This window comes from Scyliorhinus canicula, chromosome 10 (genome assembly GCF_902713615.1).
Source record: "Scyliorhinus canicula chromosome 10, sScyCan1.1, whole genome shotgun sequence".
NCBI lineage: Eukaryota > Metazoa > Chordata > Chondrichthyes > Carcharhiniformes > Scyliorhinidae > Scyliorhinus > Scyliorhinus canicula.
The window spans coordinates 152,321,986-152,394,074 of NC_052155.1; the positions used below are offsets into that span (position 1 = coordinate 152,321,986).

General features: G+C 47.4%; 1 protein-coding gene and 1 long non-coding RNA gene across 3 annotated transcripts; one reads left to right on the forward strand and one right to left on the reverse strand.

Moving 5' to 3' along the window:
* Positions 1-521: 521 nt before the first annotated feature.
* LOC119972719 lies at positions 522-29,399 on the reverse strand. Of its 2 annotated transcripts, none has more exons than XR_005462139.1 (3): positions 29,326-29,399; positions 18,697-18,787; positions 522-902 (listed from the first exon to the last, which is right to left on the reverse strand). It is a non-coding gene; the product is annotated as an uncharacterized LOC119972719 (long non-coding RNA). The 2 variants fall into 2 exon arrangements; XR_005462138.1 differs by lacking the exon at positions 29,326-29,399 and adding an exon at positions 25,168-25,455.
* On the forward strand, positions 29,293-31,454 carry LOC119972718 (inhibin beta A chain-like). The gene is made up of 2 exons (XM_038809931.1): positions 29,293-29,698; positions 30,406-31,454. Exons 1-2 carry the CDS (start codon positions 29,314-29,316, stop codon positions 31,170-31,172), a joined length of 1,152 nt encoding a protein of 383 aa, XP_038665859.1. The 5' UTR covers positions 29,293-29,313; the 3' UTR covers positions 31,173-31,454.
* Positions 31,455-72,089: the final 40,635 nt, after the last annotated feature.

Sequence of the window (72,089 nt, forward strand, 5' to 3'; positions counted from 1 at the left end):
GGACTTACTTGCTTCTGGTGCAGCTGGTGGACGGGTCTCTCCGCTTGGAGAACCGAGTCCAAGAGAGCGATTCTCTCTCGGGGGCTTCTTATACCCAAAGGGGGCTTTACGCGCTTTTGGGCAGGCCTTGAACTTGGCCCCAATTAATTGGGCCATATCTTGGTCACTGGTATTGATCCCGACCAATAAAGGGGTGGGTGCCCTGATGGCTGGGCGTGTCTTTGGTGGCCGTTGGCCTTGCTTTGTTTGTGTCTTTCTGGCACCGGGGTGTCTGCAATAGTATCGGTTACTTTAATGTTATTCCTTTGTTCCCGGAGATGGGCCATCAATATGTTAATTGACCTACAGTTTCAGTCTCGTCTGGGATTTGCCTTCTCAATACGCATACAGCCTCTGTGCCTGCCTGCTTTCTTAGCATGGTCCATGTTTCCCTATAGTCTTTGAAAACATCCATTTTGTATTCTGGAAGTGGCCATCCCAGATGGCTACACTATACCTAGTTGATATTACGATTTAATGTACTTTTTTTTTCAGTTTTCCCATTTTATTTCACAACAACTGTACATGAAGGCACAGTACTAGAACAGATCAATGTACAGATCTTCTCATGACCAGCACCCACGGTGTCTCTATATCGTTGGGTCTTAGAAAAAGATGTATAAACAGAAGCGTCAGTGTCCATTTGCCAAGTAAGATTCATCAAAGCCTGGTCAGTACTGCATCTTCAACAGTTGTTCACCTCGACCTCTGCCTCACCTTTCGTCTTTTACTCTTCAGCCTGTGCATACGCTTCTTCCGCCACTTAGCTCTCATGTCGACAAGGATCTCAAGACCCCAGAACCGAAAGCGATTTAATGTACTTCTGCCCATTTCTCATTCAGTTGAACATGAGGAGGTCTCTGCTGTAATAAAACAATGGGTTGGTTCAGGTACAGCTTAGGTACATTCCTATGAGGAGAAACGTCAGGGAAACCAAAGCCAGAGCTCCCTGGGCGATGAATGAAATAGAAAGTAAGAGGAAGCAGAAAAGTAGATGACAGATGTCAGGCTAATAATACAAGTGAGAACAAGGCTGAATATAGAAAGCTGAAAAGGGAAGTGAAAACGAAATAAGAGAGTGCATTTATATATATATATATATATAAAAACTGTTACAACACCCGGGGCTACCCAGAGTCGCAACACAATTGAATTAACAAATAATTCTTAGAAAAATACCTGAGGTCTTTGGCCCTTGGCTGCCCATTAATTACAGTCACCAGGTTTATACATTTAAACATAATTACTTTTGTATTAATAACAAAGCTATAATTAAATATGCAGGAAATAAAACTGGTTAACTATGATCTAATTCCTACTCTCCACGGTTAGCCACCCTGGGCAAGTGTGCGGTCAATTCCAGCCCCACATGCCCCGGAGGCACAACACAAGTTGACGTTGCCTATTTGAACAAGGTAAGAGTTGGGATTTTCTTTTGCAATGATGGTACTTTGTAGTTTGGCAACCGGTAGCATTGTGGTTAGCACAATTGCTTTACAGCTCCAGGGTCCCAGGTTCGATTCCTGGCTTGGGTCACTGCCTGTGCGGAGTCTGCTCGTTCTCCCCATGTGTTCGTGGGTTTCCTCCGGGTGCTCCGGTTTCCTCCCACAGTCCAAAGATATGCGGGTTAGGTGGATTGGCCATGCTAAATTGCCCTTAGTTTCCAAATCTGCCCTTAGTGTTGGGTGGGGTTACTGGGTAATGGAGATAGGGTGGAGATATGTGCTTGGGTAGGGTGCTCTTTCCAAGAGCCGGTGCAGAATCGATGGGCCAAATGGCCTCCTTCTGCACTATAAATTCTATTTTAAAAAGTGAATTAACCAATAATTCTGATTAAAAGATTTGGCCGTTAGTTACCCGATAATTACAGTCACCAAGTTTGTAAGTTGAAACACAATTACTGTTTATTTATAATCAGAAGAAAATGAAATATACAGTAAACACAAACACAACTGCTTAATGTTGAGCTAATACCTAACTCCCTTTTAACTGCTGCACTCTCTACCCACGCACGTAAGAAAGACAGACACAGAAGAGGGAAAAGATGGAAAAATAATAAGGATTAAGGTGAAAGGATAAGAGTCCTTGCTTCAGATGATAAATCCTTTAGTCCATTTCCTTCATAGTATTTGATTGTGGATTGTAGTCTCTGGAATACAGCAAATAATTAACCTCTTTGCAGCCCAGCAGTATATCTTACTCACAGCTTTTCCAGCAGAAGCCTCTGGCTTCACATCAGCCTGTTCTTAGAGAGAGTTACCAGATTCTGGTCTCTGCTTCACATTAGCTTTTTTGGAAAGAGAGCTCTTACACTGAATTTCTCGAAAAAATTAATCAGATCTTTGAGAGAGAGTTAGAATTCCTTCATCTAGGTTTCAGAACCAAAGTAAAACTAACACTGAGAAATATGTCAGTGGGACCAAAACCAATCACCACTGGCCACAGGACAGAGAGCAGAGTTTGAGACAATTCATTGGCTACCAGTCTAGTCCATCAAAGTGAGTCATCACTAATGCCTTCTGGATTATTCCTTCTTGATTTAAAGATGCAGGCCATTGTTTCTACTTGAGTTAAAGATACAGGCTGCATTAAAGTCACAGGTCCATTACTCGTCCATGGATCAAATTGTTAATAGCAAATATAAAAGAAAGGGGAAATAAGGGAATAAAAATGAACAAAGGGGAAGGACTCTTACACCACTTTAACTCATTCCACCTTCTCTCTCTCTCTCTCTCTCGCTCTCTCTCTCTCTCTCTATATATATATAAATATGCGCACACACACACGACAGACAAACACAAAGGGAATGAGAGGGGTGTAAAACAGATGGTTGTTTCTAGATGGATTGGTCTTGGACTGAGGGTAGGGGGTGTGTAGGAGTGTATGTAGCTCTATTTTTCACTGCATGTTGATATACGTGCTAAATGAGTTGACGTTGCCTATTTGGACAAGGTAAGAGTTGGGATTTTCTTTTGCAATGATGGTTCTTTGGGGTTTGTGTGTTTACACTGGAGTTGTGTTTTGAAGGGGGTTTATTTGTTTTCCTGGGACTGGGTAAGGGGTAGGGGGGAGGGAAGCCTGGGCAGGGGACTCCACACTGGCTAGCTCAAGCTGGCCAGTGAACGGGAGTGTGGTGGTGGTAGGGGCTGCAGCCATCAGAGCCTGGTAGAACAGATTTCGATGGGCCCAGGAGGGTTGGGGGAGGGGTCCGATACTGGGTGAGGTATTTTCAAGAGGATGTGGATGGGAGGATTCTGGGAGGGGGAGAGGAGCTCAATGGTAACAATGGAATGGGGCAGGCCAAGCCCAGTGGGCAGGGCCTGGAGTTATGAAGATGGTGGATAGGAGGGGAGCGGGGTGTGAGAGACCCCGGGTTAGGATAGTTACGTGGAATGTGAGGGGTTTGTTGGAGGGAGGTGTTTCACGGTCACTTCAGGGGTAGTGTTCGTCGACTGGGAACCAGGACCCCTAGAAGCCTTTTTCTGGGGTTGGACCGGCTCGGGTGGGCAGATGTTAGCCTTTGCCTCATTGATTGGGGCCTATTGGTTTGGAGGTCAGCTTCTCCATCCTGTGACACGGCTTGGCGTGGGGGGGGGGGGGGGGGGGGGGGGTACCTACTTGAATTTCTTTGACTCTCGGGAAGGTGAAGTCCCAGCTGAAGTGGATGAAGGAGGGTCTCACAATTCATGTTTATTATACACTTCCAAGAATTGGTTGCCATTGAATATTAGGGAGGGGGGAAGGGGGGGTGGGGGTTGAGGGTATTGTTGTCTTTGGTTGGACTGTTTACAGATTGTTAATTAGTGGGTTTTCTAACCTGCAATGTACGGGTGGATCTTTTGGTCTGTATACTGAGCGGGGGGCTCAGTATACAATCACCCTAAGTTGGTGCCCTCAAGTTTTTAAAAAAGTCTTTTTATTCTTCTCATTTTCAACATTTTCATTTGCGGATGCGGCATTGTTACTGTATTTGTTTTTGTTTGTTTTTTCTTTGGTGGTTTATTGATGAAAATGTTGAAAATGAGAAGAATAAAAAGATTTTTTAAAAAACTTGAGGGCACCAACTTAGGGTGATTGTCAAAATGAACCAACAAGGACACGAGGGGAAGGTTTTTTCCGGCAGCGAGTGGTTAGGATTTGAAACCCATTCCCTGATGGCGTGGTGGAGGCAAATTCAATTGTTGCTAAAGAGAAATAAATTGTTGGGCTGTGGGGAAAAAAGCAACCAGCTCAGTTGCTCTTGCAGAGAAGTAGCAGGAATGGATGGACAATTTGGACTTCTCTGATGTCATCTTCTATGGTCAGGAAATGTGTCTAGCCTTTAGCTAAACCATATCTTCTTGGAAAACCTTTTTTGTTCAATTACTGTTTTGCCCACCAATTTTTGGCTTCCAACCCACCTGAGCTACATCGCTTTTAAACTCACTGAGGTTAGTCCTCCGCCGAGTAACTATTTTTACATTTAAGGTGCGATCTACAGTCTGACTGCATTGCACCCGAAAGGGGCGCAGCGCGTCCGGTAAATGCCGGGAGATCCCTCTTTCAGGATCTACCCGGCTCGCCACGCCTCGTGAGATCTAACGGGTTCTCGTAAGATGTTGTGATATGAACCCTGCCCATTGTGGGCAGGATCAGTGTTGTCAAAATCTGCATTTTAGAGTGAGACAACTCGTCTCACTCGTCATTGCGCGCAATGCGTATGCGACTAGAGTCCATGAGGAGGAGTCGTCGCGTTGGAGGAGCACTGCTCCAAAGCCAGACTGGCTCGCATCAGTCGAGATAGAGATAGAGAAATACAGCACAGAACAGGCCCTTCGGCCCACGATGTTGTGCCAAACTTTTGTCCTAGGTTAATCATAGATCATAGAATTTTGGACACTAAGGGCAATTTATCATGGCCAATCTACCCAACCTGCACATCTTTGGACTGTGGGAGGAAACCGGAGTACCCGGAGGAAACCCACGCACACACGGGGAGGATGTGCAGACTCCACACAGACAGTGACCCAAGTCGGAATCGAACCTGGGACCCTGGAGCTGTGAAGCAATTGTGCTATCCACAATGCTGCCATGCTGCCCTTAAGAACAAATTAATCTACACTCCATTATTCTACCCTAATCCATGCACCTATCCAATATCCGCTTGAAGGTCCCTAAAGTTTCCGACTCAACTACTTCCACAGGCAGTGCGTTCCATGCCCCCACTACTCTCTGGGTAAAGAACCTACCTCTGACATCCCCCCTATATCTTAAATTTATGTCCCCTTGTAATGGTTTGTTCCACCCGGGAACTCTGACTGTCTACTCGATCTATTCCCCGATCATCTTATGAACCTCTATCAAGTCACCCCTCATCCTTCTCCGTTCCAATGAGAAAAGGCCTAGCACCCTCAACCTTTCCTCGTAAGACCTACTCTCCATTCCAGGTAACATCATGGTAAATGTCCTTTGCACCTTTTCCAAAGCTTCCACATCCTTCCTAAAATGAGGTGACCAGAACTGCACACAGTACTCCAAATGTGGCCTGACCAAGGTTTTGTACAGCTGCATCATCACCTCACAGCTCTTAAATTCAATCCCTCCTTTATCTCCCTGGCAGGGTCGAAGAATGCCAATACCGGGGCCTTGGTGAGTTTCGCCCTGAGTTCACGCCACTCTTGCTCGTGAGCGGGGAGCCACTGAAAATCGGTGGTTTTCTTCACAAGATTGTGGAGAGCTGTGGTGTGAGATGCGAGGTTGGGGATAAACTTCCAGAGGAAGTTGACCGTCCCCAGGAAGCGGAGGACCGCCTTCTTGTCCTCCGGTGTCTTCATGGCATTGATCGCCGACACCTTGTCTGCATCCGGCTGCACACCAAACTGTGATATGTGGTCGCCGAGGAACTTTATTTCTGTTTGACCAAAGGAGCATTTGGCTCTGTTGAGGCGGAGGCCATGCTCATAGATTCTTTGGAACACGCGTTGGAGTCGATCAATGTGTTCCTGCGGAGTGGTGGACCAGACAATGATGTTGTCTACATATACCCGCACCCCCTCGATGCCCTCCATCATTTTCTCCATTATTCGGTGGAACACCTCCGAGGCGGAGATGATGCCAAACGGCATCCGGTTGTAACAATACCGGCCAAATGGGATGTTAAAGGTGCAGAGCTACCGACTGGATGCATCAAGTTGTATCTGCCAGAACCCTTTGGAGGCGTCCAACTTTGTGAAAAATTTGGCGTCAGCCATCTTGCAGATGAGCTCTTCGCGCTTTGGGATAGGGTAGTGTTCCCTCATGATGTTACGGTTCAAATCTTTGGGCTCGAGTTCCCTTGATGGTTTCTTAACACACACCATGGAGCTGACCCAGTCGGTGGGTTCCGTTACCTTAGAAATGACGCCCTAGTCATGGAGGTCCTGCACCTGCAGCTTGAGGCGGTCCTTAAGGGGCGCCGGCACCCGGCGGGGTGCATGAACCACAGGCGTGGCATTTGGTTTTAAAAGAATTTTGTACGTGTATGGTATTGAGCAGTGATGTCCTTCAGTTGTGTCTGAATGTCTGCGTCTGGCGGGACTGATGCCTCAGCGGGTGACATGGAGTGAAGCCTTTGGACGAGATTCAGGATCTTGCACGCCTGAACACCGAGCAGAGAAACTTTGGTCGACCCTACAATTTCGAAGCGTAGGGCCTTTAAGCAACGGTGTAACACCACAAGCTGGCATGAGCCACTGGCAGCAATGGCATTGCCATTGTAGTTGAGAAGCTGGCAGGCGGATGGAAGGATGGTCGGCTTGACGTGGAGGCTGTCCAGGTCAGACTGCGAGATGAGGTTGGATGAAGCGCCGCTGTCCAGACTGAATCGGATGCGAGATTTGTTGACCGTAAGGGTGGAACACTACTCGTTGTCCGGATCAATGCTTATCACTGGTAAGGGCTTGGCCTTTTTTTTGGGAAGCATCGTATGCTTGGTGATGATGCCCACCCGGAATGGGGATTTGAGATCCTCGGTATCAGGGTCCGGAACCATGTAGGATTCGGAATCTGTAACTGGTTGTTGAATGAACCGGACATTCCTGCGCTGCTGGTGGGAGCGACGGGAGGCAGGTGTTTGAGCAGACCTGCACAGGGCTGCGTAGTGTCCAAACTTGCCACACTGGAGACAGCGTCGAGATTCCGCGGGACATTGCCGATTTAAGTGGGAGGAACCACAGTTGTTGCACGTTGTGACGTCAGAACGCTCCGTGCGCCACCGTGCATGCGTGATGTGGTCGTACGATGTGCGCACCTGCGCAGTTCGGTCTTCGGCCTCGCCGTCCCCTCGGTCGTTGCGCGCATACGCAGGAGCCCGGGAAAAGCACGCAAAATGGCTGCCCTCATCCAGACTGTTTTACGGCCTGCACCCGCTCTGCATATGGGGACCTTGCCGCGCCGTCTCTGCCGCTTGAATGTGCGAGTACCGATTAGTAGCGTGCTCATGCAGTACGCAGGTTTCGATGGCTATAGCGAGGGTGAGCTGTTTCACTTTTCCTCCGCAGCTTCAGGGGCTAGGCCGGCTCTGGAGTGGTTTCCGCCCTGCCGGTCAGCATGAAAGACCTTTGGCGCTGCGCCAGCCGGGGTCGAAGGGACTCTGCTGGCTGGCGCGGGTCCGCGCTTGCGCGGGAGCGTCAGTGGCTGCTGACGTCATCCCCGCATATGCGCAGGGGGGATCACCTTCACGCTGGCCATTGCGTAGGCTTACAGGGCCGGCGCGTGGGAAAAGAGTGCCCCCACGGCACAGGCCCGCCCGCAGATCTGTGGGCCCCGATTGGGGCCCAGGCCACCGTGGGGCACCCCCCGGGGCCAGATCGCCCTGCGCCACCCCCCCCCCCCCCCCAGGACCCCGGTGCCTGTCCGCACCGCCAGCTCCCGCCGATAAGGGGCCAATTCTAATTTACGCCAGCGGGACCTGAATAGAACGAGCGGGACTTTGGCCCATTGCGGGTCAGAGAATCGGCGGGGGGTCCGCTGCGAGCAGCCGCTGACCGGCGCGGCGCGATTCCCGCCCCCACCAATTCTCGGGCGCGGAGAATTCGGCGGCCGGTGGGGGCGGGATTCATGCCGCCCCCCCCCCCCCACCGATTCTCCAATCCGGCGGGGGGTCGGAGAATCCCACCCATGATCTTTATTCCTTAAATGCCCTCCCACTGAATCATTCTCCACTTGCCCCATTTCATTCTCCAGAATAGATTCAGCTCTGCTTCCTTTCTTGTTAAAAGGGAAATACACTGATCAAGACAATTTTCTTGTACATTTCATGAATTCTTCCTGCACTTTACCCTTCACGCTGTTATTATCCCAGTCTATTTTAGGATAATTATTCTCACTACTCTATAGTTTTAGTATGCTTCTGTAATTTACTTGCAAATATGCTCCTCTATCTCCTTCTCACTATTTGATGGCTTAAAATATATGCCCAGCAGCACAATAACTCCTCAAATGTTCCTTACTTCTAATTAAATAAGCTCTATCTTTGACCCCTCAACTATATCACTGTGCTCTAAGAGTTTATTCAATAAATACTGCCATTAAACCCTCATTTTCTTCCTGCTTTTCTTGACTATCTTGTAACTTTGCATATGAAGTTCCAAATTCTCCCCTTCTTGTGGTCATGTCTGTGTTCTTGTCACCATATAATAGTCCCATGTCTGCGCTCACTAACCTTATTCACTATGCTACATATGTTTATGTAAAACTCCAGGCTCATTGTGAACTGTCTCACAGTTGACCCCTGTCTGATCCTACCTATTTCTGATTTATTCTTTACTCTAATGCTGTGTGACTCTCCTAATCCCCTGTGTACTTGCTTCAACTCTCGAACACTTCATCTTGGTGCCAACACCCTGCCCGTTACAAATTAGACCACTCCCATAAGAACATTGGTGCCATCTCTGTTGAGGAGCAACCTGTGCACCTTGAACAGGTCCCTCCTGCCCCAGAACTGGTTCCCATGCAGAGGAATTTCAAATTCTCCTGCTGGTGTCATTTTTTTCAACCATGTCTTTCTATCCTCACTGGTTTGTAGCACTGGCAGTAATTCAGGGATTGCTATCTCTGAGTTCCTGTTTATATTTTCCTCTCTACTTCCTGAAACTCGGACAGTAGGACCAAACTCTTTTCCTTCCTATGTCACTGGTTCCCACATGGACTGCTGGCTATTCCCCTCCCCACCTTTAAAATATTCTGCACTCTGTCAATGATATTCTTCACCATGTAGAACTCATGTCGGCTGTGCAAAATTGTCTGTCTGTTCCTTGACTATTGAATTCCCTTTGGCCTTCTACACATTACTGTGCGTCACTGTGCAGTTATTTGCCCCACAGTATTTTGGATGTATTCTAGAATGTAAGCCCACATGTAACCATTACCCTCGCTGGTATTGAATGCTGAAAACCGGTTTTGAAACTCCTGGAGGATTCTACAATCCAGATTCCTCCTACCCAGCAGTGGATATTCACTTCCCTACTATTGTCAGTAACTGTGGGTTGTCCTCCTGTGCTCCAAGAAATGCTCAACTGCTTGTATGTGCTACAGTGAATCCAGCTGCTCCTGAAGTTCCAAAATCCTGAGCTTGTGTTTGAGCAAGTGGAGGTGCTTCCTGCACATGTGATTATCCAGGTGTTACGGAGCAAGCTGGAGATTCCATGTTGCACAGAGATTGTGGGTCTCTTCTCTCCCATCTGTTTGCTTAAAAGCTGATTGACATGTGATATAAATAAAGATCTCTCTATGACCATTGGTTGTAAACACTTGGCGTTTCCTTGCCACACACTACATTCCCGTAGCCACTATGCTCAGCAAGACACTCCATTTAGCAGATAATCTCCACTCTGTGTGCACACTGATCTGTTTGCTATAATGGTGCCATTGGACATTTTTCTATAATTAATGAGTTGAATGTTCTGCATCCAACAAGGGATTGGACATGTTTCTGTAATCAATGGACTGAATGTGCTCCTATAATCAAGTGATTAGCTGGTCTCCTGTAATGAAGACATTTGATGTGTTCCTATAATCAACAGACTGGATGTGCGATTCTAATGTAGGCATTGGACTGACTCCATTTTTGGAAAAGTTGGATATGTTCCTGAAATCAAGGAATCTTTAATCTATAAGGAAGGACATGTTGCTCAATTGGAGAGATTGAATGTATGTTCTTATAATCAAGGGATTGCAGGTGCTACTCTAATCAAAAGATTGGATGTACTCCAAAAATGGAAAGGTTGGTTTGGTTTCTATAATAAAGGAATTGGAAGTACTCTTATGAACAAGACATTGGATATGCCACTAAAATGGTGCAATTGGATGTGCTTCTATAATCGAGGGGTTGGTTGCACCTGTTACATCAAGGGATTGAATGTGGTTCTGTATTGGAAGGATTGGTTCTGCTCCTATAAATAATGGATACTTTGTGTCTCATTAATCAAGGAATTGGATGTGTTGTTCCCAGGGCCGGTTTTAAGCCTATTTGACCAATTTCATCAAATTGGGCCCCGCACCTTAAGGGGGCCCCGCGCCAGCGGCGACAGAGTTACCGTTTGAAGCCTTTTCTGTATTCTAAGAGGAACTATAGGGTAGTTTTTACTTTTGGGGAATGCACCGCATTACCGTCGACAAATCCTTCAGCCCAGCGCCGCCAAATCCTTCCGCCCGGGTAAGTAAGTTTCAAAATTTTAGTATATCAAGCATTTAATGTTTTTTTTTGGTTAAAGACGAGCATACTACACGAAATATAAACATACATAAATTTTTACTTTTGTAGAGTAGGGGCCCCGCCATCACTTTTCTAATTGGGCCCGCAATTCCTAGCACCGGCCCTGGTTGTTCTAATGCATGGGTTGGAGATACCCCTATAAGGCAGGAATTGGGTGCCGCCCAATCATCAACATGGTGGATGTGCTACCATAAGGAAAAAAGTGAAGGTGTTCCTGTAATTGTGCAATTGATGTGTTCCTATAACACGGGGTTCAGATATGACTCTAGAATTGCGTGATTGGATGTGCTTATGTAATCAAGGAACTGGACATGCTGCTATAATGAAGTTACTGGACAGATTCCTATAATGATGTGCTCGATGATCAAGTGGTTGGATGTGGTGCTGTAATGGAGGATTGGTTATGCTCCTATAATCAATGGCATCACGGTGCTACAGTGGTAACACTGTTGCCTCACAGGGCCAGGAGCCCGGGTTTGATTCCGACCTCGGGTGACTGTCTGTGTGGAAGTTACACATTCTCCCTGTGTCTGTGTGGGTTTCTTCAGAGTGCTCTGATTTCCTCCCACAGTCCAAAGATGTGCAGGTTAGGTGGATTGTCCCTTAGGGTGGGGTTACAGGAATAGGGCGTGGGATTGGGCGTAGGTAGTGTGGTCTTTCGAAGGATCGGTGCAGACCCAATGGGCCGAATGGTCTCCTTCTGGACTGTAAGGATTGTGAATCAAGAGATCTGATGTACTCTCATAATAGTGTGTTTGGTTGTGTTCCTCCAATCAAGAGGTTGGATGTGCTCCGATATTGGATGTGCTTATGTAAAGTTGTGCTTGGATGTGGTCCTATAGTAAAAGGATTGGATGTTCTCCTTTCATCAAGAGTTGGAATATGGAGATACTGGAGATATTGGAAGTAATCCAGTAATTGGGCAGGGGAATGCACCCCTATGATTTCAGGATTTGGATTTAAAGATATGCTCCTATAAATGAGAGATTGAAAGTGCTCCTAGAATGGTGTAATTGAAACCCTTTTCCAACCAAGTGGATAGGTGTGCTGTACCTTGTATTCAACACAGTGGTGGCCGTTAATATTGTTATTAAATAGAACAGCAATAGACTCGAGGTTCTATTGCACATTCTGAGGAAGTGGGTGTAGAGCACAATTCTTTGCACTTGCGTATAGGTGAGATGGCTATACCAAGGCAGAATGCTTAATTTCAAAGAAGAAATAGGGACTTAGCTGCTGAGAAATCTGAATTACTAAAGAAATGGATAAGGCCCAAAAACCAGTGTGGGAATATTCTCAGTCACCGGCAAAGTGATGGAAAGTGCCATTAACAGTGCTATTAAACGGCATTAACTCATCGATAACCTGCTCACCAGTGCTCAGTTTGAGCTTCAGACCTCATTACAGCCTTTGTCGAATGCTTGACAATAAAGCCTGATTCCAGAGGTGAGGTGAGGGTGACTGCCCTTGATATCCGAGTGTGGCATCAAGGAGACCTAATAAAGTTGAATTTGATGGGAATCCGTCGAAAAACGCTCCACTAATTGGAGTCCTACCTAGTGCAAATGCAAATGATTGTGGTTATTTGAGGCCAATGATTTCAGCACTAGAACATTATTGCAGGAATTCCTCAGGGCAGTATCCTAGGCCAACCATCTCATCTTCAATTGCTGCATCATTGACCTTTTCTTCATCATAGGTCAGAAGTGGGGATACTCTCTGATGGTTGCACTATGTTCAGTTTCATTTGCGACTCTTCAGATAACACAATTATTTGTGCTTGCAAACAACAAGACCTGGATAACATTCAGGCTTGGTTTGATCAGTCGTAACATTCACACAGTTGATACCAGGCAATGACACAAGAGGGAGCCTAACCACCTCCCCTTGATGTTCAACAACATTATAATCATTGAATCTCTCACCATCGTGGGGAGTAACATTGGCCAGCAACTTGATAAATTAATTAACAAATTAATAAATATATGACTATAAAATCAAGCCAAAGGATGTGTACTCTGCAGCAAGTAACTCACCTCATGATTGTTCAAAGCCGAGCCACCACTCACAAGGCACAATACACTCCACCTGCCTGGATGTGTACATCTCCAACAACACTTGAGAAGATCAACCCATTTAGGGTTGTTTGGCACCCATCTACCACCTCAAACATTAGTCCTCATTCTTTCATGGGATGTGGGTGTCCAGGCATGTCCCTAATTGCCCTCAAATGGAGTGACATTTTCTTTTTAACGAGTCAACCACATTTCTGTGGATCTGGAGTCACATGTAGGCCAGACCAGGTAGGGATGGCAGATTTCCTTCCTTAAAGGGCATTAGTAAACAATCGACATTACAACAATTGACGATGGTTTCATGGTCACCATTACACTTCTAATGCAAGATTTTTACTGAATTCAAATTTCACCGTCTGCCACGGTGGGATTCAAATTCAGTCCCTAGAGCAATTACCCTGCGTCTCTGGATTGGTAGTCCAGTGACAATATCACTATACCACCGCCTCCCCTTGTTAATTGTGTGGAGTTTGCACCTTCTCTCCGTGCCTGTGTATGTTTCCTCCAAGTGCTCCAGTTTCATATTACAGTCCAGAGATGTGCAGGTCAGGTGGATTGGACATGCTAAACTTTCCTTTAGTATCCAAAAAGGTTAGGTTGGGTTGTGGGGAGTGGACCTAGGTAGGGTGCTATTTCAGAGAGTCAGTGCAGACTTGATGGGCCTAACAGTCTCATTCTGCACTGTAGGGATTATATGATTCTATTATTCACTTTCTCTACCATTAGCATACTGTCGCTGCAGTGTGTACCGTCTAGAATATGCACTGCAGCAATTTGCCAAGGCTTATTTTGTAGCACCCATTCCATGTGCATGGCTTATGTCACCTAGACGCACAAGGGCATCACCAAATTCCACTCCAACTCAAGCATGGCAGTGACTCAGAATTATATTATTGTTCCTTTATTGTCACTGGGTCAAGATCCATGGAACTCCTTCCCTTACAGTACTGTAGATATGCCTACATGATGTGGACTGCAGCAATTCACAAAGGCATCTCCCTACCGCCTTCTTGACGGAAATTAGAGATGCGCAATAAATGCTGGCCTTACCAGAGCCACACCCATAAACTAATACAAAAAATGAAGCAATAGCCACAGGCACTGTTCAATTTACTGACCTCCTTTCACTCACCCATCAACAATCCCTGTAAAACAGAACTCATACCTCATAGCCATAGCTTTGCTTCATCCTCTGAGGCTGAGCACTGCTCCAGGCCATACAATCACCTCCCACAGCTTACACACATTGCCAGCTATTGAACATTGATAGGCACATCACCCAAATATATTTTGCCATGCTCACTGTCACACCTCTCTGTCTCTTGCTAGAGGAGGTGGCACACAAGCAAATACAGAAATAACTAACTGTCAGAAGGGTAGTCATGGCTGCATGTCATCATCTCAGTGGAGGAGATGGTGTGGCCACCATTGAAGCAGCCACTTTACAGCCATAACCTATAGAGGGGCTGAAAGCATTGAACCTTCACTTTGTATTTGCATGCAGTTCTTGTTTTCACCACCTATCCTTGTAACAGCCCTACCCATGTGTCTTTCACCTTTCATTTATCCCAACAACTTCCACCTGGTCAGGTCATGGTTCAGGAATTTCGAGTACCAGAGGAGCTTTTACATGCAAGTTGTAGTGATGGTAGAGGTTCCAATTTCCAAATGTCTTTTGAATAACTTGTCAACCATCAGCAAAGACTTGGGTAAGTCCTCAGTTTGTCTGTTTCTAGCCCCTTTTAAAATGATTCAATTTAATTTAAATTGCTTCTTATTATTCCTCCCAAAATGTATTACTTCACTGCTCCATTTAAAATTTGATTTGCCATATGTCTGCCTGTTTCATCAGTCTGTCCGTATCCTCTTGAAGTCTGCTGCTAACTTCCTCTTTTCTATATTTCCAAGTTCTGAATATTACTAATTTACCCCCTTGTATATCAGCAATATAATGCTGATAATAGAAAATAGTGGTCCCAACATTGAACTCTGGAGGGCATTGCTGCACAACTTCCTCCAGTCTGAATAACAGCTGTTCACCACTACTCTTTCTGCTTCATGTTCCTTTGTCAGTTTTGTCTCCATGCAGCCACTAGCATTATAGTAGAGTCAGTTAGCTCAATTGGCTGGATGGCTGGTTTGTGATTTGGAGCTGATGCCAACAGTGCAGGTTCAATTCCTGTACTGGCTGATGTTTATGAATGAAGGCTCTGCCTTCTCAACTTTACCCCTTCCCTGAGATGTGGTGACCCTCAGGTTAAATCACCATTAGTTAGCTCTTTCTCCCCTTCAAAGGGGACAGCAGCGTCTGGGACACCGGCGACTTTCATCCTTTTCGTCCCAACGGGCTATCATTTTGGTTTCAAACATTACTTTCTCAAACACCTTTGTATGTCCTGGTAATGCACTACCCTAATTAACCCTGTCCATTAACCTTATGATTGCTGTTCTAATGGAAGGATTGCATGTACATGTGTACATTGCATGTTCATAGGATTTGCATGTTCTCGTGTGAATGAGGGATTAGATATGCTGCTCTAATTTATGGATTGGAGGTGTGCAACTGCTGGAGACACTGGATGTGTTCCCAAAATGGAAAGGTTGTTTGTAGTTCTTCAATGGACAGGTTTGGATATTCTTCAATAATGAATTTCATGGGCTGTTAATGAATTTGAAGTGTTTTTATAATAGAGGTATTGGACGTACTCCAATAATATAGTTTGGATGTATTCATAATGGACAGAGTTGGACATGCTCATGTAATTGGTGATATCACGTGCTGCTGGAATCAAAACATTGGATGTGCTTGTATAATAAGTCAATTGAAAGTTTTCCTTTAAATACAGGACTGGATTTGCTCCCACAATCAAGCAATTTAATGCGTTCCTTTAATCGAAGGTTAGATAGGCTCCTATAATAGACACTGGGTATGATCCTATAAATATAGAATTTCAATTTTTTTTTGCACTAAAGATATTATTTGGTGCCATCTCTTTTAATTCACTTATACCAGAAATCACAAATCAGATTTTAGAACTATAAAGATACTGTTAGCTTTCCAAACATTAAAAATACGATTTTTAAATGTGAATTAAAGATTACTCGAGATGCAAATGGGAGGTGAGTATTCTGAAAGATAGGACTGAAAGCTGAATCGGCAAAGCAAAAACTAATTCATACAAATATGTCAAAATCTTTGATTTCATTCAAATTTGTGGGAACATTCTTCCTGTTAGCTCAATTTAACTTAACTAACTGTAAAGTGGTTTGAAAGAGGCAGAGATTTGGGTAAAGCATTCATGGATTCTGTAAACTATCCCAGGTAAATGTGGCAGAAGTTATGTGAAAGTATTCTACACTGGATCTCTGAACTGAACCTATTTACCTGAGTAAGGAAAAAATCTCCAACCAAAAAGATTAAAACTTGTGAAAGTTTGTCCCGGAATAGGCTTGGTGTGTTCTGGTTTCAGCAGCATATGAATGACGAGGGATTTGCATCCCTCGTCAGAGCAGCATCGAGACAGCGATGGAATTGCCCACGTTTCAGAAGCGGAGTCTTTATTGATTGCAGAAGCTAACCTTTGGGTCACATCAAAGTGGTGAACAGTCTGGTTCAGACTCAGGCAGCTGCCAAGAACAGGGGTGCACCAATGGCTGGGGAGAAGAGTTTGTCACGAGGGCCAAATTCAATGGCTTCCCAATATTTCATTGAAGGAAATTTCTGCTGATCCAATATTAGATGTTGGACTACCCTGAGGATATGAAAACTATTACATAAATCTAAAATTGTATATTTTCTCTTTTACTGCAATGGTTCTTTTGGCTACTGAATATAATTAAAACATTAACAGCAGATGAGCATAAGGTTAATCATGTGAAACCTGCTGAGCCATTTTTTTGAGGCCGGCCCAAAGGATGAATAATATACAGCTGATCTTTTACCAAGTTCCTTCAGTTTCATGAAAGAGCTGGCAGCCCCACCAGTGATTGTTGCATTTCTGAGTTACAGGCTTTCACATCCTGAAAGATTAATAGTAACCTTTTTGCATACTGTTATATCTTATATGTAAGGAAACCACATGTTCTGTGTGTGAAATGTGGAAAATATTCCATCAGTGACCTCGCCTTACAACCCATAAGCAATAAAGTTTTGAGTAGGTTCTGTTAGTCAGGTCACAAGTGGGATATTTTCCACATCAAATGGATTAACATATGGCATTCTATTTATGGGAGGGAAGTCTGGCGAATACGCACACTTTGGAACATTTATTTCAAATATCTCAAAAACGATTTCTGTGAGTATTTGATTCTGTGGAGTTGGATGAGTGCTGAAAAATGCTGGTGCCACTGCCCAGGGATACATTGTTGTAATTCTGTCTCACTATAAAACCCAGAGAGCCCCCTCGTTTGGCCAACATAGTCAATGGTTTAGGATGCTACTCGTGCATCACAAATGCTGTCAAAATGCAGAGACAACTGTACCAATCAGAAATGCACTTGGACTTTACACATGCTTAGAATCGCCTGAAATGGGGATGGAGGCCAAAATAACTAAATAAAAGAAAAAGCTTTTCACGATTTCATCACGAAAAGCAGTTTAGATGCACTATTTCCATCATTTAATGGGATGAGGGCTTCGCTGGCTCGGCCAGCATTGGTTGCCCACCCCTCATTTCCCTTGAGAAGGCGATTGTGAGCCACCATTTTGAATCACTAGAGTCCATCTAATACACACACATACTGCTGCTGGGAAAGGGAGTTCCACGATTTTAGCCCAGTGACATTGAAGGAACGGTGATATAGTTCAAAGGTCAGGTTGGTGAATGGTTTGAGGGGAACTTGCAAGTGGTGGTGTTCCCATGCATCTGCTGCCCTTGTCCTTCCAGCTGGTAGAGGTTGCAGGTTTGGAAGGTGATGCCAAAAGAGCCTTGGTGGGTTGCTGCAGTGCATCTTTTAGGTATAACACTGCTGCTACCGTGCGTAAGTGGTGGAGGGAGTGGGTGTTCAAATTGGTGGATGGAATGCTGATCAAGTGGACTTCTTTATCCTAAGCTTCTTGAGTGTTGTTGGAGTTGCACTCATTCAGGAAAATGGAGAGTATTTCATCATACTCCTGACTTGAATCTTGTGGATGGTGGACAGGCTTTGAGGAGCTAAGAGGTGAGTTACTTGCCTCAGAATTCCCAGCCTCTGCGCTGATCTTGTAGCCACAGTATTCATATGGTTGGTTCAGTTTCTGGTCAATGGTAAGCACCAGGATTTTGAAAGTGGGGGAATTCAATGATGGTAATATTATTGAATGTCAAGGGGAGACAGTTAGATTCTCTCTTGTTGGAGGTGGTCATTGCCTGGCAAGTGTGGGGTGAATATTACTTGCCACTTATCTGCCCAAGTCTGAATGTCGTCCATTTTTTTCTGCATATTGACACAGACTGCTTTGTTATGTAAAGAGTTGTAAATGGTACCATGCAATCAACAGCAAACATCTCTATTTCTGATCTTATGATGGAAGGAAGGTCTTTGATGAAGCAGTTGAAGATGGTTGGGCATAGGATACTACCTTGTGGAACTGGGTAGCACAGTGTCGCTTTGCAGCTCCAGGGTCCCAGGTTCGATTCCCGGCTTGGGTCACTGTCTGTGCAGTTTGCAAGTTCTCCCCGTGTCTGCATGGGTTTCCTCCAGCTTCCTCTCACATGTCCCAAAAGGCGTATTGTTAGGTAATTTGGACATTCTGAATTCTCCCTCTGTGTACCCGAACAGGTGGTGGAATGTGGCGACTAGGGGCGTTTCACAGTAACTTTATTGCAACGTTAATGTAAGCCTACTTATGACAATAAAAGATGACTTTACTTTACTTTTCCTGGAACTGAGATGATTGGCCTCCAACAATCATAGCCATCTTCCGTTGTGGTAGGTATGACTCCAACCATTGTAGTTGTTTCTGTAACATAAAGTAAGATGGCAACCAATTTGCATTACAGCAAGATGACACAAACAGCAATCAGATAAATAATTGGTTAATTTGTTTTAGGGCTGTTGGTTGAGGGATAATTATTGGCTTGAACATCAGTGGTAACTCCTCTGCTCTTCAAAATAGTAAAATAGAATATTTGATGCCCATTTGAGAACACTTGGTTCAGTGTCTCATCCAAAAGTCAACACCTCTGCCAGTGCAGTGCGGTGTTCTTTCAGTACTGTAGTGTGAACCTAAATTATGGAGTGAGACTTAAATATGCCACATTCGGACTCAAGAGGTGGGGGAGCCAAGGCAGACACAAATCCACAGGGTAGTATTAGAACAAGAAGACTTTAACACTAATATACTTTACGGACAGGAAACCATATGCCAATGAATATGCAAAGCTCAGATTATTATCATACATATTCAATTGGAAAATGCACACTCTTCTGTACACAGATTAGTATACTTTGGACTGCAGATACATGCATACAAATCTGGAATAATATTATGCAGCTTTTGCCTTTCCACATTTCTGATTGGTTGGCATATGCGGAGGCACAGGGGACATGCAGAAGACTGGAGCACATAGTGCATGTGTGGCTGTCAATACTTGGTGCTGGTGGCACGGTGACAGCAATAGCGGCAGAGCCAGGGCAGCTGGCAAAGAAGAGAGAGAGCAGAAGAAGACGGGAGCCCAAAAAGAAAGTGACCCTAGCTGGAGGGATTGGAGGTGAAAGAAATGTCATGGAAGTGGAGGCAGAATGAGAAGGAGGGAATGGGGATAGGGATAGAAAGCAATGGGAGAGTTGGAAGGATAGATGAGGATGCTACAGGGAAAAGGGGTGACAGGAATAGAAGAGGTCTAGCATGAGAGGGATGGTGTGGGAAGGATGGAATGGCATGAGAGAAGGCGACATGGGAGGAGTAGGGTAGAAGGAAAAATATTGGAGGGATGGCATGGGAAAGGTGGATTGGCATGGGATAGGCATCCCATGGAAGTTGGGGATGGCATAGGAAGGATGTAATAGTGTAGGATGGACAGGGCTAGGAAGGCATGTGAGACATGGGATAGGATGACAAGGGAAGGGTAGAAAAGATGCTGAAATTGTACATTAATATGACTGGCAATATTTGACAGGATAGGTCGATAAACATGAGGGTGAATTCAACTTCACAGAGTCATATACAATACATATGCATTGTCACAATACACAAAGGGATGTGCACATAGCAGGTTAATCAAATACCCCAGTAACAATGTCTTATAGAAAAATGTGCACACATATTTAAACCACTCAAAACAAAGATTCAAATAGTTAAAACATATGCAGCTACATTTTAATAGACATCATTTTGGGCAGACAGTGGTACTGTCATTGGACCGTATAGCTAATGCTCTGGGGGTATAGGTTCAAATCCCACCACGGCAGCTGGTGGAATTTAAATTCAATTAACAAAGTAAATCTGGAATTGAAAGCTGTGTCTCTGTAATGGTGACCATGAAACTATCATTGATTGTTTTAAAAACACACCTGGTCCTTTAGGGAAGTAAATCTGTCATCTTTACCAGGGCTGTTGGTTGAGGGATAATTATTGGCTTGAACATCAGTGGTAACTCCCCTGCTCTTCAAAGTAGTAAAATAGAATATTTGATGCCCATTTGAGAACACAAAGGGAGCCTTGGTTCAGTGTCTCATCCAAAAGTCAACACCTCTGCCAGTGCAGTGCGGTGTTCTTTCAGTATTGTAGTGTGAACCTAAATTATGGAGTGAGAGCAATGTGGTTGACTCCAGACTGCTCTTAAGGACAGTTAGGGATAGGCAACAGATGCTTACCTTGCCAGCAATGCCCACCTCCCATGAACAAATAATAATAAACAGTGAAAACTCTTTCCAAACACTTCAACCCACATTCAAAATAATCAAAGACCTACATAAATAAGTAAATAGAATCAGCTTATAACACACTCAAACCAGAGAGACATAGTCACATATAAATCATTTGGACCACAGTGAAAAATATGAGATGAAAACACATTCAAACCCTCGAAGCATGACGAAAAATCTGAACACAGTCAAACCCCTAGGCTGAGGTAGCCACATCTAAATGCACTCAAGCCTTCACAGAGTCATCCAAACATCCAAACATGCTAAAACTCTGTAGCAACAAATGAAGAGATCAAAGTACAGTCAAATCTCTAGAGAAACATATACCCACATCTAACTACATGGAAATTCCAGAGGGAGTTCTATAAACATCCAACAAATTTGAGCCTTCCAAAGAGATATAAACACATTAAACATACCCAAATATCATAAAGGAACATGACCACACCCAAACCTCAAGGCAGTACGGTGACATGGTGTATGGAAATACATTTTGTCACGAAATGCACTGGGTGTGAGTTTGCAGCCGCAATCCACAGAGAAAAAATAAATATTGATGCCTGATCTGTGGCTTATTCACTCTGCACACAGAGAGGGGTAAGCTGGGGCCTAGTCACTCTGCAGAGAGAGAGAGGGGAGGGGTGAGCTGGAGCCTAGTCACTCTGCAGAGAGAGAGAGGGGTGAGCTGGGGCCTAGTCACTCTGCACAGAGAGAGAGGGGAGGGGTGAGCTGGAGCCTAGTCACTCTGCAGAGAGAGTGAGGGGTGAGCTGGGGCCTAGTCACTCTGCAGAGAGAGAGAAGGGTGAGCTGAGGCCTAGTCACTCTGCAGAGAGAGAGAGTTGTGAGCTGAGGCCAAGTCACTCTGCAGAGACAGAGGGGTGAAGTGAGGCCCAGTTGCTCTGCAGAGAGAGGGTTGAGCTGGGGCCTAGTCGCTCTGCAGAGAGAGAGAGAGGGGGGAGGGGAGGATTGAGCTGAGGCCTAGTCACTCTGCAGAGAGAGAGAGAGAGAGAGGGGAGGGGTGGGCTGAGGCCCAGTCGCTCTGCAGAGAGAGGGTTGAGCTGGGGCCTAGTCGCTCTGCAGAGAGAGAGAGAGAGAGAGAGGGGGGGGGGGGGGGGGAGGGGAGGGTTGAGCTGAGGCCTAGTCACTCTGCAGAGACAGAGAGGGGTGAGCTGAGGCCTAGTCACTCTGCAGAGAGAGAGAGGGGGGAGGGGTGAGCTGAGGCCTAGTCACTCTGCAGAGACAGAGAGGGGTGAGCTGAGGCCTAGTCACTCTGCCGAGAGAGAGAGAGAGAGAGGGGAGGGGTGAGCTGAAGCCTAGGCACCCTGCAGAGACAGAGGGGTGGGCTGAGGCCCAGTCGCTCTGCAGAGACTGAGGGGTGGGCTGAGGTCACTCTGCAGAGAGAGAGGGGTGAGCTGAGGTCAAATCACTCTGCAGAGAGAGGGGTGAGCTGGGGCCTAGTCGCTCTGCAGAGAGAGGGATGAGCTGGGGCCTAGTCACTCTGCAGAGAGAGAGAGGGGTGAGCTGAGGCCTAGTCACTCTGCAGAGACAGAGGGGTGAAGTGAGGCCCAGTTGCTCTGCAGAGAGAGGGTTGAGCTGAGGCCTAGTCACTCTGCAGAGACAGAGAGGGGTGAGCTGAGGCCCAGTCACTCTGCAGAGAGAGGGGAGGGGTGAGATGAGGCCTAGTCACTCTGCAGAGACAGAGGGGTGGGCTGAGGCCCAGTCGCTCTGCAGAGACTGAGGGGTGGGCTGAGGTCACTCTGCAGAGACTGAGGGGTGGGCTGAGGTCACTCTGCAGAGATAGAGGGGTGAGCTGAGGCCTAGTCACTCTGCAGAGACTGAGGGGTGGGCTGAGGCCCAGTTGCTCTGCAGAGACTGAGGGGTGAGCTGAGGCCTAGTCACACTGCAGAGACAGAGGGGGGAGCTGAGGCCTAGTCACACTGCAGAGACAGAGGGGGGAGCTGAGGCCCAGTCGCTCTGCAGAGACAGAGGGGTGGGTTGAGGCCTAGCCACTCTGCAGAGACTGAGGGGTGAGCTGAGGCCTAGTCACTCTGCAGAGACTGAGGGGTGAGCTGAGGCCTAGTCACTCTGCAGAGACTGAGGGGTGAGCTGAGGCCTAGTCACTCTGCAGAGATTGAGGGGTGAGCTGAGGCATAGTCACTCTGCAGAGAGAGGGTTGAACTGAGGCCTAGTCACTCTGCAGAGAGGGAGAGAAGGGGTGGGGGTTGGGGGTGGGGTGAGCTGAGGTCTAGTTGCTCTGCAAAGACAGAGGGGTAATATCATAGAATCCCTACAGTACAGAAGGAGGCCATTGAGCCTATCAAGTCTGCACCAACCCTCCAAAAGAGCACCCTACCTCGGCCCACACCTCTGTTCTATCCTCATAAACCCACCTAACATTTTGGACACTAAGGGACAATTTATCATGGCCAGTCCACCTCACCTGCACATCTTTTGACTGTGGGAGGAAACAGGAGAACCCAAAGGAAACCCATGCAGACACGGGGAGATCGTGCAAACTCCACACAGACAGCCACCCAAGGTCAGAATGGAACCCAGGTCCCTGGGTGTGTCAGGCAGCAGTGCTAGCCACCGTGCCACAGTGCCACTTAGGGCTAGTCACTCCACAGGGCAGCCTTGGAATTGTAGGGATGAGCTAAAGTCTGGTGCTTCTTCAACATCTATGGGACGGCGTCTTCACAAACAAATCCACTTGTTGAGAAACATACAATTTTATATACATAAATACAACACTTGTACAAAAAGGCACACATAGATGTGTGGATGGACATTCTATACAGACACATAAAACTGAATTTTCACCATTGGTAACAGGCTGAGAGTTGGGGGCTGGAAAAATGCTGTGTGAAGGTGACAGGAGGAGGAAGGGCGAACATCTTCCCACCACCACTGTACAGTGCTCGTGGTGAGAAGGTTTGTGGATCTAGTCTTCACCAGATGATTAATTGACCACTTAAGTCCCTGATTCAGTGCCACTTCCCCCACTTCACCCCAACCTGGCAACACTCAAACTCTACAGTAAGATACATCTACACTGAAATTTCTTGATAAATACATATTCCACTGAAAAGATGTAGATCCTATATTTAAAAACTTTGCAGCAATGAAAATATCAAAATACTCAAACCATATAGAGGCACCCATGAGTATATCCATTACAAATTCACATACATGTAAATTCACACATACAATTTCTCTAATACACAGACATATGGGTCGATTACACCAAGAGATTACACTGTCACTGCTTAGTAATAACAACCATCCTTGAGCACTGACACTATTAGTCACAACGTAGCCACTAGAGTACAAGGGGCATCGAAACATCCAGCATGGTGAAACACTCTCACAGTCCAGCACCCATGGGGGGTTTGCTGAATGGAAACTAGCACCACAGTGGCCTTCATTATTATTCATGGGAGGAAACCAGAGCGCCCAGAGGAAACCCATGCAGACACGGGGAGAATGTGCAATCTCCACACAACCACCCGAGGTTGGAATTGAACCAGGGTCCCTGATGCTGTGAGGCAGCAGTGCTAACCACTGTGCCACCTCTATTTTTCTGCGGGGAGGGGGGTGGTTTCTAGTTAAACTGTGTCTGGGATAGTGGCTGACATATTGCGCAGGGTTTTCAGTAATATTCAGCATAGCAAAGAACAGTTGACCCAGAACTCACTCGGTTAAAAGCTTCACTTTCCTCCACAAGAAATAGCTAGGGGGCTGAATAAAGCCCAAGGAAGGGTGGACAGGAGCTTAGACTGCACTCGCTGTGCCTTTTCACTGCAGCCAGTGAGGCGGAACAGACCTGGGCTCTTTCTCACAATGGCACCAGTAAAATATGATGCTGCCTGATGCTGCCTGTTTAAAGCAGAGAAGGGGGGGAGATGGAGAGTTCCGCTGGGAGAGGGAGACTGGGACACGGAGAGGAGACGGGCGAGAGAGGCAGCGAGAGCGAGACACAGGAATGAGCGCATTCCCAACGCGCGGCTCTTAATTTTTAAAAAATCATTCCAACTCCCATCCTCGCATGGGTCTGACTGCCTCCCAATCCTTTTCAGCGCGGAGACTTCATAACAAGCTGAGTGTTTAGATGCACAGGTATGTCATGCACCACGGAAGCCTGTCCAAACCTGCTGCACAGACCCTGGATTGTGTGTGGAGCCGGCTCGATGTGCAGTTGGGGCAGTTGCAGTTCATGTTATAGATTTCAAAATCTGAAGGTGCTTAAGATGAAATAAAGGTTCTCTCTCCGAGGAGCAGCATCTGGTTATAAACCATTTATTGACACATTCTGTACACAGGTATCTTACAGAAAACACATCCCCGGGGGGGGGGGGGGGGGGAGGGGGGGGAGGGGGGGGGGGGGGGGGAGGTAGAACCCTGAATCATTTCGGACAGTAACTTGCATGGAAATGTATGAATAAAATGCAGTTTTCTGCAAACTCCTGACCTGACCTTTTTTTATTGAGTGCTGTTTAAGATCTCATTGCTGGCGTTATTGCTGAATAAGAATGGCCAGTGTTTACAGCGCTGTCATTCACACGGTTACTCCAACCCTTCACAAGCCACTCTTTCCCCCTTTGACACAGCTATTTCCAAGAGAGCACCAACTCTCCCGGTCTGAGGGGCTTTTACAGCGAACCCTCCAACTGGTCTTTGAATCCAGGGGTTTCTGCACGGAGAGATTTTGGGGGCGGGGTGGTGTGAGGTTTAGTGAACTGCGCTTTTCTTCGCTGTTTCTGATTAGAAGCCTTGCACGGAGAGTCAGCACGTCTATAAATAACTACTTTAATTATTCCACATTTTAACTGTTGAGGAGATTCTGGCCGCCCCGAGTCTCTCTGCACTTCATCCAGTCTGACAATAGAGCTTACCGGTGTGAGAGAGAGAGAGAGAGGGGGAGGGAGGGAGAGGGGCAAAGAGGGGGAGATAGATAGAGATAGAGGGACACAGAGAGGGAGGGAAATAGGGAGAGGGACAGGGAGAGGGACAGAGAGAGGGGGAAGAGGGACAGAGAGAGGGAGATAGAACATACAGTGCAGAAGGCCATTCGGCCCATGGAGTCTGCACCAACCCACTTAATCCCTCACGTCCACCCTATCCCCATAACCCAATAACCCCTCCTAGCCTTTTTGGACTCTAAGGGCAATTTATCATGGCCAATCCACCTAACCTGCACATCTTTGGACTGTGGCAGGAAACCAGAGCAGCCGGAGGAAACCCATGCAGACACGGGGAGAACGTGCAGATTCCGCACAGTGACGCAGTGGAGAATCAAATCTGGGACCCTGGCCTGTGAAGCCACAGTGTTATCCACCTGTACAACCGTGCTGCCCTGAATGTAGATAGAGGGTGAGGACAGAGAGCGGGGGAGAGGGACAGAGAGAGGGAGAAGAGGAAGAGAGAGGGTGATAGGCTGAGTGGCAGAGAGAGGGAGATAGAGAGGGAGAGATAAAGGGACAGAGAGAGGGAATGAAATAGGATGAGGGACAGAGAGAGGAAGAGAGACAGAGAGAGAGGGGAAGAGTGACAGAGAGAGGGAGGTAGAGGGTGAGGGACAGAGAAAGGGACAGAGAGATGGGGAGAGGGACGGAGAGAGGGACAGAGAGGGAGAGAGGAGATGGAAGGTGAGGGACAGAGGGTGAGGTACAGTGAGAGGGACTGGGAGATAGAGGGAGAGGGACAGAGAGAGAGACAGTGAGAGGGTGTGGGAGATAGAGGGAGAGGGACAGAGGGAGTGGGAGATAGAGTAAGAGGGACAGGGGGTGTGGGAGATAGAGGGAGAGGGACAGAGGGAGTGGGAGATAGAGGGAGAGGGACAGAGAGAGGGTGTGGGAGATAGAGGGAGAGGGACAAAGGGTGTGGGGCATAGAGGGAGAGGGACAGAGGGTGTGGGAGATAAAGGGACAGGGACAGAGGGTGTGGGAGATAGAGGGAGAGGGACAGAGGGTGTGGGAGATATAGGGAGAGGGACAGAGGGTGTGGGAGATAGAGGGAGAGGGACAGAGAGTGTGGGAGATAGAGGGAGAGGGACAGAGGGTGTGGGAGATAGAGGGAGAGGGACAGAGAGAGGGTGTGGGAGATAGAGGGAGAGAGACAGAGGGTGTGGGAGATAGAGGGAGAGGGACAGAGGGTGTGGGAGGTAGAGGGAGAGGGACAGAGGGTGTGGGAGATAGAGGGAGAGGGACAGAGGGTGTGGGAGATAGAGGGAGTGGCAGATAGAGGCAGAGGGACAGAGGGCGTGGCAGATAGAGGGAGAGGGACAGAGGGTGTGGGAGATAAAGGGAGTAGGAGATAGAGGGAGAGGGACAGAGAGAGGGACAGAGGGTGTGGGAGATAGAGGGAGAGGCACAGTAGGTGAGGGAGATAGAGGGAAAGGGACAGAGAGAGGGACAGAGGATGTGGGAGATAGAGGGAGAGGGACAGAGGGTGTGGGAGATAGAAGGAGAGGGACAGATGGTGTGGGAAATAGAGGGAGAGGGACAGAGGGTGTGGGAGATAGAGGGAGAGGGACAGAGGGTGGGAGATAGAGGGAGAGGGACAGAGGGTGTGGGAGATAGAGGGAGAGGGACAGAGAGGGTGGGAGATAGAGGGAGAGGGACAGAGGGTATGGGAGATAGAGGGAGAGGGACAGAGAGGGAGAGGGAGATAGAGGGAGAGGGACAGAGGGTGTGGGAGATAGAGGGAGAGAGACAGAGGGTGTGGGAGATAGAGGGAGGGGGACAGAGGGTGTGGGAGATAGAGGGAGAAAGACAGAGGGTGTGGGAGATAGAGGGAGAGGGACAGAGGGTGTGAGAGATAGAGGGAGAGAGACAGGAGGTGTGGGAGATAGAGGGAGAGAGACAGAGGGTGTAGGAGATAGAGGGAGAGGGACAAAGGGTGTGAGAGATAGAGAGAGAGGGACAGAGGGTGTGGGAGATAGAGGGAGAGGGACAGAGGGTGTGGGAGATGGAGAGGGACAGAGGGTGTGGGAGATAGAGGGAGAGGGACAGAGGGAGGGTGTGGGAGATAGAGGGAGAGGGACAGAGGGGTGTGGGAGATAGAGGGAGAGGGACAGAGGGTGTGGGAGATAGAGGGACAGGGACAGAGGGTGTGGGAGACAGAGGGAGAGGGACAGATGGTGTGGGAGATAGATGGAGAGAGACAGAGGGTGTGGGAGATAGAGGGAGAGGGACAGAGAGTGTGGGAGATAGAGGGAGAGGGACAGAGGGTGTGGGAGATAAAGGGAGAGAGACAGAGGGTTTGGGAGATAGAGGGAGAGGGACAGAGGGTTTGGGAGATAGAGGGAGAGGGACAGAGGGGTGTGGGAGAGAGAGGGAGAGGGACAGAGGGTTTGGGAGATAGAGGGAGAGGGACAGAGGGTGTGGGAGATAGAGGGAGAGGGACAGAGGGCGTGGGAGATAGAGGGAGATGGACAGAGGGTGTGGGAGATAGAGGGAGAGGGAGAGATGGTGTGGGAGATAGAGGGAGAGGGACAGAGAGAGGGTGTGGGAGATAGAGGGAGAGGGACAGAGGGTGTGGGAGATAGAGGGAGAGGGACAGAGGGCGTGGGAAATAGAGGGAGAGGGACAGAGGGTGTGGGAGGTTGAGGGAGAAGGACAGAGTGTGTGCGAGATTGAGGGAGAAGGACAGAGAGGAAGAGGGACAGAGAGAGGGACAGAGAGAGGATGTGGAATATAGAGGGAGAGGGGGAGAGGGACAGAGAGGGAGGGGACAGAGAGAGGGACAGAGGGAGTGGGAGATAGAGGGAAAGGGACAAGAGAGGGAGAGAGGGGGGAGAGCGACGCTGGTCCCCAGCTAAAAGCTTCGTGCCAAATGTTCGTTTTTTGTTTGAGATTTTCCTTTATAAATATGTCAGGAATTCCCTCCCCAATGGGTTAACTCGCTCCAAAGACGCATAAGGACGCACACGTCGGTCTCTGGCCTCACCCCACCTCCCTTCACACGTTTAATTTCTGAATTGTAAATGACCAAAATTCCCCCTCCCCTCCTCATCACGCAGTCCTGACGATGGGACAATCCGCCTCCCCCCCCCCCCCCCCCACCCCTACACACACACTTCTGCACTGTCATGTGTTCCGGTCTGCTGCCCGTCAGCCCTAACCGATCACCCAGCTCCCTGACTCAAAAGTGCGAAACCTCCCTGAGTGGAACAGTTCAAACAGAGAGAGGATCCGAGGCAGCTCCAGACAGCCGGGTTTCTCCAAGACGTCAGCACTAGGGGAAGCGAGAGAGAGAGAGAGAGAGTAACTTCAGCCTCTCCACTGTAAAGTTTGCAAAGCAGAGACAGTCAGACAGACAAAGGCTGTCCCGGAGAGGGAGCACTTTGAACAGTTCAGCCCGACCACCTCTCACTGGGTAACAAGCTCCTCGCCTCGGACATCACTGACAGCATCTCAGCCACCTCCAGCGCCCATTTGGTTCAATTTCCTACACACCATCCAAAACTTCAGCCAAACTTTTTTCTTCTTCTTCTTCTTCTTTGCAAACTATATTTTATTTTATTTTGAGGACTTTCTCTCCCATCGGCTTCCTCCTCTCATTTCCCTCCCCCCCCCCCCCCCCCCCCCCGCCCCCCTCACCAGTAAGCTTTGGAAGAAGATGTCAGTTCACCTGCTCGGTTGGATATTCCTGCTTCTCGGTGGGGTTTGGACACGGGCTTCACCCACTTTACCCAGCCCCGAGGAGGGCCCAGCCTCCGACTGCCCCAGCTGCTCTCTGCCCAAGCTCCAGGCGGAGGTAGCCGGCTTTGACAATCAGCTGGTGGAAGCTGTGAAAAGGCACATCCTCAACATGCTGCACTTGAAGAGCAGGCCGAACATCACCCACCCGGTGCCCAAAGCCGCGCTTTTAAACGCCTTGAAGAAACTGCACGTCGGGCGGGTGCGAGAGGACGGCAGAGTGGAGATTGAGGATCATTCATCCAGCAAGTCGGCACTGAACGAACCCGAACAGGCTTCAGAGATCATCAGTTTCGCCGAGGCAGGTCAGTAACATCAATAAAACATACGTCTTCCTGCACCGATTTAAGCAATAATTGCATTTCAAATAGAAATATCGTTGCATGCGATTTTTTTTTTAGTATCTGCGAAGTTCTCCTTATCCCTGAGCTATCATCTATCTATACAATACTTCAGGTCAGAGCAGATAGGAGTATGCAGCGGGAGCAGGTTTGGGGACCCCGGGGGATAACAGCAGCCTGGATGGAGACAATAAGGACCTAACTGCTTGGGGATATCCCTGCTGTTCAAAATGATGATGAGATTGGTGGATGAATTAATTCCCAGCGGGAGGGTCCATAATGTAGAAGGCACAGGTTTCAGACGATTAGTCAAAGGGGACAGGAGGGAGGGATGGGGAGGTTGTGTGTGTTTTGTGATTTGGAATTCTCTGGGCAGAGAAAGCAGATTGAAAATGGGGAAAAGGATCTGAATGCTCAGAGCAATACACTCATTGGACAGCTCGTATTAAAAACCAGCACAGGTTAGAAGGGCCGAGTGGCACACCATTCAGGCAGGGTACCATTGGTCCAGTGAAGCATTGGATCCCCGACTATAAGCAGTCGCTCTTTATTTGTGTTCCAGTGGTTCTATGAAGGGCAACATTGACTTTTTTATTATCTCTGTGACTGTCTGAGTCCAACAAATTCACATTGTGCATCCCCCACCCCTCCTGTTCCTTTCTGCCTCTCAGGTCCTGCCCGGGACATCGTGCACTTCCAGATCGCCAAGGAGGAGGATGGCGACCTTTCCCTGGTGGATCAGGCCAATATCTGGCTCTACCTGAAGGTCTCCAACAAGTCGAACCGAAGCAGGAGTGAAGTGACCATCAGGTTATACCAGGAAGGAGATGGCAGCCAGGCCATCAGTCAGAAGCGGGTGGACATCAAGAGGAGTGGCTGGCACACCCTGCCGGTGTCGAGGACTGTGCAGGCCACCCTGGCAACCCAGGAGAGGTCCCTGCTGCTGAAGGTTTCCTGTGAGCGGTGCCAGGAGACGGGCGTCTCCCCGGTGCTGGTGGAGCCGGCGGAGAAGGACGCCTCTCACCAGCCCTTCCTGATGCTGCTGGTCCGGCAATCAGACGCTCACACTCACCGGATCCGCAAGCGGGGGCTGGAGTGCGACGGCAAGGTCAGCATCTGCTGCAGGAAGCAGTTTTATGTCAATTTCCGAGACATCGGCTGGAGCGACTGGATCATCGCGCCTCCCGGTTACTATGGCAACTACTGTGAGGGCGAGTGTCCGAGTCACATCGCCGGGACCTCGGGCTCGTCCCTCTCCTTCCACTCGGCTGTGATCAACCATTACAGGATCAGGGGTTACAGCCCCTTCAACAATATCAAATCGTGCTGTGTCCCCACCAAACTCAGAGCCATGTCTATGCTGTATTACGATGACGAGCACAACATTGTGAAAAAGGACATCCAGAACATGATCGTGGAGGAGTGTGGCTGTTCATAGACCCTGTGGCACACACACACAGCACACACACAACACACAGGCAGACTCGGACAGGGAGCTTCATACAAACGGAAATTCATCAAACAGACACAGTGCACACATCAGATTTAGGGCAATACCCCGCTTTGGCTCTCTCCGGAGCTAGAAAAGGAACTCAACAGACTTTAGACGATTACACTCCAGGATCAGACAGGGTCCAAACCCATGTGGCTTTTCCCTGTTTGTTCTTCATTGCTGACTCTCAGCACCTTCATCCACATTCACCTGCCCCCCCCCCCCCCCCCCCCCCCCCCTCTCTCTCTCTCTCACACACACACACAGCTAGCTGGCTTCTTCTCCAGTGCATTGATTCACACCGTCACATCGCAAGGCACTTACTTCTTGGGACTCAATGCACCACCACATCTAACTTTTCTGTTGTTTCCGATCTGAGCTTTACCGAGCAAGCTGCACTGTTTTCCTGTTTGCAACAACGACTTCCACGTGTGTAAGATGCCTAAGACCAGAACTATGCAATCTTTAAACAAAAAAATGCTTTCTTTGGTTTACCTAACAGGAGACGTTTGCTTCTATTTGGGAGGAAATATTCAGTTGTTGAGAGATACTTGAAAGGAACACGTTCGCCCCAGTGTCGGGCCAAACATTTTACTTTGTGACCTTTACGATTTGCACTATAAAAAAGACATTTGCCTGTCTAACCGTATCTAAACAGAAGTGTTTGAAAGGACAGGGGACTGCACTCACGAAGAGAGAAAACAAAACGAGTTTCTATGAACTTTTGTATCAACAGACGAACTGATACCAAAGAGATTTGTGTAAATGTTATTCTGTGATTTCTACAAGGATACTTATTTTTTAAAAAAAACTTTAAAATATTTAAAAAAAACAGCCTGTAGATGAATATGGCTCCAGTATCAGGGTTTGGATTAAAACGTTTGATACATCAACACAGATACGTCTGGATGTCTGGAAGCATCAAGCATCTGATATGAGTTAAATCCGAGACCCCAGGTGTAGTTTGCACACTGTCTGAAAGCGATTTAGCAAAAAAAAAAGCACTTCTAGTGGTCTGCGTATTTCTTATTTAAAAACAAAACAAAAGTGATCAGCACAACAAAACAAAAACCCGAACTTTTGCTTACAAGATAAATAGGCCTATTTTTGTAACGATGTCGCTGAGGGCGATTAAAAGTGTTATTAAAGAAACAAGACATTGTGTTAGTGATTTCATGTGAGATATTGTAAAAGGCTTCATTCATCATAATAGGTTAGCTGCCGATTTAATGAGGCTCCTGTCATATTTCCTGGCACCAAATTGACTTCTACGATTGTCTTTTGTTTTTGATGATGTGGTGTTTGAAAGGTGTCGGCACAGCCCCTGGCCACTGACTGGCTACAGGGTGATGTCGTGGAACTGGTAGAAGCGAGGGGATTGATCCGCTACTTTCTCCTGTTCATTTAATGTGGCGTGCCGTTTTATTTTGTTGATCCCGGCAGTCTTCTGATCCGAATCTCGAATAGTAGAGATTCAATGCTCAACCTGGGCTTGTCTAACCCACCCCTCTCCTCCATCTCAGGAGGCAGGCGGTGGGAGTCCCCTGCTGTCAGATTGGAGGGAGTGGGGTGGGCGCAATTGTAGGTGAACAACTTGGGACCAAACAGAACTACAACTTCCAGACTGCACTGCGACCTAAACGCTTTCGGGAATAACCATTCGCCCGGTGGGAGTTTAAACACAAACCACACATTGGGCTGTGAAAACAGAGACATTTCTAAGAAATTCCGTGTAATTTATCTGACACGCTGCTGGTTGTCCTATAGTCAGTTTAATATTAAAAAAACAAGCCTGCGGCGCTAAGCGCCAAAAAGAAGTCGTTTTATGTGCTTCTTTGGGCTAGATGTATTATTACACATCAGGATGATGAGATAATGTACATATATTTCTTCAATCTGCAAACTTTTATCGCCTTAAAGACAGTTTGTTTTGTTGGTCTAGCGCGGTTATTTTCTTTTGTAAACAAACTGTTTAAGCAATTATTTCGGCATATTATGAGGCAAATCTGACAAGTCCAACTCCTTTACCAAGGTTGCTATTAAATCTGTTGCTGCCACCCTCTGCAAGGGTTCCAGACCACAGCAACTAACAAAGATTACCGCTTCTTGATATGACAGCAGCATGCTGAGGTGGAGAGTAGTCACATTTCCATTTCAGCACTTATTCCCTTCCAATACTCGACAAGATTGTGCACACTTTCCCTCTTAAGAATGCCATACGTTTTCTTGTCCTTGACCAGCTTATTCAGTTGATTTGCATGCACACCATCAATTCAAATGTCAATCATGGCCCATCGGCGGCATGCTTGCTTCCCAGTCATCAGGTTGTAGGTTGAAGCCCCACTCCAGAGACGTGAGCATATTAGCTGAGGCAGCATGATGGAATGTTACACTGAAATGCTCTTTAATAGGCATTAAAGTTCCCATGACAAAGAAGGACAGGGCAGTTCTCCCTAGTATGTCAATACTTAACAAATAAAATCTGAAAAAAAATTGGCCATTATCTCATTGTTTTTGTGCGATCTTGTGCACAACTTAGCTGCTGCGTTTTCCCACTTTATCTAAGTTTTGGCGATGAATCATTTCAAGACTCTTGAAAGGTACTATATAAACGCAAGTATTTCTTACTTTAACTCATGAGTTTGTCAGAAACTTAACATAGTATCCCTTCATCTGCTAATATATAAATATATAACAGTCCGCATAAAAAGCTTGCAATAGACATTTTAAAAGTGTAATTACAAAATAATAACCACGTAAACTGGAATTGGCAGATAACAAAACAATGTATTTCTTCTCATATACAGCAACAACAATATATAGCACCTTTAGTCCCAAAGTGCATCACAGGAGTGACTAACAAACAACATTTGACAGAGAGACACAGGAGATATAAGGGCAGATCACCAAAAGCTTGTTGAAGGAATTAGGCTTTAGGGAGCATCTTAATTTAGGAAAGAAACACAGAGAGACAGAATGGTTTAGAAAGAGAAGAGAATCCCAGAACTTTGGGCTTTGGTAGCTGAAGGCATGGTCAACGACTGTGGAGCAATTAAAATTGAGGTAGCTAGAGATCATGGAGATTGTAGGGCTGGAGGAGGTTATAGAGATATGGAAAGGTAAGGCCACAGAGGGATTTGAAAAAAAAAAGAGAATTGTAAAGTGAAGGCCATTGTCCAGTTCATGTGGAGATCATGTTAGTATTCCTAAATTTAATTCCAATGTTTTATTAATCTATTTGAGGATAATCCTGCTGCTAAATACACCCATCTGTATCTCCACATATTTCTGACAAGTGATTGGGAGGTGAAGCAGTGCAATTTATGGAAAACTAAATGAATTGTGTTAAACCTGATCCAGTTTTACAGTTTATGCTGTAGTGGATAGGAAGCTAATTGAAGGGACTACTATTTTGATGCTCCCAAGTGAGATATCATGCAGTCTCCACAGGATGTTTTTAATTATACCTTACCCAGAACATTTTAAATGTTAATCCTTCATAAAATAAAATAGCGGAAATACTACAAATATTTTTTTTATACAATCTCGTGAATGAAACGGCAATTTCTTAGCATCCTGCTGCTGCTTTCTGTCAAAACAGATTAGCATGCCCTTAATTTGGTAGGCAGATAAAATTCCTACACTAATTGTATTTGTTTTATTTTGATTTAACGTGCACCTTGTCTAGACCAACAATCCAAAATTGTCTTTCATTTCTTTTCTGTGCATTTGAAATATAATGCTTCAAAGCAATGTTTGCCAGGCTAATATGATTTCAAATGTAAAATTAATTTATGCACCCAAATGTGTAAACAGTATAATTTGATCATTTAATATTTATTGTATAAACAGTAAATAAATGTTTATTTTTCAGTTGCATAAAGGGATATTAACGTATGTTGCAAATAATAGATGCAGTTTGTGGAATTAAGCTGTTACCAGCACAAGAAATTGACTTAAGCACAGCCTCAGTGACGTCGGTGCATTTCCCATACCCAGCGAAAAGCAATGAAAACAGCCTGAGCGACACCATTTGCCACAATTCAGTTAGACCTCTGCTATCTGCTTATGGCAGGAAATGAAACCACTTCAATTGCACTGTACTTATGGTGTCAGACATGGCTCAGTGGCAGCACTTATCCCTCTCAGTCAGAAGGTCATAGGCTCAAGCCTCATTCCAGAGACCTGGGCATCATATGCAGGCTGACAGTTCAGTGCAGTACTGGAAGCTACTGTTTATCTGATGAGATGTTGCCCCGTCTAACATCTCAGGTGGATGTACAAGATTCTATATCACCTTTCAAAGAAGAACTCCGGATGCCCTGACCAATGTTTATCTGCCGGCCAACATCAATAAACAGATCATCTGGTCATTTATTGCTATTTGTGGGATCTCGCTGTCTAAACAAATTGGCTGTCCCAGTTCCTACATTACAGTAGTGACTACAGCTGTACTTCAAAACACACTTAATTGGCTGTAGAGTTCTTTGGATATCCTAGGGTTGGGAAATACATTTTATAAATATATTTCTTTCGATTCCTGTGTAAGACTGAAAAAAATAAATAAATACAACCCCCCCCCCCCCCCCCCCCACACACGCTTCCATGTTGTCCATTGTGACATAAACAGGAGTATCAAGATTACTTCTGTCCAATTCACTTCAAGTGTCTAAATTATTTTGAAAGGAGAGAGTGTATAAGATGCAACTTGAATTTGGTGTCTTCAGAAAGAATTTGGTTCTTGAGTCTTGAATTTCCACATATTTCTATCTTTATGTAAACATCAGTGTCATCCACAATAAATTTTTTAAAAACAACACCGTTTTTAAAACTTACGTTTGTTTCATTTCATGTGCCTGGACCCAACAGTTAATTAAAATGAAAACAGGAACTGTTTTCGTTTCAGGCTTTCATCATCTGTGGTATTTTGCTTTTGATCTAGTTAAAATACTCAACCAACCCTGCGTGTAAAATCACACACTTTCAGTCTATTACAGCAAAGGCTTTCCTCTTAACAATGAACACAAAAGCAAGCTATTAACTGACCAGAGTTATCAGTGGTTTGATTGTTGCTGCAGGGATTTTAGACACAGTTTTCCAGCCAATTCTGAGTGAAGAATTTGTTGTATTTTCCTCCTTTCCCATGCTGTTATAAATATTTGTTGAATCATGCAAATACTGCTATCCCCATCCACAATACTGATCTTCATTGGCACTGGTGTGAAGCAGGAGACTCATCACATGGGTAGCTGCCATTGTTGAACCATTTGTCCTAGATATGATTGTTGGGTCAAGTGTCACATTTAGATATAGGCCAATGCTGACCTATCCCTTGCCACGTGCTAAAATGCGCAAATTTATGCAGACCCGGGAGGCGGTGAGATCAAGTTCAACGCCTTACTCAGCTTCATCGTGAGTGAACTGCCCAATCAGGGATCATGCTTCTTTGAGTGAAGGTAAGTGAGGTATCTTTGGGGTAAAGGTCGGATCAACATGATACATGCTGGAAATGGACATTCAGAACTAAGATAAAGATGGGAAATTTTGCAAACTGCTAGCTGCTCCAAGCATGATTGATTCCTGCCTGGTTCACGAATGAAACTAGCTGAAAAGTTTGAGATTCTTCCCATTTATTTCCTGATAGTTCTGCAAAGTCAGAGTCCTAAAGGGCAGGGTGTTCCTAAAGAGGCAAGGAAAAGATTATCAGTGGCTCATATTGCAAATCTGGGCATTTTTAGCGAGTTAAACTTCGGCATGTTTTAGTTTCATAAGCTCCACCAATTTCAACCTGCCCTTTATAATCATAATTTTCATTATTGTCACAAGTAGGCTTACATTAACATTGCAATTGGGTTACTGTGAAAATTCCCTAGTCGCCACACTCCGGGGCCTGTTTGGGTGCACAGAGGCAGAATTCAAATGTCCAAATCACCTATAAAGCACGTCTTTCGGGACTTGTGGGAGGAAACTGGAGCACCCGGAGGAAACCCATACAGACACAGGGAGAACATGCAGACTCCGCACAGACAGTGACCCAAGTCGGGAGTCGAACCTGAGACCCTGGTGCTGTAAAGCAACAGGGCTGACCACTGTGCTACCATGCCGCCCATTGTGGACTTAAGTAAGGAAACTGTTCCTATAGGTAGAGAGGGAATTATTTGTATTCATCAAAAAATAATGCCATATTTCTTAACGGCATAAATTAAATATAAGAATCCATCCCCTCCTATTTCTCACTGACATGCTGCCCCTCAGTAACTTCATCCAAAAAGAAAGCATCCATTTCTGTGTGGAGTCTGCACATCCTCCCCGTGTGTGCGTGGGTTTCCTCCGGGTGCTCCGGTTTCCTCCCACAGTCCAAAGATGTGCGGGTTAGGTGGATTGGCCATGCTAAATTGCCCGTAGTGTAAGGTTAATGGGGGGATTGTTGGGTTACGGGTATACGGGTTACGTGGGTTTAAGTAGGGTGATCATTGCTCGGCACAACATCGAGGGCCGAAGGGCCTGTTCTGTGCTGTACTGTTCTATGTTCTATGTTCTATGTTCTATTTCCATATGTACGCTCAAGGCCTAGCTCATCTCCAGCTCTCCGTTGGCTCTAATTTGCCAGGCTGCTTGCTCAACATCCAGCACAGATTTGCAGAAATTTCCTCCAATGAAATACTGGGAAGATCTAAGCTAATGCGGGGAACAGGCAGATTTAAGGGATTGGAAGGACGAAATACCAGAAAGTGACATAGGATTGCGATCTTGACACAAAACTGACAAGCTGTGCAGGCTTGATCAGTTACGTTGAAGAACTCCAGCCATGCTGTTGCTCACAACACTCCTTCTCACACTGTGCTTTCACTGAACGAGATGTGATTGCCAACTTTTTGGAAGGTATTTCACCTGTCAAGTGTTTCACTCGCCTTAAGCTACATTTATCTGTTGCCAGCCTTCATAACATGGGAGCAGATTGTGCAACTCCACTTCCATGGCTGATGAGGGACAAAAGCAGAGGCCAAGCCACCGCCAAAGCAGATTTGGCAGGGTGATTCCTGCCTACTCCATCCAAGCCTGCTGGGTAGGGAGAGCCCTCCTCAGTGCCCCCAGGTCTCCACTCCTTCCCCGTGTTTGCTAGAGCCTCAAATATCCAATTGGTGGTGAACATCGGCCTCCCCGAACAGGCGCCGGAATGTGGCGACTAGGGTCTTTTCACAGTAACTTCATTGAAGCCTACGTGTGACAATAAGCGATTATTGTTATTAACTTTTCTGAAACAGATCAAGAACCCTTTAATTAGAAACTTTTCCCTTGACATCCTTCCTTCCTATTCCTTCCTTCCTTTCTTGATGTATAATAATAATTATTTTTAAAAGTGTCATAAGTATGCTTACATTAACACTGCAATGACGTTACTGTGAAATGAAGGCACCTGTTTGGGTACACAGAGGGAGAATTCAGAATGTCCAATTCATCTAACATGTGCCATCCTACTTGCTCTCCCGAATTGTTCAGAGAGTGCCGAGGTAGCTTGTTAATTGGTTTGCTCTGGAAAGATGAACCACAATGTTTGCATATCATAGAATCCCTACAGCGCAGAAGGAGGCAATTCAACCCATTAAGTCTGCACCAGCTCTCTGAAAGAGCACCCTTCCTAGGCCCACTCTCCATCCAATCCTCATAACTACATTTAACCATTGGACACTAAGTGGCAATTTAGCATGGAGGCCAATCCACCTAAACTGCACATCTTTGGACTGTGGGAGGAAACTGGAGCACCCGGAGGAGACCCACACCGACATGTGGAGAACATGCAAACTCCACAACAGGATGTTGCCTGGTATAGAGGGTATTAGCTATGAGGAGTGATTCAATAAATAGGGCCTGTTCCTGTGCTGTATTTTTCTTTGTTCTTTGTTTTGTTCCACACAGTCACCCAAGGCCGGAATTGAACCCGGGTCCCTGCCGTTGTGAGGCAGCAGTGCTAACCACTGTTACTGTGCCACTCCATATTGAGGAAACAGGTTCAAAATCCCAAAATGGTTCTATTGTTGCTCCAGGGACCAAGACAACCAGTTTCTGCCCAATGACTTCTGTCCCCACCAAAAATCCATTCCCGAGCTATCAACCCATCCCTCCCACTGGCAACTCTCTGAGGTTGAACCAGACTGTCTGTAAACCATATTTGATTCCAAGATGAGCTCCCAATTATATATCCACACCATTACCAAAGCCACTTCTCCCCATCTCCATAACATTGCGCAACTTTGTCCCTGCTCAGCTCATCTACCTCCAAGACCCTCACCCACTAGCCTACTACATTCTACTCTCTGGAAACTTGGGATCATCCAAACTCCTGCTGCTTTTGCCCTAATTTGCACCAAGGTCCATTCAGCCATCACCCTGGTGTTCACCAGCTGATAATGGCTGCTGAGAATGCCTTGGTTTTGAAATTCTCACCCTTGTTTTCAAATCCCTCCGTGCTCTCACTCCTCCTGATCTCTGTCATCTTGTTCTGTCCAACAACTCCATGAAATATCTGCACTTCTCTAATTCCAACCTCTTAAACATCTTTAATCACTTTGCCATTGGTGGCTATGCCTTCTGCTGCCAAGACTGTGAACTCTGGAATTCCCTCCCGAAACCTCTCCCCCTCCCTACCTCACTTTCGCCCTACAAAGAAAAAACTCCTTAAAACTCACCTCTTTGACCAAGATTTCAGTCTTCTGCCTTGGTATTACCTTACTGGTCTTTCGGGGACAGCACAGTAGCACAAGTGGATAGCACTGTGGCTTCACAGCGCCAGGGTCCCAGGTTCGGTTCCCCTCTGGGTCACTATCTGTGAGGAATCTGCACTCTCTCCGTGTCTGCGTAGGTTTCCTCCGGGTGCTCCGGTTTCCTCTCACATTCCAAAGACATTCAGGTTAGGTGGATTGGCCATGCTAAATTGCCCTGAGTGCCCAAAAAGGTTAGGTGGAGTTATTGGGTTATGGGGATAGGGTGGAGGTGAGGGCTTAGGTGGGTCGGTGCAGACTCGATGGGCCGAACGGCCTTCTTCTGACTGTATGTTCTATGTCTATGTCTACTGGCTTTGGTATCATATCCCGATGTACCAAGGCCCTGTGAAGCGCCTTTGCAATGCTTATTACAGTAAAGATGAATTTAAATACAAGTTGTTGTTGGTGGTGAGCTTCCGTACCTGTCAAATGCAACGCCTGAAAATAAGTATATTAAAAGTATCCTTGTGGGCCAACTGTCAAAAACTCACCACACTCTTAAACCTGTAATGACATTTTATCAATTAGAAACTCATCATGTTACAATAATTCTTCTGCTGATGATGTAGTGAAACCCAGCAGGGAAGCTATATATTTTGTGTGCAGGGAAACCCATATCTTGGCATTCGAGGGATCTGGAGCAGTATTTTTTTTTTAGTCTGAGAAATTAGATTTATTCTATTTCCAGTCTTTAAACAGCTGAACGTTCACATTCATCTTCATTAACGTATCGAGTGTCAATTCCATAGGTGTGGTTCCTTTAAGGGGATTGTGTTGCAGCAACTGTCTTCATTATAGATCACTGGCCACTTACTGTTTCCACACAGACTGGTAAAACCATCACTGGGCAGCAGGACAATAGATTTCGAATCAGGCTAATAGAGAAGAATAATGACTGCCAAATAATCCATGAGGGGTTTGCGGGTGAATTTCTATGGCAAGCTACTGCCACTTAATGTTAAAATAGCAAGTATTTCCCTGGAGTCTGGACATATCTAGCTTTTGAAGCTCAAATCTGTGAGACACCAGGGGAGAAGCAGTCTCATGCAATTCACATCCGTGATCTGATCGAGGTAGGTAAAATGTTCAGCAGAAATAGTGCTAACAGAGAAACAATTTAATCTGATGGGGGAAATCACGAACAAGAGGACGTAATAGAATTAGTGCGCGTTCATTTAAGTGGGAAATCAGGAAGCACATATTCACAGAGAAGGTAATGGGAGTCTGGAATTTTCTGCCTCAAAAATTTGTAGATGGCTGGTCAATTCAATAATAATAATCTTTATTGTCACAAGTATACCTACATTAACACTTCAATGAAGTTACTGTGAAAAGCCCCCAGTCGCCACATTCCGGCGCCTGTTCGGGCACACAGAGGGAGAATTCAGAATGTTCAAATCACCTAACGGCACGTCTTTCTGGACTTGGAGGAAACCGGAGCATTCGGAGGAAACTCACGCAGACACGTGGAGAGCATGCAGACTCCGCACAGACTCCGCACAGGCAATGACCCAAGCCGGAAGTCGAACCTGGGGCCCTGGTGCTGTGAAGCAACAGTGCTAACCACTGAGCTACCACCAAGCTGATTTACAAACCTTCCTTTGTCTTCCTTATGCCCCGGCTATTGACTCTCTAAGTATTTAAAATATAATCACTTTAGGAGAGACAGTGGCATAGTGGTAATGTAATTGGACCAAGTAATTCAGAGGCCCAGGCTAATACTCTGGGGACTGCGGGATAAATTTTTCACACAAAGAGTGGTGGGTGCCCAGAACACACTGCCAGAGGATGTGGTAGAAGCAGGCACATTAGCAACATTTAAGAGGCATCTGAATGGGTACATGAATAGGGAGGAAATAGAGGGATATAGATTGAGTAAGGGCAGAAGGCTTCTTTTTAGTTAGGGGATCATGATCGGCACAGGTTTAGAGAGCCGAAGGGCCTGTTCCTGTGCTGTACTTTTCTTTGTTCATTGAATCTCATTTTGGTAACTGGTGGAATTAAAATTCAATTAATAAATGTGGAATTGACTTATTGTGGCGGGGATGTGCTGAGCAGTCACAGGAAAGGTGGCTCCCCTCCAGAAACTTGGATTTTGGCACATTTAGCCCGGAAACAGGCCACCAAGCCAGCAAACTCCCCCTTCTCCACAAAACATCACAGGCACAAATAAAATGCCCCCAAATCAACCAAGGAAGGGGTCCCGAATCCCCAATTCTACCAGTGTCTGGCTACCGAAGAAAGGATACGAGAATGGGCCAAGGAATCAGGAGCAGAATAGATCAGATTGGAGGAGAGTTCCTGAAAGGGTCATCCCTCCCAGCACTGGTCACTACAACACTCCCATCCACCTCCCCTATCACTCACCGCCCCCCACCCCCAACCTGGCCAGATACTCAAAAAGCCCACCAGGTAGTAGCCACACTTGGAACATGGAACCAAATGTGGCTGACCGAGATGTCCACCATGGCCCCCATCTGCAAAAAAATCACATGCTCACCCCCGCGACAATGGATGCCTCCTTAGGTGGAGACAGGACAAGGGTCTCTGGCGGTGGGAGATACGTACGTAGAGGGCTGGGTAGCGACCCTAGGGGAGTTAATGGACAAGTTCTAACTCCCGAGAGGGAATAAACTAAGATAAAGCCAAGACAGAGAGATAGAGGGGGGATTCTGAATCGAAGCACTGCACATGGCAAACTTCACCTTCACGTGCGCAGGACTCAGTCTAACGCAACTAAAGGTGGTGCACAGGGCACACCTAACCAGAATGAGCTGGTTCAACCCAGAGGTGGAGAAATGTGAATGATGCCTGGGAAGCCTAGCCAACCACATCCACATGCCCTGGTCTTGCCACAGACTTTTCGGATACTGGAAATCCTTCTTCATGGCCATGTCCAGGGTTTGGGGTGAGGGTCGAGCCTTGCTCGTTGGTGGCGGTCTTTGGGGTATCAGAACAGACAGAGCTTTTCATGGCTTATGCCTTGGCCTTTGCTTCCCTCATCTCCCGCCAGAGAATCCTGCTCGGCAGGCGATTGGCAGCACCACCTTTGCTACAAATTCTTGTAAATACATGGTTCAGTTTTGTCTTGTTGAGTAACATATGATATGAAATGTCCTTTAGGGAAGAAAATCTGCCGTCCTTACCTGGTCTGGCCCACATTTGGCTCCAGACCCACAGCAATATGGTTGACTCTTAATTACCCTCTGAAATTGCCTAGCAAGCTACAGAGCTCAAGGGCAATTAGGAATGGATGAGAAATGGTGGCCTTGCCAGTGATGCTCACATCCCAAGAAAGAAAATAAAACTCATGGAGAATCTGTGGACTTGAGTGAAGGTCTCATGGAGGTTACAACAGGTGAGCACACAGTATCCTCGTGGGAAGGGGACTGTAGAACAGTAATATATTTAATAATAATCTTTATTGTCACAAATAAGCTTACATTAACAGTGAAATTGAGTTACTATGAAAAGACCCTAGTCGCCACATTCTGGCACCTTTTCGGGTACACAGAGGGAGAATTCAGAATGTCCGACTTACCTAACGGCACGTCTTTCGGGACTTGTAGGAGGAAACCGGAGCACCTGGAGGAAACCCACGCAGATACGGGGAGAACGTGCGGACTCCACACAGTGACCCAAGCCGGGAATTAAACCTGGGACCCTGGAGCTGTGAAGCAACAGTGCTAGCATGCTGCCCAGATAATAATAATAACCTTTTATTGTCACAAGTATGAAGTTACTGTGAAAAGCCCCGAGTCACCACCAGTGCCTGTTCGGGTAAGCTGGCACGGGAATTGAACCCTCGCCACTAGCCTTGTTCTGCATCAGAAACCAGCTCTCTAGCCGACTGACCTAAACCAGGCTTTATAGAGGATAACACAAAACTATAAGCACATTACAAAAATAGAATAGTTGGTGACTTATTTAAGACAAAATATAACACTATCCAAATCTCGTAGGTATAGGCATGGACAAAAGTGTGAGTTGCCTGCTTGGGGGGGGGGGGGGGGGGGGGGGGGGTTGCAAATTTAACAACCCCTCCACAACCACTTTGCACTGAAGCAAGTGACAAGAGACCAGATGCTACTTGTGCAGGACATGCAGCATCATCTGCTATTGGTCAATCATCTTTATCTTCTTTTAGGTTTTAATCTATTTTTTCTATGAAAGTGCAAGTTGGTAATGAGGGGACCAGGCATCTGGGACCGAAGTGAAAAGGAAAATAAAATGCATTTCTTCTTAATCTATAAGATTGAAGGTTTAAGAAATAAACAAAGTAAGGATGCAGCACAGGGCACAAAATTGTGTGTCCTCTCCCATGGTGGGTATGATGGTTAAGGGGTCATTTAAATAGGTTAGAGGGTGTTGGGAGGGGGGATCTGCCACCTTCCTCACCTCAATCCTGATTGAGTTTGGAGGAGGAAGGCTCGTGGACGTATTAACGCAGCAGGGGATTCCCAGGGGCATCCCTCATTCAAATGCACTCCGCACTTGATCAAAGGACCCAGCATTGGAAAGGGGGGAGTGGGGTTGCCATTGAAAGCTACTCTTGCTGCCCTTGCCCATCTTCTCCCTTCTGAACCACATCCTCCACCCAACACACCCTTCCCGCCATTTGTGACATGGTTGACCCCTGAATCCAAGGCCTCAGATGGGCCCGTAGAGGCAGCAACCACCATCTCCCTAGTGGCACTGCTGAGTACACAACAGCTGCTGCCATCTGATTGGCTGGTGGCTCTTGGCAGGCAAGACTTCAGCCACAGGCATCCTTGATCCTGGGGAAGGCCCATTGCTGGCCTGCTAAGCGCCTGAGTGGCATAGGACGTCTTGAACTTTCTCAAAAAGAGGCATATTACCAGCTCTCTATCTGGCAGCCTCGGACCCAATGACTCCACAAGATTCTGCCCAAAGTGGCAAGAGGGTAACTTTAATGTCAAATCAGATAAAGAAAGATAAATGAAGAGAAGGGGAAAATAGTTTGGATTGAAAGAGAGGGAGAGAGAAAACGAGCGAAAGTAAAACTTTATTATGTTTTAAATTTGACATAATGAAAATCCCTAATAATTAACAACGGAAGGAATGAAACTCCACACTCCTAATACATAATTTCTACTGTTCATTAGGTTGAGTGACAGTAGTTATAAATTATCACATCCTTAAAATGGTACCTACGTTTGTGGCGACAAGACTAAACATTCTGTGGTGAGTTTAGTTTTGTTTGACCACACAGATACAAGTTTTATGATATTCAATGCATATGAATGAAAAATCCGGCACCAAGGTGCTGTAAGGGTCCTGCCTGATTATTCCCCATTTATTCCCTTATCTCCCCTTTCTTTTATTTTTGCCGTTACGCTTTTGATCCATGGATGATTTATGGACATGTGTCTTGGAGGCAGCCTGTATCTTTAATTCAAGCAGAAGGAAGAAGTGACCTGTGCCTTTAATTCTAGCAGAATGTTTCAGCAGCAGGAGAGATCACAGTGTTAGTCTGTACTGGATCAAACCGGAGCTGTGCAATCTCCGGCACCAATGACAGTGATTGGCTGGCACTTGGTTTGATTGATTTGGCTGGTGGCCAATGAATTCCCCCAAGGGCTGTACTCTGCCTGGTAACAGGTGGTGATTGGATCTGATCCCACTGGAATGTTTTCAGAGTCAAGAGGGTCACAGTCTCATTTTAGTTTGATTCTGGCAACCTGATGGAGAGATCTGATTGACTCGCTCCCAAATAAATCCAGCTTAACTCTCTTCAGAAGGCCACTGTGATAGCTGACTCTCTCTCCAGCGAGTCTGGGTGCTGTTCTCTGGAGTTCGCAGAGACCTGAATCAAACCACGAGCTGGAAGCAAGGTTTGATGTGAAATAAAGTGTCTCTCCAGAAAGTTGAAGGCCTGTATGTGGATCTCAAGCTGAAGACCCAGTTTGATAAGAACTAAAGTGTCTCTCCAGCAAAGCTGCTGCCTGTGAGTACTGCATTCTCTTTCTAAACTATAAGTACCCCGAGTGACTGACTCTACAGGGAAGATCATCACCCACTGCAAACCAGAGACTTTAATCAGCAAGCGTTTTAAAGAACCATCATCTGAAGCAAAGACTTATCTTTTGACTTTCATCCTTATTATTTTTCACCCCCCCTCCCTTTATCAAAGAGGTAGGTTTTAACTTTTTAACTTAAAGGAAGAAAAAGAGGCAGAAAGGCAGAGGGATTTAGGGAGGGATCTCCAGAGCTCTGGAAAAGGGAAGTGAATTCAGTAGAGAGAGAGCATGATGAGTTACGATGAAGGTGGAAATCACCAAGGACGAGAGGTTGCTGAGTGAGCAGATGCTACAAGAGGAAAGTTGTGAAAACATCATGGTGAGAAGTTTGATTGTACTTGAGTGGATTTTAGAGAGCAAGGATCTTAAATGGGAGGTGAGAGGGGTTGAAAAAGATGAGTTGTTCAAAGGAGGAGGAAGTGGCAGAGGATGAGAGGACAGGCCAAGGTGTGATTTGGTGGTAAGTGCACCCCCATCCAGCACAATAGTTTTGATCGGCAATTGGTGGAAGATAGAGCCAGGCAGAGAGGTTTCATTTGAGGGAGTGATGCATTTATCTCTCAGCCAGGCCTCCATTAATGCTGCAGACATTATCCACAACAATCCCATGGTTGGCAAGAGTATTGCTCACACATGAATGGACATTCTGGATGGAGATGGATAGCGTGATGGTGAGAACTAATCTAGCGGCAGAGGCCGCAGCACCAGCAGTAGGAGGGGTGAGTTGAATGGGCAGGAGATTGTCAAGACTAGTCCTTAGATCTGTACTGTGTGGGAAGGTTAATGAGAGAGTAGGATGGGGCAGTTGGGTTAAAGTTCAGAATGACGCAACAGCGAGTGCCTTGGTGGACTTTTTGGAGGATGCCAAAAGAGGCACAGAGGGAAGCGGAACTTGGCAGGAGAGTGGGCAGGTTGTGGAGGACTGAGGTTGTTCCAGTAGGGCAGAATATCTGAGAGGGAAGGAAGACCATAAGACATAGGAGCAGAATTAGGCCACTCGGCCCATCGAGTCTGCTCCGCCATTCAATCATGGCGCATGATGGGAAGGAGGCATGATGGCAGGGGATAATGGTGTGAGAAGAGATAAAGAGAAAACAAGTAAAAGAAAGGGTGACAAAAATTGGAAATAGAAGTGGGCAGCCAAAATGTACACATGTATGGACACAGGAAAACACAGGTCACATGAGCCTGGTTATATAGCAATTTAATATACATTGAAGCCTGGTAAAGGAGTTAAATTGGTGGCATTAATTTATGAGTACATGTTGGTGACAGGGATCCTCATCTACAGATAGTGTAATTTTATGATTTGCCTTGCTACCACTGCTTGGTAGGAACATGAGTGCCTATGAGTACCTCCTGAATTTTAATGTTGCACACCTACATAAGTCATGAAACTCAAAAGCTTGGACGCTCTTGTTCAATATCCTTTATTTGTCCATAATTGCTAATGTATAATTGCCTCTTCTCCAAAATTCTATACATTGATTAGATAATTCCATTGACAATGTTTCTGCGGTACAGAAATAAGGCTGCTGATGGTACATGATCTATGGGGGTATCTAGAATCATAAAATTGTGTATTAATTTCATTGTTGTATCAAATCAGTGTGTGCTATATGTTGAAATATTGTCATGGACGGAGAGGGATATTAGGAAAGAATTCACCTATTCTACTTTAGATTCATGGATTGTATCTTCACAGCGTCATTGAGTGAATTATTTTCTCCCTCCACCCCTTCTGATCAGTTTTTCTATAGTTAGTTTATAACTCTTGCCTTATGTGTTGACTGAAAAGTACCTTCTTATGAAGGTACTTATGAAGAAAATATATATTTTTAAGATTCCCAAGTTATATTTCATTCCTCAGATAAGAGATGAGACAATCAATTTTTTCATGGAATGAAACCTTTCTTGAGCTGTATCGTTTAAAAAAAAAAAAATTTGGAGTACCCAATTATTTTTTTTTCCAATTTTAGGGGCAGTTTAGCATGGCCAATCCACCTAACCTGCACATCTTTGGGTTGTGGGGGTGAAACCCACACAGACATGGAGAGAATGTGTAAACACCTCACAGACAGTGACCCAGAGCCGGGATTCGAACCTGGGTCCTCAGCGCCGAAGTGCTAACCACTGTGCCACATGCCGCCCCCTCTTGAGCTGTATCTTAAGTAGTGTGTGGAGGCAGCTTTAGGATGAATTGAAGATAACTCCATCTCTCTCTCTCTTTCTACCTTTCTCTTTCTTGTTACAATTATAAGATGTATATGTTTAGTTGCGCGGTAGTACAGAACTTGAGAATGGGTAAAAGAAAAAGGCATACCGTTGGATATTTTCTTCTTGCACTCCTCAGGACTAATGCAAGAATGCCAAATTTCAAAGAGAACAACAATTTATACAGCATGAGGAAAGGGTAGGGCCTGATCAGCTCAGTTGGCTCGATGGCTGGTTCAAAATAATCCCAACAGCACAGGATCCATTTGCCATTCTGGCTGAGATAAACATGGGGCCTGCATCTTCGCCCTGCCTCAGAGCAAAACAATAGCACACCACTACTGATAAACGTCACCAAAGATAACGCACCAGCAGAAAATGATCTACCTTTAGACAACGTATTCATGGAATGGAATGGAGAAACGGGTACTGATTGGTTAGCAAGTTGACTATGATGGGTTGAGGCATTGCCATGGAGAATGCAACATGGAGCTATTATACTCACGTGTTTGTTTAATTTTAAAAAATGGAATGCCTGGACATGTTCCTTTTTCTCGCAGAGGACCATCCCTGTGTATGAATATATGGGCCATAAATTGCATGAAGTGGCAGTTGGTTCCATTCCACTCCTAGTTAGCTACCTTGAAGTTAAATATTTTTATTCTTCTCCTTTTTCACATTTTGTCCCAAATTTACACCCACCTATAATAAACAATAATCAGTAACAAATATGTCAATCCTCATATCAATAACAACAATCCCATCCTCCCACCAAACCCCAAACATTAGCCCGCATGTTCACAGAAACAAATGACAAAAAGGAATTAGGGATCACCCACAGTCGCCATTAACACACACAGCCCCCCTCCCCCCAACCCTCCCACCCACACGCCCCAACTAATGTTCAATGTTATCCACTTCTTGAAAGTGCAGAATAAATAATGCCCATGAATTGGAGAACCCCTCCCATCCTTCCCTCAGTTGAAACTTAACCTTCTGAAGAGTCAAGAATTCCAACAGGTCCCCCCATCGCGCCAGGGCACAGGGTGGAGAGGCTGCTCTCCAACCTATCAGGATCCGCCTTCGGGCGATCAATGAGGCGAAGGCTACAACACCTGCCACCGCACCCGTTTCCAACCCTGGCTGGTCCGACACCCCAAATATGGCCTCCCGGGGGCCTGGGTCCAGTTTCACGTGTACCACTTTAGAAATTACCCTAAAAACCTCCTTCCAGTAATCCTCTAGCTTGGGACAGGACCAAACATATGAACGTGATTACCGGGCCCCCCGCAACATTCACACACATCTTCTACTCCTTCAAAGAATCGGCTCATCCTCGCACTTGTGAGGTGCGCTCTGTAGACCACTTTCAGCTGTATCAGCCCCAACCTCGCGCAAGAGGTGGAGGCATTCACTCTCTCGAGCACCTCACACCAGAACCCCTCCTCCATATCCTCTTCCAACTCTTCCTCCCACTTTGCTTTGATCCCTTCCAGTGGTGCCTTCACCTCTTCCAAAATAGCTCTGTAAACTGCTGACACTACCCCCTTCTCTAGTCCCCCTGTTGTCAGCAGCTCCTCCAGCAACGTGGAGGAGCTCCACCGGGAAGCTCTGTATCTCCTGTCTGGCAAAACCTCAAAGCTGCATGTACCTAAACATTCAGCTCCAGCCCATACTTCGCTTCCAGCTCCTTCAATCCTGCAAACCGACCCTTAAGAAACAAATCTTTTAGTGTCTTAATCCCCTTCTCCTCCCATTTCCAAAAATTTCCATCCCACTTCCCTGGCTCAAATCTGTAGTTCCCCCGAATCGGCATTTCCCTTGACCCGAATTGTTCGCGAAACTGCCTCCAAATTCTCAATGAAGCTTTTATTACCGGACTCCCTGAGTATTTCTCCGGGGCCATCGGGAGTGGCGCTGTTGTTAGTGCTTTCAAACCCGACCCCCTGCACAAACTCTCCTCCATTCTGACCCACTGGGAATCAACCCCTTTGACCCAGCTCCGCACCTTCTCCACATTCGCCGCCCAGTAGTAATACATCAGGGGCAGTATTCTCCCCTACCCAGCGGGGCGGGGGTCCTGGCGTAGCGAAGTGGCACCAACCACTTCGGCGTCGGGCCTCCCCAAAGGTGCGGAATTCTCCGCACCTTTAGGGGCTAGGCCCGCGCCGGAGTGGCTCCCGCTCTGCCGACTGGTGCCAACGGCCTTTGGCGCCATGCCGGCCGGCGTCTGGGCTGGCCGAAAGGCTTTCGCCGGTCAGCGTGAGTCCGCGCATGAGGCCGTTGACGTCACCACCGGCGCATGCGCAGTGGAGGGGGTCTCTTCCACCTCCGCCATGGTGGAGGCCGTGGCGGCGGTGGAAGAAAAAGAGTGGTCCCATGGCACAGGTTGGCACGCCGATTGGTGGGCCCCGATCGCGGGCCAGGCCACCGTGGGGGCACCCCCCGGGGTCCGATCGCCACCTCGCCCCCCCCAGGATCCCGGGGCCCGCTCGCGCCGCCTGCTCCCGCTGGCACAGAGGTGGTTTAAACCACGTCGGCTGAGAGGCCTGACAGCGGCGGGCCGGAGTATCGCCGCGGGGGGCCCGCCAACCGTCGGGGCACGATTCACACCCCCGCCGATTCCCGGGTGGCAGAGAATTCCGGCCACGGCAGGGGCGGGATTTACGAAGGCCCCGGGCAATTCCCCGACCCTGCGGGGGGTCGGAGAATTGCACCCCAGGTTCGGAAGACCCAACCCCTTTGCCTATCTTCCCCTCTGTAGCAGCACCTTTCTAACTCTGGCCACCTTCCCTCCCCATATGAACAAAGTAATCCTTCCCTCAATCTCTCTGATAAAAGCCTTTGGCAGGAAAATCAGTAGGCATTGAAAAATAAACAGAAATTGCGGCAACATGTTCATTTTAACCATCTGTACCCGACCCGCCAGTGACAGAGGGAGACCATCCCACCTTGCCAGATCCGCTTTCACACTTCCCACCAAACTAGAAACGTTGTACCTGCGGAACCCCCCCCCCCCCACTCCCGGGCAACCTGCACCCCCAAGTACCTAAAGTGAAGTCCCTGCCCCCACTTCCGGCCGAGACACCACAAAATACTCAGTCTTGTCTTGGTTTAGTTTGTACCCCAAGAAAGACCCAAAAATTCGAAGCAGCTCCAATATTCCCCCTATCGACACACTCTGTTCTGACATGTATAACAGCAAGTCATCGGCATATAAGGATACCCTATGCTCTATCCACACCCCCCCCTCCCCCACACAATTCCTTTCCATACCCCCGAACTTCTTAATGCGATGGCCAATGGCTCAATCGCGAGTGCGAACAGCAGGGGGGACATAGGACATCCCAGCCTAGTTCCACGGTGGAGAGTGGAGAGAAAAGTATCTCGAGCTGATTTTGTTTATGCGGACACTCGCCCTTGGCTCCTTATATAGTAGCTGTACCCAATTCACAAATCTTGGTCCAATCCCAAACCGCTCCAGAACTGCCATCAAGTACCCCCATTCTACCCAGTCAAACGCCTTCTCAGCGTCCAATGCCACAACCACCTCTGTTTCCTTTCCCTCTGCCGGTGCCATAACGACGTTCAAAACCCTCCTAATGTTTGAAAAGAGCTGCCTCCCTCTCACGAACCCCGTCTCATCTTCACCTAACACCTCGGGAGGCACTCCTCCACCCAACCCGCTTGTACCTTCGCCAATTCTTTTGCGTGCACATTCAGAAGTGATATGGGCCTATGCAACCCACACTCCGTCGGATCCTTATCTTTTTTCAGCAACAGGGAAATCGATGCCTGCCCCAAGATTTGCGGCAACACGCCCTTCCCTATCGCCTCTTCAAACATTTCCACCATCAGGGGTGCCAGCTTATCCTTGATTTTTTTTTTTTAATAAACAATTTTATTGAGGTAGTTTTTGGCTTTATAAACAGTTACAGACATCATCAGAAAGGAAGCAAAAAAGGCAAAAATGTGCAAACATCCACGTACTTTCAATACTTCCATCGTACCGTATTGCACAAGCCCACTCCCCTCCCACCCGTACTACCCGCCATATTTTCCCTCCTACTCTACTCTACCCCCCCCCCCCCCCCCCCCCCCCCCCCCCCCCCCCTGCTGACGCTCATTCTCCCGCAAAGAAGTCAATAAATGGTTGCCACCTTCGGGTGAACCCCTGCACAGATCCCCTCAAGGCGAACTTAATTTTTTCCATCCCCAGGAAACTTGACATGTCCGCAAGCCACCACTCAGTCTTCGGGGGCTTTGAGTCCCTCCACGCCAATAATATTCATCGCCGGGCTATCAGGGAAGCAAAGGCCAGCACATCGGCCGCTTTCTCCCCCTGGACGCCCGGGTCTTCCGAAACCCCAAAAATTGCCACCCCTGGACTCATCACCACCCTTGTTTTTAGCACCTGGGACATGACCCCCGCAAATCCCTCCCAGTACCCCCTCAGCTCAGGGCATGCCCAAAACATGTGCGCATGGTTCGCTGGTCCTCCCGCGCACCTAGCGCATTTGTCCTCTATCCCGAAAAATTTGCTCATCCGAGCCGCCGTCATATGGGCCCGGTGAACGACCTTAAATTGGATCAGCCCGAGCCTAGCACATGTCGCGGTCGAGTTTACCCTACTCAGGGCCTCTGCCCACAGCCCATCCTCCATTTCCCCGCCTAGCTCCTCCTCCCATTTAAGTTTCAGTTCCTCTGTCTGGGACCCTTCCTCCCTCATGAGCACCTTATAAATACCCGAGACTCTACCCTCCCCTTCGTCCCTCCCAGAGACTATTCTGTCTAGGATCCCCATTGGCGGGAGGCGCGGGAAAGATGGGACCTGTCTACGAACAAAGTCCCGCAACTGTAGGTATCTAAAATCATTTCCCCTTACCAACCCAAATTTCTCCTCCAAGCTCCTCAAACTCGCGAAGCTCCCTTCCAGGAACATATCACCCACCCTTCCCGCCCCTGCTCGCCGCCATACTCGGAACCCCCCATCCATACTGCCGGGGGCAAACCGATGGTTGTCGCAGATTGGCGCCCAGACAGACATCTCCCCCACATGCCTCCTCCACTGGCCCCATATCCGCAGGGTCGCCACCACTACCGGGCTGGTGGTGTACTTGGCCGGCGGCAGCGGTAGAGGAGCCGTGACCAGGGCTTCCAAACTGGAGCCCCTGCACGAAGCCGCCTCCACCTGCTCCCAAATAGACCCCGTACCCACCATCCACTTCCTTATCATAGCGATGTTGGCCGCCCAGTAATAATTGACCAGACTCGGCAAAGCCAGCCCCCCCCTCGCTGCGGTTCCTCTCCAACATCGCCTTCTTCACCCGCGGAGACTTTCCCGCCCAGACAAAGCTCATGATCAGCCCGTTAACTCTTTTGAAGAAGGACTGTGGGATAAAGATCGGGAGGCACTGAAAAATAAACAAAAATCGAGGGAGGATTGTCATCTTTACAGTCTGCACCCTCCCTGCCAGCGACAGCGGGAGTGCATCCCATCTCCGAAACTCTCCCTTCATTTGCTCCACCACCCTGGCCAAATTTAACTTATGCAGCCTGCCCCAGTCTCGTGCCACCTGGATTCCCAAATACCGGAAATTTTCCTCAACTAACCTAAACGGTAGCCCTCTCAATCTGTTCTCCTGGCCCCTTGCCTGTACCACAAACATTTCACTCTTGACCGTATTTAATTTGTATCCTGAGAACTGGCCGAACTCCCTCAGCATTCCCAGTATAGTTCCCATCCCGGCCACTGGGTCCGACACGTACAGGAGCAGGTCGTCTGCATAAAGAGAAACCCTGTGTTCAACCCCTCCCCTCACCATCCCCTTCCAACCCTCTGCGGCTCTCAGCGCAATCGCCAGCGGCTCTATGGCCAGCGCAAACAGCAGCGGGGAGAGCGGGCAGCCCTGCCTGGTCCCTCGGTACAACCTAAAGTACTCCGACACTTCTCTGTTGGTCCTGACGCTGGCCCTCGGGGCCTGATATAATAATTTGATCCAATCCACCAATCCCTCCCCGAACCCAAACCGTCCGAGCACCTCCCATAGATATTCCCACTCCACCCGGTCAAAGGCCTTCTCGGCGTCCATAGCCACCACTACCTCCACCTCTCTACCCGCCGGGGGCATCATTATCACATTGAGCAATCTCCTCAGATTGGCCGCCAGCTGCCTACCTTTCACGAACCCCGTTTGATCCTCCCCAATCACCTCCGGTACACAGTCCTCCATTCTACCCGCCAGTACCTTTGCCAGGAGCTTGGCATCTACATTAATCAGGGAGATTGGCCTGTAGGACCCGCACACCTCCGGGTCTTTACCCCGCTTTAATATCAGAGATATGGTGGCTTGTGACATCGTCGGCGGTTGGGTCCCTCTGTCCCTTGCCTCATTGAAAACCCTCGCCAAGACCGGGCCCACCAGCTCCGAGAACTTCCTATAAAACTCTACTGGGTATCCATCCGGCCCCGGGGACTTCCCCGACTGCATGGCCTTTAGGCCCCCCAATACCTCCTCTACTCTAATCGGGGCCCCCAGCTCTTCCACTCGCCCCCCCCCAACTGTTGGGAATGTTAACCCATCCATTAACCTTTTCATCCCCTCCGGTTCTTCTGGCGGCTCCGAAGTATACAGCTTACGATAGAAGTCCCGGAATACCCTATTCAATTCTGCCGGATCCTCCACTTTGTGCCCCCCCTCGTCCCTCACTCTACCTATTTCCCTGGCCGCCTCCCTCCTCCTAAGTTGCTGCGCTAACAGTCTGCTAGCCTTTTCCCCATACTCGTACACCACTCCCCTCGCCTTCCTAAGCTGTTCCACTGCCCTGCTCGTGGATAGTGCCCCCAGTTCCGCCTGGAGCCTCTGCCTCTCCCTGAGTAAAACCTCCCCCGGGGACTCCGCGTGCTCTTCATCTATCCGGCCCATTTCCCTGACCTATCCATCTCTGCCCGGTCTGCCTTGGCTCTATGGGCCCCAATTGAAATCAGCTCCCCCCGCACTACTGCCTTTAGCGCCTCCCACACGGTCGCCGCTGAGACCTCCCCAGTGTCATTCACCTGCAGGTAATTTTTTATACATTTCCGAAGCCTCTCGCAGATCCCCTCCTCCGACAGCAGTCCCACATCTAGCCTCCATTGCGGGCGTTGATAACTCGCTCCCCTGAACTGCAGGTCCACCCAATGCGGGGCATGGTCTGAAATGGTAATTGCTGAGTATTCCGTGTTCTTTACCTCCCCCCTACAGTCCCTGCTTAGCACAAAGAAATCTATCCTGGAATATACTTTGTGGACGTGCGAGTAGAACGAGTAGCCCCTTCCTGTTGGCTGTCCCTCCCTCCAGGGGTCCACTGCCCCCATTTGCTCCATAAACCCTTTCAGCTCCCTTGCCATTGCTGAGAGTCTACCCGTTCTGGGACACGATCGATCCAAAGTCGGGTCAAGGACCATGTTAAAGTCTCCTCCCATTATTAGCCTACGAGAATCCAAGTCCGGGATCTTCCCCAGCACTCTTTTAATGAAGTCCACGTCATCCCAGTTCGGGGCATATATATTCACCAGCACCACTCTTCTCCCCTCCAGCCTGCCCCGTACCATCAGGTATCTGCCCCCCCTGTCTGCGGATATGCCCTCTGCCTCAAATTGCACGCGCTTGTTGATCATGATTGCCACCCCTCTGGACTTCAAGTCCAAGTCCGAGTGGAAGACCTGGCTAATCCAGCCCTTCCTTAGCCTGGTCTGGTCTGACAGTTTCAGATGTGTCTCCTGCAACATAATTACGTCCGCCCTCAGGGCCCGCAAGTGCGCGAACACCCGCGCCCTCTTAACCGGCCCATTCAGTCCCTTGACATTCCAGGTGATCAGCCTGGTCGGGGGGCACATCCCACCCCCCCCACCCCGCCGGTCAGCCATAGCCTTTCTCGGGCCGGCCCCTGACCCGTGCGTCGCGCCCTTCCTGGCCCGCCCTATAGCTGCCTCCACCCTCGACCTCCTTTCCAGTGCCTATTTCAAGTCCCTCTCCCGTCAGCAGAACAACCCCCCCCTCCCCTAACCCCATCCCCCGATACCCCCACCCCTGCCATCTACTGGCTGTAGCTTCCCCCCCCCCCATCTGACTCCCTTGACTAGCCAATCTGCTAGCCCGGTGACTCAACACTCCGGCGCCTTCCTGTCCCATTCCCCTTGTTTCCCCGCCCTCCTCCCCACCCACTGGGGCAAGCCGGCTCCAGTGTCTTCCGCGAGCTGCACAAAAAGCCCAATCAGAAAAAAAAAAGGGAAAAAACATAGAAAAAAGAGAAAAAGCACATAACTGTCCATGAACAAAGGAAAGAGTCTCAAATGTTCCGCTTGGCCCCATTGGCCCAGCAAACCGTTGAGCAGCAGTCCAGGCACATTCGGCGTTCCTCCCCACAGAAATCCTCGGGCCCTAACTCGCGTCCTTGGGGCCTCCTTTCGGGACCAGCCCCAGGTCCCTCACAAAATCCATCGCTTCTTCGGGCTCGGAACAGTAGTGGGTGTTGACCCTGGTGCGTGACCCATAGCCGAGCTGGGAACAGCAGACCAAACTTCACGTGCTTCTTGAACAGCACCGCCTTGACATTCTTAAAGGCTGCTCGCCGCCGAGCCACCTCCTGGCTTAGGTCCTGATAGATGCGGAGAACACTGTTATTCCACGTGCTGCTCCTGGCGCTCTTTGCCCACTGCAGCACCCGCTCCTTGTCCACGAACCTGTGGAACCTAATCACCATCGGGCGGGGGGGTCCGCCCAGCCGCCCCTGCCTTGCCTGCACCCTGTGTGCCCCCTCCAGCTCCAGCGGTCGCGGAAAGGCTTCGGCCCCCATCAGCTGCTTCAGCAGGTCTGCTACAAACGCTGCAGCATCAGCTCCCTCCGCCCCCTCCGGGAGGCCGACCATCCTCAGATTGTTCCTGCGGACTCTATTCTCCAGCTCCTCCACTCTGTCCAGCAGTCTTCTCTGCCGCTCTTTCAGGCCGTCCACTTCTAGCGCTGCAACCGTTTGCGCATCCGCCTGCTCCTCCACCGCCTCTCCCAGCTCCTTAACTTTAACATCCTGGGCGTCCAGCCTCTGGTTCAGCTGATCCACCGCTTTCTGGATTGGGTCCAAGCTGTCCCGCTTCAGCGCTTCAAAACTGGACTTCATTACCTGGAGCATGTTATCCAGCGCCAGCTGGATTGCTGAGTCCGGGTTCCGTGTGTCCGCCATCTTAGGTCCCAGGTAATTTTCTTCCGGTCCTTGTCTCTGTCCCTTTTTCTCCTTCTTCTTCTGCCTTCTGGAATCCCGCTGTTCCATGTGCCGCAGCCCGCTCCTCAGCGCCTCCGCTGCCGCTTTCCTTCGCCCAGCTCCTTCAATTTTACCTCCTGGGCATCTGAAGTGGGTCCAAGCTGTCCCTCCTCAGCAACTCCAAACTTTTTTTTCCCTTTGTCCTGGAGGAAGGAAGGTCCGTGGGTCCGCCATCTTACCCTGCAGGTCAGCTTCCTCCTTCTCTCTCTCTCTCCTTCTTCCTCACCTGCTGGCCTCCCACACTTACATCATCTGCAGCCCGCTCTCCTCCTCTGTTCCAGGCAGCCTTTCTGCCGCCTCCGTAGTCCCGCTATCGCGGGGAAACAGCTGTTCCAGCCGGCCGGAGTGAGAGCCCACCGAATGTGCGGCTCACCCGGACATCGCCGCCACCGGAAGTCTCTATCCTTGATTTTTTAATAAAACTCCACCGGATGCCCATCCGGCCCTGACACCTTCCCCGACTGCATCCTCCCAATCGCATCCTTTATCTCCTGCTCCACTATCGCTCCTTCTAATGTAGCCCTGTCCCCAACCCCTAACCTTGGGTACTCCAACTCATCTATAAATTCCTGCATCTCCCGGTCACCCCCAGGTGGCCCTAACCTGTACAACCTCTCATAAAATTCTTCAAAAACCTTGTTAATCAGATCCGGAGCCACCACCATCTTGCTGCAACTATCCCTCACCTGAGCAATTTCCCTGACTGCTGCCTCCCTCCGGAACTGACCTGCTAACATACTCCTGTTCGTAAACTGCACCCCTTGCTCGTCTCAGTTGGCACACCGCCTTCCTGGTAGATAGTCGGTCAAAGCTCGCCTGTAGTTCCTCTTTTCCAGCTTTGCTGGGTCCCCATCTTCTGCATTTAACTCCTATCTACCTCCAACATCTTATCTATTACCCTCTGCCACTCTAACCTCTCCTCTTTGTCCACCCTGACCTTAAACAAAATCACCTCACCCCTCACCACCGCCTTTAGAGCCTCCCAAACAACTGCCTTCGACGCCTCACTCATACAGTTGAAACCGACATATTCCTCAATTACCTTTTCAATTTTGTCACAGAACCTTTGGTCCCCTAAAAGTCCCACATCTAATTTCCATCCCAGCCTCTGCGCTACCCCCTTCTCCAGTACCATATCCACCCAATGCGGAGCATGATCTGACACTGAAATTGCCGAGTGTTCCGACCCCTTAACCCCAGCCAGCAAAGCCTTCCCCACCATTAAAAAGTCGATCCGCGAGTACACCTTATGGACTTCTAAGAAAAATGAGTACTCCCGTTCCCTCGGGTGCAGAAATCTCCAAGGGTCCACCCCTCCCATTTCCACCATTAGTTCAGCCAACGCCTTCGCCCCCCCCCCCCCCCCCCCGATGGGACCAGCGAGCGTGGCTGTGACCTGTCCAACCGTGGCTCCTGCACCAAGTTCCAGTTTCCGCCCCTCCCCCCACAATCAGTTTGTGTGTGTCCAAGTCGGGGATGGCCCCAAACACCTTCTTCGCGAATCCCACATCGTCCTAATTGGGACCGTATACACTTAACAGCGCTACTAACCTCCCCTCCAGCGCCCCTGTCACAATCACATACCTACCCCCCTGATCTGCCACCGCCTTCTCCATCTGGAAGAGTACACTTTTGCTGACCATTACCGCTACCCCTCGAGCCCTTCCGTCAAATCCAGAGTGAAACACCTGACTAACCCAGCCCTTTTTAAGTCTCACCTGGTCCTTCACCCTCAAGTGATCTCCTGCAGCATTGCCACATCGGCTTTTATACTTTGAAGATGCGCAAGCACCCTTGACCGGATCTCCTAACCCCCACGCATTGCACGTGACTATCCTAACTGGGGGTCTCTCACCCCCCCCCCCCCCCCCCCCCACACCCTTCTTATCCACCATCATCATACCACCAGGCCCTGCCCCTGAAGCTACCTGGAAGTTAAGCCATTCTTTTCTTGCCCAACCTTCCTACTCGGGCCTCATGTGAACAGTGCACTGGACCAGGTTCCCGAGAACGTGTGTCGAGGGCAGCTGAGTTGGAGGTAAGGAAGTCACAGCCACGTTTATACAGCACTAGCTGCTGTAAAGTAGTAAGTTTAAAGATCCAACTTTGAGATAGTAGGGAGAAGATACATTTGTAAGGTAAGTGGATAGGATGGGGGTGATGGTCAATAGAGGTGAGTGTGTGGTCTATAGGGGGTGGTGACCAGTGACCGTGGTCTGTAGGGGTGGTGACTCTGTTTAAGAAGGGAGTTGGGCAGTGGGGAAGTGGGTCAGGTGATCAGTGTGGGGGGGGGGGGAGGGGGGGAAGTCAGTGAGGGTGTGGTCAGCGGTGGGGTTAGCTTAGAAGGTGTAATAACTGAAGAGGACATAGAGAACAAAAATACGAGAACAACATCACCCTCAGGCAGAGCAAAAAATGTGACAAGTGTGAGAAGGGAGGTGGTCAATGCAGGATTGAGGGTGTTGTACCTAAATGTGTGCAGTATACAGAACAAGGTAAATGAGCTTGTTGTGCATATTGAAATTGCCCAGTATGATGTTGTGGGCATCACAGAGACGTGGCTACAAGGGGATCAGGGCTGGGATCTAAATACACAAGGATATGTGTCCTATCGAAAGGACAGGCAGATGGGCAAAGAGGTGGGGTTGCATTGTTAGTTAGGAATGAAGTTAAATCGATAGCAAGGAGCGATATAGGATCAGAAGGCACAGAATCTCTGTGGGTAGAGTTGAGGAATCGCAAAGGTAAAAACACCCTGATGGCAGTTATGTACAGGCCCCCTAGCAGTAGTCAGGATGTGGGGCAGAAAATAAATCAGGAATTGGAAAAGACATGTAAAACAGGCAATATTACAATATTAAATATGCAGGTGGACTGGGAAAACCAGGTTGGTAGTCGATCCCAAGAAAAGGAATGTATGGAATGTCTAAGAGATGGTTTTATTGAGCAGCTTGTGACAGAGCCTACTAGGAACAGGCAATTCTGAATTTGGTGATGTGTAATGAGGCAGAATTGATTAGGGAACTTAAGGTGAAGGAACCCTTAGGGGGCAGTGACCACAATATGATAGAATTTACTCTGCAGTTTGAGAGGGAGAAGCTGGAATCAGGTATAACGGTATTACAATTAAATAAGGGTAACAACAGACATGAGGAAGGAGCTGGCCAGAGTTAATTGGAAAGGGAGCCTAGCAGAGAAGACAGTGGATCAGCAATGGCGGGTGTTTTTCGGAGTCATTCGGGAGGCACAACAGAAATTCATCCCAAGGAGGAGGAAACATGCTAAGGGGAGGATGTGGCATCCATGGCTGATAAGGGAAATGAAAGACAGCATAAAAGAAAAAGAGAAAGCACACAAAGTGGCGAGGATTAGTGGGAAGTCAGAGGATTGGGAAGGCTTTAAAAGTGAACAGAGGACAACTAAAAAAGCAAGGGGGGAGAAGATGAAATATGAGTGTAAGCTAGCGAGTAATATAAAAGAAGATAGGAAGAGTTTTTTTCAATATATAAATGGTTAGTGAGAGGCAAAAATAAACATTGGACCATTGGAAAATGTGGCTGGAGAAGTAATAATAGGAAACAAAGAAATGGCAGAGGAACTGAATAGTTACTTTGCGGCTAGTCTTCATGGTAAAGACACTAATGGGATGCTTCAGCTCCAGGAGAATCAGGGGCCACAAGTGAGTGCAGTGGTCATCAGAAAGGAGAAGGCTCTGGGGAAACTGAAAGGTCTGAAGGTGGATAAGTCACCTGGACCGGATGGTCTACACCCCAGGGTTCTAAAAGAGATATCTGAGGAGATTGTGAGGCATTGGTGATGATCTTTCAGGAATCACTGGAGGCAGGGAGGGCCCCAGAGGACTGGAAGGTGGCTAATGTAACACCATTGCTTAAGAAGGGAGGGAGGCAGAAGATGGGGAATTATAGGCCGGTTAGCCTGACTTTGGTCATTGGTAAGATTTTAGAGTCTATTATTAAAGATGAGACCACGGATTACTTGGAAGTGCATGAAAATAGGACTGAGTCAGCATGGCTTTGTCAAGTCTTGCTGACTCAGCTCTACAGTCAAGCTGATTGCTGCATGGGCGTCATTATAGCGGGTCTCCGCATTGGTCTGGGGCCTATGGATAGATGTCATCAGCCAACCCCTCACCCAAGAATGCGCCTCAAAGGTTTCGGGCACCGTTGAGTATGTCAGGACGAATGTATCGTGCTTGGATACCAGGTGCAGACGTGCATTATGTGCAGCTGATGGTCACACACCAACTGCACATTCATCGAGTGGAAGCTCTTCCTTTTGATGAATGACACCTCCTCATGCACCAGTGTCCATAGGGGGATGTGCATCCCATCTATCACCCCCTGGATCTGAGGCATGCCAGAGATGGTGATGAATCCCACTGCCCGGGCAACCTAGTAGACTCGGTTCAGACTAAAGTTGATATATTGTGCTGCCCAGGCATATGGGGCATCCGTGATGGCACGGATGCACCTGTGAACAGATGTCTGCGAGATCCCAGACAGGTCTCCGCCCAGCACCTGGATGGACCACATGGCAAAAAGGTTCAGGCTGACTCACCTTGATGGCCACCAAGAGCAGGTGTCCTTCCCCATATCCCTGAGGTTCCAGGTGATCCATCATCTGGCATAGATGTTGCAAGGTCTCCCTGGTCATCGGCGACACGCTCAGTCTGGCAGGTCCTCGAATGACAGGCGCTGCCTATATGACAGGCGATGCTGATATACACGAGGCCTAATGCGGCACCTTCTTCCCACCTCCTCCGCGGCCCTTTGGACGGTCGGCTCGCCAGCCTCACTGGCTGGCCCCTGCTGCTCTGGGGCAGGCTCCTGTCCTGCAAGGTCCTCCCCGGGCAGCTCCTCCACATGCAGCTACATTGCATCTGCAAGGGCTACTGTGGCCATTCCTGGCTGGACTCCAAAATCCATTGGCTGTAGGGGGTAAAGGGCAGACATGTGGTTTGCACTGCTGCCTCACTGCGGCAGGAACCCGGATTCGATTCCGTCCTCGGGTGACTGTTTGTGTGGAGTTTGCACATTGTTCATGTGTCTGCAAAGGTTTCCTCTGGGAACTCCTTCCCCCCCCACCCCACCCCCTCCCCCGCTACTCCCCAGCCCTGACAGATGCCTTCAGCCACCGGCATAATTGTCAGCCCACTATTCCGCTGTTGGAAACTTTTCTTACCTCCTCTCTTTCCTCAGTAGCCACAGTGCCCATTCCCGTTTTTAAATACCACAAGTGAACCACAATAGCATCACTTCCATCTGTTAGAGGTGGAGCATAACGGGAGGCTGGAGACTACCGGGTTAGACCCGGTAATGATGTTTTAATGAGTGCTAATATACGCTTTGTATGCCCACGCCATCACCTGGTGTGGAATGCATTCGGTGGGCGCCGATCCGGCTGACTTCCGATTCTCTTCCCAATCGCGATTCTCGATTTATGCATCGCTGGATGGAGAATCCACCCACATATCGTTCTTATCCTTTCTCTTTTTCTCCTTTTCTCTTATCTCTTATTTTTTTCTCTTATCTCTTTCTCTGCATCTTTCATTCTACAGGTAAATGCTCACAACCAACATTGTGGATCCTTCTGTAAAACTATTGGGCTCAGAACCTCACAATACTGAGAACTGCAATGTTCCTGGTAAATCCGAACCAGCATGTTTGAGCTCTGCACTGCCTGGGAAATAATTAGAAGCCAGGCCGTACTTGTATGGTTTTTTTCTCTCGAGATTTTAACCTAATGCTGTTTACAAACAAAAAAAACTACTCAAAAATCACAAGAATCATTGAAATAAACCCCCTTTACTTTGAGTTTTGTGAAAGCCTCACAAAACCTTCAGTCTCCATTTCTGAATAAGAGTTTACATTTTAAACTTTCGCCTAAGGCAAATGTACTTGTTCCTGCACCTGGGTGTATTGAGTTGGTTGGGGGTATACATTAAAGGAAGGATTTTTTTACAATTAAGAGACAATTTAGCGTGGGCAATCCACCTACTGGGCACACCTTTGGGTTGTGAGGGTGAGATCCACACAGACACGGGGAGAATCTGCAAACTCCATACGGACAGTGACCCGGGGGCAGGGCTGAACCCGGGTCCTTGGTGGCGTGAGGCAGCAGTGGTAACCACTGCGCCACCGTGCCGCCTAACATTAAAGGAAGGATATAACATGACTATGTGAGGAAGATTTCATATAAATAACCCATAGCAGTTTAACAATGGATGGTAAATTGAATAGACCCCCATGTCGAGCACCGATCTTCCTTCCCTCACTGATCTTTGTCTATGTGTTACGCCCAGGCCATACAATATATCAAAGACCATTATGGGGCACACCTGTCCTTGAATATGGGCCAGTTAAGAGAGAATATTATATAAATGTCAACTTTGTCTCTTTTGCATTTATGCAAATCTTCTTTGGAAGATGAATGAGAAAATAAAAAATGTAATTGCATTTATCGAGGACTTCAGGATGTTCCAAAGTGCTCACACACAACAAAGTATTTATGATGGGTAGTTATTGTTGTAATGTCGGAAATAGGATAGCCAATTGGAGCTCCAACAGCAATGAGATAATGACCAGATAATCTGTTTTAGTAATGTTGGTTCACAAATAAATGCTGGCTTGGGTGCCAGGGAGAGCTCTTCTTCGACAGCGCTATGGGGTCTTTTACATCTACTTGAGAGTGAAAATGTTCACTGTATCATCTGAAAGGCAGAGTCAGATTGACGCTTTGGTTAATCAGAACTGTTTAATTGGGGTTGGTATACTCAAAGAGGAAATGTCGAAGATACTTAAATCAGTCACAAACAGAAGAGAGTCCTATATTTCCATGGGAAAATCAATCGCTACTTATCTGCAGGAGCAAAACTGTTTTTCTAAATAGATGTAAAATTGATTAAACCCATATTAGCTGCTCATTTCCTAAGCAGACTCACTAAAACTCACAGTGAAGTAAAGCCCCAGTTATTGATTTGTGCACTATCCTAATGCAGAATCTATACCACCGTCACTACACAAATGGTGAACTTGGGCTGGATTCTGAATTTGTGATATATTTGCTTCTATTTAAAAAAAAAGACAGACTTCCAGCACTTTCATTAGGATTTGAAGTGTCTGGTACAAGGGGACCCTTTTCCAAGTATATACTCGGAAAGCCATCGCTTGCTTTCTAAAAGCGTGTCAGAGGAAATCTGGAATAGTGCTAAAATAATTGTTCATGTAAATGCTGCGAAGTTGTTGGACTGCTTGGCAGCTATAATCCTTAGATAGTCGTGACCAGTCAACCAGAGGAATTCACCAAAATCGCTGAAGAACTAATTGCATACAGTAAGTTAATCAAATCTCCAGAGGGAAAGAGGTTGCGATTTGCGCCTACACTTGGGAACCGGTACCTAAGATAATTAGCTTGGGTCTTTTCCCTTATCATTTATTTTGGATCATAGAAATTACAATACCAAGGGATGGCTAGTTATGTTAACTTTAACTCAGCTTTTCATTCCTTACTTCCATGTTGTACATTTCATTTAATTATAGTGATTTTTTTCCGCCCCAGAGGATGTCCCTTCCTCAAGTTATAGTAATTAGGTTCTCGGATGAAAAGCATAATTTTCAATTTCTTTTAATTTTGTGGAAAGGAAGTCATTCAGCCAGATGTGAATGTTTCTCAGACATTGTCTATCCATGAGCCAAAAAACCTCAAAATTCCACAGTTGTTTTGCTACCGTTTCTTTTTGGTCAGTTTATTATATTAATACCTGTTTCCTTCCCCCAGCTGGGCTTTCTCACTCACATCTGATTTCTTACTCAAAAAAATGATGTAATCAATGTGGTAGCGTGGCCCCTTTAGACAGGCAGGCTTGATGGACCACATGACACGGTCAGGAACAATCGTGCGGGAGCGCGCGAACCCTTGCCAATAGGGAGTTTGCGCGGGACCCTGGGAGCAGGATCCCGGGCAGTATGGGCCGCCTGGAGCCGAAGTGTAAAGACCTGTTCTATTGTATTCTGTTCCTTTTACAAATCTGTCTTTGCCTTTCATCAAACTACTGGAACTACTGTTAACTATTGGAAACCTCCAGTGTGTTGTCTCCACAATTGGCATCCGTAGACTGGCCACTGTAGAGTGTAACGTTAGATTACTTTTTGTCGGCTGCACCTCTGTATTCATTCCACATTTCCTCTCGGATCACATTAAGCTTTTAAAACAGTTTTGGAACTAACTTCATGTTCAGCGTCTGAAAGTTTTTAAAAAATGAATCACAAGTTAAAGATGGTGGAAATTATAAAAAGCCAATGCTGATCAGATCAGACTGAAGTACAACAGCTTGCAGCCTTCCCATCATTGCTCTCTTCCCTCAAAGACGTTGCTATTTCTCTAGGTTGCTGCCACCTCCTCCCTGGCAGTTCGTTGCTTCCTGCTGCAGTTTCATTTTCTTGTGACTGTAACTGCCCACCAGATCACACCAACTTGCTCCCTCCAGCATGTTCAGAAAAACAAAACTTGCATTTACATTTCATAAACCTCGGGACATGTCAAAGTGCTTTACAGTAATTTTGAAATGTTGTTACCCCAGTAAGGTAGGCAGCCAATTTAAATATAGCAAGGTCCCACAAGCAGAAATGAGATAACTGATCTAATCTATTTTAGATCTTGGTTGAGGGACATAAATAGGTAGAATGCGGGAAAAATTCTCTATTATTCAAATATTGTGGTGAGGTCTTTAACATCGACCTGGGAGGATGGATTGTGGGTGGCACAGTAGCACAGTGGTTAGCACTTTTGCTTCACAGCGCCAGGGTCCCAGGTTCGATTCCCAGCTTGGATCACTGTCTGTGTGGAGTCTGCACATTCTCCCCGTGCCTGCTTGGGTTTCCTCTGGGTGCTCCGGTTTCCTCTGACAAGTCCCGAAAGACGAGCTTGTTAGGTAATTTGGACATTCGGAATTCTCCCTCTGTGTACCCGAACAGATGCCAGAATGTGACGACCAGAGGATTTTCACAGTAATGTCATTGCAGTGTTAATGTAAGCCTACTTGTGACAGTAATAAATATTATTAATATTATTTCAGCTTGACACCTCGTTGGTAAGACAGCACTTCTGTCAGTACAGGACTTCCTCAGTACTGCACTGAAGTGATAACCTGCGTTATGAATTTGGGCCTCTTGAACCCATAACCCTCTGATTCAAAGGTGAGAGGTCAATCCACTGAACCACAGCCAACATCTATTGAAAATGTTGGGAAAAAAGTGTTATTTTCTGTAATGGGACAGTTGGGATATGCCCAGTTGGTATTGACCTTGTGGACCAGAAAGATCCCAAGTTTAATCCCTAGTTTACAGCCAAAGTAGTAAGTTATAGCTTTGGTGATGGCAGAGGGGGTGAGGGAGTGGGTCACTACAATTGATCTCAGTGTTGCTTGGCTGGAAAGAGGGAAAATCAGATACTGGGCACAAGGATGAAGGCAGCTATCTCCCAGGATTTTCAGGATCTGGTAGCAGCCATCGTGTTGGTTAGAGGACAAACAAAATTCAAGGTCCAAGGTAATGGCAGAGGCTGAGGTGGATCTGCATATGACACTGCCATTTCTCAGCATTGCAGCACATACCAGGCCTCTGGCCTTCCCCTAAAATCACCATGGCACCACAAAGGAGGAACAATCAGGCTGCCAAGTATAAATTCCAGGGATGCAGCTAATAGGAGCAGTGTTCCAGGACTGAGCTGCCATGAGAGAAAGGCTACTTTCATCACATGAGTCCTTTGCACCACAAAAGCAGCCAAAAAACTATCAAATTACTGGGCCTCAGGTTAGACCCAGGAGAAACACTGGAATAGGAGAAAGAAAGGCAATGTATAGACACCTAATAGTGGCTTATGTTTTTATAATGGTTGCAATATGAGATATCATGCATCTATTTTGTGTACAATTGTTGACAGAGACTAAAAAGACTTACAAAGTCACGTAGGGGCAAAAAGCCATATATACTATTTGGTTCTGCTAGATTGAAGGATTTGTGTTTTATATGATGTGGCAAAATGGGACAAATGGAGTGGTGACAAAGGATAATAGTTCAGAATACTCAATTCATAAGCTGAGCTCTGATGTACTTTTTCACCCGTCACTGCGGTAATCGCCCAAGTGATGGTATTTGTGATACTCCAGTCCACTTCCAAGTCAGCTGGTATCATCTCCCAGAAATCTTCACATCCAAGCCTTTTTGAATGGCAAAGTTGAGGAAAAAATCCGTAAGCGATCATGCATCTGGGATACTCGCATGGGAGCATTTTGCAGATATAAAATCATTGTGGTGAAAATGGATGCAGATTTGATCCTCTCTGTTTTCAGCCAGGTGAGTCGGGTTAAAATTTCTCCCAAAGGTTACATCTTGTCACCCACAAGCCAGCCAATGACGTCAGATTCTCAGTTCCAAAGCACTGTGACATTGGACTCGAAACATTCTGTTTCTCTCTCCACAGATGCTGCTGGACCTGTTGAGTTTTTTTCCAGCATTTTAAGCTTCTACTTCAGGTTATGCTTTGAAGGGATCAAGGAGGCAGAATGATGACAAATGCACAGTTGTAATGTTCAGTAAATTGGCTATTGATGTGCAGGACTCTCTGTATTTCTTTGCCTGTACTCAATATATTTGGTGAATTGAAGCTAATTCTATTCAGAAAGTTGAAGAGATTTCCCTCTTGAGAGGTAGATCACTTATAAGCCACCAGGCTCTTCTGCCAAAATGTTGTTTACTGCTAACTCAATTAGAACAGTACCTAATAGTATCAGTTATATTGACAGAAATATCAGTGACAATTAAGGTAATTTCAAGAAAAAAAACCAATTGCCAAACACCACAAGAACCACATGAAATCTGACCACAACTTCAGAGGCATATCCAGCAAAGCCACCTACCTCTGCCTCAAATCTCCAGATGGATTGCACCCAGTTTAGATTACAATTGAGAATTCACAAGATTACATTCAGTTGAGATCAGAGTTGGCTGTATTAACAAAAGTAAATCCAGTTGAGCACATGGGATGAAGGGAATAAGTGGCTGTGTGGATATGAAGTGGGCTAAGCGACAGTAATAGAGACTAGTGGAAAACAATTGTTTTTCAGACTCTAGTGAAGTATACAATGGTGTTTCCCAGAGATTGGTATTAGACCAATGCTTTTTTTGATATATGCTAATGGCCTGGTCCTGAGTATCTCCAGCATAGTTAAAACATTTCCTGATGACACAAAACTCAGAAATGTAGTGAACAATGAAGATACAAGTAGAAAGTTTTCGGAGTATGTAGACAGACTGGTGAAAAAGGCAAACCTGTGGGTGGAGTCTTACCAGAATTTGGCAAAGTGTCAGGCTCAGACAGAAAACTGACCTGTAACTCTCCAGTTGCACAGACCAGTTTTATCACGGAATCCTGAGACTTTTTGCAAAAAGGAATGACTGGGTGTGATTTACGCCATCACTTTGGCAGAGCGGGCCTCATAGAGCCAGGAACCGACTACAAAGAGATCGGGATCACAAAGGTATTGGGAGCTCGTCTCACTCACTAACAATCCTCACCAGCATCGGCCTGCTGCCCATTATACACCAATGCCGCACCCCCCACTCCCACTAGGGTTCGCCCCAGTACTGCCCGCAGACTCAGATTGGCATTGTGAACCTGTGCCATGGGGAAGATCCAGGGCACTGTCCTGACCTGTCCCTTTCCACTCCCCCCACCCGGGGGCTATAATGATCTCTGCACCCCCAGAGGGATCCTCTTCACTGCCTCAGGCCTGACCAACCCTGTTGTAAACCTTTCTGACGTGATGTCACGTTGGCAAGGTATGACTATTTAGTGAGCGGGGATCGATTAGTGGGGGACCGCTAATAACATTGAAATGTATTAAAATTAGGTCCACACCCTTTGTGAATCTCATGATGTTGCCAGTGAGGGGCGAGGAAAATCAGGAAACGCGATCTCTTTGGTGGGAATTGTGTCTTCTGATTCTCATGAGATTTTCCACCCTTACCACCAATCCTGAGGATGGTGAGTGCGGGCTTAAGGTTGTGGCTGTGGAGAATGGAATTTAATGCAGAGAAATGTACAAATATGTATTTTGGTAGCAAGAATGAAGAGAAGCAATATAAATTGAATTCTACAGTGGTTAACCATGTGCACAACAGGAGGACCTCTAATATATGGACACTAATCTTCGAAAAAACAGAAAGAGTTGCGATTGCTATAGCATGTTGGATCTTTGGGTTTATTAACAAAGGTACGGAGTACAAAAAAAAGGGAGTTATGCTAAACTATTTAAATTTATTGGTTCGGCCTTTGGTATTTGTTCAATTCTAGGCAACCCACTTTGGGAAGGATGTCAAGTTTTTAGTGACTGAGCAGAAAAGATTTGCTTGTTTTACTAGGGGGTTCTCCTCAGAGCAGAGAATACTGAATGGAGATTTGACAAAAGTTTTCAAAATCATGAATGGTTTTCATGGAGGAAATAAGCAGAAACTGTTTCTCTGTTACTAGACAGAGAACATATAGATGAAAGAATCTGTGAAGATGAAATGAGGAAACATTTGTTTAAATAGTGAGCTGTTGTGACCTGGAATGCATTCCAATTTATATAAATGATTTGGATGAAGGGACCAACAATATGGTTACTAAATTTGCTGATACCACCAAGATATGATGTGGAGATGCCGGCGTTGGACTGGGGTGAGCATAGTAAGAAGTCTTACAACACCAGGTTAAAGTTTGTTTCAAACACTAGCTTTTGGAGCACTGCTCCTTCCTCAGGTGAATGAAACATATATAGACAAATTCAAAGATGCCAGACAATGCTTAGAATGCGAGCATTTGCAGGTAATTAAATCTTTACAGATCTAGAGATAGGGGTAACCCCAGGTTAAAGAGGTGTGAATTGTCTCAAGCCAGGACAGGTGGTAGGATTTCGCAAGCCCAGGCCAGGTGGTGGGGGATGAATCTAATGCAACACGAATCCCAGGTCCCGGTTGAGGCCGCACTCATGTGTTCGGAACTTGGCTATAAGTTTCTGCTCGGCGATTCTGCGTTGTCGCGCGTCCTGAAGGCCACCTTGGAGAACGCTTACCCGGAGATCAGAGGCTGAATGCCCTTGACTGCTGAAGTGTTCCCCGACTGGAAGGGAACATTCCTGCCTGGTGATTATCACGTGATGTCCGTTCATTCGCTGTCGCAGCATCTGTATGGTCTCGCCAATGCACCACGCTTCGGGACATCCTTTCCTGCAGCGTATGAGGTAGACAAGGATGGCCGTGTTGCACGAGTATGTACCGCGTACCTGGTGGGTGGTGTTCTCATGTGTAATGGTGGTATCCAATCGATGATCTGGCATGTCTTGCAGAGGTTGCCACAGCAGGGTTGTGTTGTGTTGTGGTCGCTGTTCTGAAGGCTGGGTAGTTTGCTGCAAACAATGGTTTGTTTGAGGTTGCGGGGTTGTTTGAAGGCAAGTAGTGGGGGTGTGGGGATAACCTTGGCAAGATGTTCATCTTCATCGATGACGTCTTGAAGGCTGTTAAGAAGATGTCGTAATTTCTCCGCTCCGGGAAAGTATTGGACAACGAAGGATACTCTGGTCGGTTGTGTCCCGTGTTTGTCTTCTGAGGAGGTTGGTGCGGTTTTTTTGCTGTGGCGCGTTGGAACTGTTGATCAATGAGTCAAGCGCTATATCCCGTTCGTACGAGGGCATCCTTCAGCATCTGTAGATGTTTTTACGCTCCTCCTCGTCTGAGCAGATCCTGTGTATACGGAGGGCTTATCCATAGGGGAGAGGGAAATGTGTGTATCAGGTGCAGAGTTCAGCTGGTTCCGATGTGCAGTCTTCATCTTTGTGAAAATGGAAAATCCCACCCTGCACATGAGTCACTGTGATGGGTAATGGCAGCGAATTTCTTGCTTTATTCAGCACTGGATACTCCTTGGAGACACTACTCAAATTGCTGACAACCTCGTGGACCTGTGGCTTGCTTTAATGTGCTGTCACAAGTCTGGTACAGCAGTTAATTCTCCTCATTTGGAGTCAGTTGTAAATTAATAACTGACTCTGGGGTCTCAAACTCTAACTCAAAATGATTTTTCATCCACCTTGTCTCTCAAAATCTGAAACTTCTCCGCTGGAAAGTAGTGAAGAAAGCTGTTGATCAGTGTAGCCAGATGCAACTGAATAAGACTTGCCAGTCTATTGACAGTTCCCTTACTAACACTGTTTTCTTCTATGTGTCATAGCAGTGTGAGGAAAATGTAATCGTTTTGGTTTTGTACTCACACCCCGGAAAGATGTCTACAAGATAAGACATAATTAGCATCCAACTTTCATCACCAAAGAATCAGCCAGAGGGGCCGACTTCACAAAGAGGAAAGTGTGGATTTCGTACCTCAGTTCGTAAACTCTGCCAAGCACTGACTCCTTGACAGCCAACTTACCCTCTGTGTGGAACAATAAATGTTAGTGCTTGGCAGAACACAGCCTCGAAAAGCTTGGTATTGGG

Coding starts and splice junctions, on each gene's coding strand:
- LOC119972718 (XM_038809931.1), top strand. CDS start 29,314: ATGTCAGTTCACCTGCTCGGTTGGATATTCCTGCTTCTCGGTGGGGTT. Junction 29,699..30,405: donor CATCAGTTTCGCCGAGGCAG/GTCAGTAACATC, acceptor TCTGCCTCTCAG/GTCCTGCCCGGGACATCGTG.